Source organism: Lytechinus pictus, chromosome 13, assembly GCF_037042905.1.
Source record: "Lytechinus pictus isolate F3 Inbred chromosome 13, Lp3.0, whole genome shotgun sequence".
In the NCBI taxonomy this organism is placed as follows: domain Eukaryota; kingdom Metazoa; phylum Echinodermata; class Echinoidea; order Temnopleuroida; family Toxopneustidae; genus Lytechinus; species Lytechinus pictus.
In genome coordinates this window covers 26,761,490-26,823,551 of record NC_087257.1, presented here as the reverse complement: position 1 = coordinate 26,823,551, position 62,062 = coordinate 26,761,490, and the positions used below count along the sequence as shown (strand labels likewise).

Genomic DNA, 62,062 nt, shown 5'->3' with positions numbered 1-62,062 from the left:
ATAGGCCATGTACTTTATTATCAGGGATTTGTGGTTTTCTCCTAAGTACCCATTCCCCTGGGGCAGTAATCTAAATATAACCCAGGTAGTATATTGTTTTATGTCCTCATGAAAGAAAAATATAATTTGAAATAAAACTTTTGGGAAAAATGACATTTCAGCCATAATATGTATTGGAGTATATAGAAGAGTAGTCCTTGCCTTACATCACTATGACATCCCATATGCGGCCAATTTGAAGTCTCCATGGGTATAGTGATTACCAATATTTACAACTTTTAAAAATTCATAAGTTTCTTGTTGTTTGTCCAATATTGTCTGAAAACTTGTCTGATTTTTCTCTTTCTTATAAAAACAAGTTTTTATTTGGGTTGGATTCCCCTTTAACATGTCCTTGTTTGGGGTCAATATTTACAAAAATTTCAGCTCGCGCTTCGCGCTCGCATTGTTTGTTTAGCGAGACAGGTATGTATCATGATTACAAAAATTTACTTATAATGTCCTTTTTTGGTCTGCATATCAAAAATTTTCAGCTCGCGCTTCGCGCTCGCATTATTTGAGCAGTGACATACATATCCGTTTAATGGCACTGTCTTTAAAATGTCCCTATTAGGTCAGTATACCTGGCAACTGAGCGCGCTTCGCGCGCTCACTAAGTGACTCAAATATTTTGCTGGTGCCCCCCCCCCCCAATGCCGTGACTCACGGTACGCCACTGTTTCAGGTCATAACATACAATTCAAAATTTCGCTCGCGCTATTTTTTTTTCACATGGGGCTTAAAAGTCCAATGTTCAAGTCAATAGGCTTCTCGCGATTAAAATTTTCATTATTCGTTTTAGCGAGATACACATCCTGCATGCGTATTCACAATTTTCATAAATAAAAAAAAAATCAGCTCGCGCTACGCGCTCGCATCAATTGTTTAATTAGATAGCCATCCAGTTCATGATTAAAAAAGTGCTTTAAACGTCCAGTTATCATCTCAGGATATCAACAATTTTCAGCTCGCGCTTCGCGCTCGCATTATATATTTGATGAGATATTATTTTCATGACCCAATGCAAACAGCTGGTCGTCCCTTTTCAAGTCAGTGGGGTCTACATTGAAAAAAAATTAGCTCGCGCTTCTCGCTCGATTATGTGAAATCGGCAAAATAAAGCTTTGGGTTGACACCCCCCAAATGTCATTTTGCCTCCCCCTTAGGTTAAAAATCCTGGTGCCGCCATTGCCCCGGACCCGATCCGCATATGGCCCCCAGTAATTCTACAACCGAGAACAAAAACGAAAAGATAAAAGGAAAGGAAGGGAAAATGTAAGATATTATGTTATTACCTGAATACCATGTCAAAATCAATCTCAAAGTTAGATTCTCATAAAAAGGGGATTTTTTTCTCGCTCGCTCCACTCGCTCGGGACTTATATTAAGCAACCTTTTTGTCATGCGCGCCATGCTGTGCCCCCCTCTTTTTTGTACTTATCACGCATTGAGCTTCGCCCTATAATACTCGGGCACAATCATTAAAAATCCTGTTCATACCATATGACCGGGAAATTTTTGGCTCTTGCCCCCCCCCCCCCCCCCCCCCCCGCGGCCGCCGACTCCTGTTACGCCCCTTTTGATGGCTGGATGCAGGGGCGGATCCATGATTTTCCCAAGGGGGGGGGGCACATTTCCCCGATGAAAATTGAAGGCCATTTCGTCCGCGGAAAATTTGACAAGCAAAAAAAGGGGACCCGAGCCGGGTGTGCCCCCCCCCCCCGGATCCGCAAGTGGCTTGATGGATGAAGCGGTGTAGTAAAAAGTAAATGATAAATCAATAATTGAGCGATTTAATAAAAAGAAATCTTCAATCATTTCATTTATTTTTTAAGTGATCAAGATCAATTTAAAATTAAGCAATGAACAGGCCGAGATGAAAATTGGGTCTCTATAGCTTTAAAAAAAGTATCGGCATAAATCAAATGTATCAATGTGCACAAAATTGTTCTCATTTTTTTCAACTGCAGCCCTACTCTAAATCAGATCATCCCTCGTATTTCTGGTCGTATCGTTTTATAATTGACGTATATTTGGGAATTAGGAGTGCAGCCACTCCCCTTAAAATAAGAGAAAAAAAAATAAAAGTTGTATTCCATTCATAAAATCACGAGTTTACTTTTATTTCAATATCAAATTCGTTATAAAACTGTTTAAATTTTTTTTTGACTGAATTGACTTTAAATGTCACAATTCAAATGTTAATAACAAAATACAATTTAACGTTTCCCTCACTTCTGTCTCTTATTAAACTCAACTGTAAATTTTGTTATGCTCTCAAAATTCACCCCTTCGACATTGTTAAACTCACCATTGTAATTTATCTTGGTCTGACTAGTATGACTATTTGACCGAAATTTATGGGGACCAAAGTTTTAAAACAGAAAGACGACAGTCGATGAAGAAGGTATAAGAGAAAAGAAATGTGAACGAAATCGGATTTGTTTTATCTATGGAACAGTTTATCCATTTCCCCAATAGACATCACGTCTTTCAAAGTTTTACTCACTGAAGATGGACAATTTTGTTTTTGAAAACAAGGAAACCATGGAATAACAATCAAACAGATGCATGGAAAAGAGTCCTGCGAACTATATTCCAAACAAAATGAAATACCTTATTACTGTTTCGACTGTGACTGTATATATATATATATATATAGTTGGATATATAACAAATCAATAATTCTAACATTTTTATCTCCACCCTTGCCCCCATCCCATCTTTTTTTCCCTCGACCACTGCTTCACCAAACTTTAAAAATCATGTGGTGTCGCCACTGGGCAGACCCCCCCCCCTCGATCCCCATATACCATTGGATGTTTTTTTTTTCGACAAGCCCTGTTTTATCCGACAGTTCAGTTACCATTAGTTCTCAGTCAATCAAAATCAAGGAACATTGTCAGATCCGACAACTTCTCAGACAAAAAAAGATCCCCATACTGCAGGATGATTTCAAGACAAAAATCTTATGATTTACTTGCAGAATTCCTCTTCCAAAAAGCGGGACGGGCAATTGCCCCTTTAAGGCTTTAATTAAAGCATGATTTTGGTAAATCCCCCAAATCTAGCTATCAATATATCCCAGTTCTTTACTAGATTATATGAATGTGTACTATGCCATAAAACAATTATGGTGTGGACTGTGGAGGGTATGATATAAAAATGTGTTTTACATGCAGCCATAGCGATTTTACGTGCAAATGTGGGGCTACTATTGATCGCGGCCTTGCAGTTCCCGACCAAAATAGTGAGTGAGGGACATAATCGATTCTCTCAGTTGCATGTGACTAAATTGTGCATATATAACTATTTTGTGAAAAATAAGCGAAACGTACTTTAAAGCGTCATAACTTTCTTATTTTACAGGGGCCGCGGAAGCGCGGGGGGAGGGGGCTGGGCCTGGGGCTTCAGCCCCCCACTTTTTTCCCAAACCGTGTACAAAAACGTCAAAATGACCATATGATTGTGATTTTTTGCATGATCAGCCCCCCCCCCTTTGAAAACCATTCCGCGGCCCCTGTTTTACATCCAATTTTGATGAAATTTTCAGCATATATTCTTGACTGATTTTTCTCTATTGATTCAAATCAACATCTTTCTGAGGTGGACTTGACCTTTAAAGATTTGAGTTTCTCATTTTCATTTCAACATACTTTCAAGTACGTTGCATCATCAACTTAATTTCAAGGTGATTGCATCATCGGATATTTTTTAAATAAAAGCACATAAGAAGCTGCGCGGTCGAATAACGTTACTTTTGACCAAGAGAGGGCGTACTGTTTGTAAGCATGGCGGACACGGGGGAAAAATTGAGCAAGAAGTGAGTATTTCGTTTCTAACATTTTGGCCACTTAAGCTCTTTCAACTAAAGTTTTACATCAATACCTGTAGATTTTTTTAGGATTATGAGAAGGAGTGGTTTGTGTGTTTGTTTTGAATACACTGAAATAATTATTGCGGTTTGCGGACAAGGAATTGCTGGGCCGTCTGCAGTCGCCTTCTGTCCTCAATCTCGTGTTGTGTGTGATTCACGAGACCCTAATTGTTGTGATTTCCATGGGGGACACGTGGGCAAGCCAAGGCGCTCGTCGGCGCCAGTTTGCCTGGTCTGGCGGGTGAGCGAGGCGCGGCACAGATTACATTCTTACATACTGGATTACTGCACTGGCGCAGCTGCGGCCTGCGCTAGGCTAGGCCTATTCCTATACGGTGCTAGTACTATATTAGTAGTACAGTAGAGGCGCACGGCCAATATGGGATATGGCTGGGAGACAATCTGAATCTCCCACAGGCCACATTGGAGATTTGCTTTGCAAAACGAAGAACAAAAACAACTCCAACAAAAGCGTGATTTTTTCCACCCAAAATTTTGTCTGAGGTTTAACGTTACTCGTTAGAACTTTAAGAAGCCCATTTGTTTTGTGTGTGGATGACAACAATGAACAAAAATCATCAAAAACAAAAGTAGAACTAAAGGCTAAAGCAGGGGTAATTTTTCAATTTTCATGAGGAATCTGCCTATCAGTCACATTTTTATTTGCAGCAAATGTAAACAAAGGAAATTGGTCTCCCAAACTGGAGACTCTGAAAATGAAATTGGATGTACCCAAATTCTTTAGACTTTACAAAAGTCTCTGAGTCTGATATTGGAGATAATCTCTCTCATGGGAGACAGTCTCCCATACTGGCTGTGCGCCTCTACTGACAGCTGGCAGCTGTCTGTTTCGAGGAGTTTTTTAAATAAACAATTTTTTTTTTTTCTTGAAGATGTAGTACACAGAGTCACAGACGTAGCCTTGAGGACTCCGTGATCATATTTTTTTATGATTTTGATATTGTCATTTGATCACGAAGCCTTGAACCCCCTCCCATATACATATAACTAAGAGACGCATGTAAACAAAGATGGATTTCCTACAGAAATCCATCTTTGAGTTTGAAGATAGAAATCACGTAAATTTTTGTGATTTTACTAATCTATACACCTTCATACGCCTTATGCGTATGAAGGTTCCAAAAATGTGTTAATAAAAAGGTGAAAAATTAGAGGTTTCTTACCAGACCGATCTTGTGTAGATCCCTCAATCCTTTTGTACACAACGCAAATACAATAGGCTTGACCCTTGAACCACTTATGTATGACGTACCGTACCTTCGATTAACAGTGTTAGAAAATGCCATTTTTGAAGAACAATTTATAGATGAAAATTATTATTTAACAAATTATGAAATTTGAAACTTGATTAAAATTTTTTTTTTATAATCGCGTATCCCATGTGATTCCGATTAGCGATAAACCTATGCCATTGCATAATTTTTGTTAGTGGACTTGCAGTCGAAAAACCCCCTGTTATGGCCTTGGCTTTGAATTTCATAGCAAAACCCCCCGCCTTTTATAACTAACTAACTGCGCCACTATTATAATAATGAGAACTAAATCTATGTTTCGATAACCTCAGTTAAGTTAAAGATAATTTTGAAATTTTATAAAGAAAGAAATGATGAACAGGGACTTAATCTGGTTGCACTCCATATGTATGTCGTTCCCTGTTTTTTTCCATGCGTGTACTTTTATATATAAGGACAATTTTACCTCGCCATGGCACTTCCACAGGATGTTTACATTTATTTTTAGAGATTACTTGGTTTGGGTCAGCATTCAACAGGTTAGATCTATTTTACTGAATTTCCTAGATTTTGTATTCAAGTAAACAAAAACAATCTTCATTTTTGCGGCCTCCAGTTTATTACATGTTAAAGTGAAAAATCATTGTTTCCCCTGCTGATTATTTAGTGAAAAATAAGGGTAAGTTTACCAGCCCTGAGAGTCGTCACCTTGTTCACTGGGTCCATGTGTTAAAGAAAAATGAATCCTTTGAAACAAGATAGCCTGTGTTAAAACAGAAAAAAAAGATCACCAAAAGTTTGAGAAAAATTGAATAAATAATAAGTTATGAGCATTTGAAGTTTAGATTATTATCATAATGTAGATCCTCCTGTTGGCAATGCAACAAAGATGTGTGATGTCACTTGTGAACAACTTTCCCATTACTTTTCTATATATTTCACTTAAACTGCCTCTTTTATCACTATTAGTAGATCATGTATTCTTTCTATACGAGGGCATGTAGTATGGATTTTTAAAGGTCAAGTCCACCCCAGAAAATTGTTGTTTTGAATCGATAGAGAAAAATCAAACAAACATAACGCTGCAAATTTCATCGAAATCGGATGTAAAATAAGAAAGTTATGACATTTTCAAGTTTCACTTATTTTTCACAAAACAGTTTAATGCACAACTCAGCGATATGCAAATGAGAGTCGATGATGTCCATCACTCACTATTTCTTTTGTTTTTTATTGTTTGAATAATACAATATTTAAATTTTTACAGATTTGACAATAAGGACCAACTTAACCATAAACTGCTAAAATAATGGTAATTCCACATGTTCAGGGAGAAATAAAACTTTGTTTAACTTGACAAGGAGGAGAAAATTCGAATATTTCATATAATAAAATACAAAAGAAATAGTGAGTGGGTGACGTCATCAGTCTGCCAATTTGCATACCAACCAGGATGTGCATATAACTGTTTTGTGAAATTAAGCGAAACTTTAGAATATCATAACTTTCTTATTTTACATCCGATTTTGATGAAATTTTCAGTGTTTTGCTTGTTGGATTTTTCTCCTTTTTTTCAAATAATTTTTTTTTGGGGTGGACTTGTCCTTTAAAGAATACATTATGGATAAAGAGTTTGTATCACTATAAGAAAGAGCAAAAAAATGACATTTAAGGGGTATTTTATAGTCCCTCACAGGGAAAGTTGTTCACATGTGACATCACACATCTTTGTCGCATTGCCAATGGGAGGATCTCCATAGCATTAGTGATCGCAATATTCAAATGCTCATAAATTTCTCATTATTTGTCTGATTTTTCTCAAATTTTCTTTGATCTTATTCTTTGATTTTTCTCTTTCCACACAAGCCCACTTGTTCCAAAGGTTTCATTCCCCTTTAAGCAGGTTCAAGTACTATGTGTTACGCCCTTACTAATTCCTGTAGCCATATTTTGGTATTTAAAGTGAGACAATAATGGCACTACATTTCATTAATTAGAATTTAAATTTATATTTGAAGTTGAAATTCACAAGGTCTGAAATGCAAATTTTCAAATCCTTTGAATATGTATTTCATGGAAGGTGAGATATATTTCACATTCATAGCCAAGATCAGATTTACCAACACCCTAACACTCCCCAAATATATATGTTCATATATTCATTCCTAGATTTCTTTTTCTGACTCTCCTATCTTTGCTAAATCACTCAGATCATAATAACGCACACAGCCTGCTGATTTTGCCTGCCTTCTCTATCGCGGCAGTCCACCAGTCATTCCTAATGTTTCCAAGGGCCGTTCAGATTGGAAGGGTAGGGTGTAGGCTCTTAGGGGGATCCCACACAGTGCAACTCTTTCCTAAACCTATGAATGCAACCCTCACCAGGACTGTGTCATCACAAACTGATAATCCGAGGTGGGTGTCTGCATGTACCAAGCGGTGAATTATCCCCCCCCCCCAAAAAAAAAAAAAAAAATGGGGACGGACACCTAAATCTTATCTGTTTTCGTTATTTCTGTTCAGTAGTAGTACTAGTACTTAGTTCATTCAACAGAAAATGCATGATGGTTGCTTCATGTGGATATGTGATGTCTATGTAATTATTCAATTATTCAATATGCTATAGAAATGAATCCTAGTCTTGTTTATTTAATGCTGATAACATGGCCACAAGCACACTGCAACTAAACTCTGCATGCTAGCTGCGCAGTTTGGTTCCTTTTCATCAATGTATGAGTGTCTGTACCAGATTTTTTCTCATTCATTTTCCATTCATTGGTTGTATCTAAAAACTAGATGAATGTATTCTTCTATTTGTTGATCTTTCTTTCTTTCTTTAGTGAACTGAAGAGGAGGGAGAAAGCTGCCAAGAAGGCCAAGGAGAAGGAGGAGAAGGCACAGGCTCTAGTCGAGAAACAAGCCTCAGCAGGGCAAACATCTAAGAAGAAGGCTGAAGATGAAGAAACGCTTGATCCTAGAGTAAGTCCTGTTTAACTTGCTGAATAGACTACTTTATCATCCAGGTCTTGCCAAGGGCAAGGCCACTTTCCATAGGGTGCATTCCTGTATAACAGCATAAATTGTGTTATGAAGCTCTATCTTTCAGGAAGTAACAGTAAAGGTCCTTCCCCGTACGTAGACAATTACATCTGATTAATGCTTACACTTTGAAAACCCAAATGCACAGTAGCAAATGTCCAAAGTTCCAGCCAGAAAACTTGCTTTTGCTAACATTCTCCCCTTTCCATTTGTTTTCCACTTCTCTATTTAAGTTTCCTGTTTTCCATTTATTTCTCAGGAATACTTCAAGATCCGTTCCCAGGCAGTGGAAGCGCTGAAGGCTGCAGGAGATCACCCATATCCTCACAAGTATCATGTCTCTATCTCGCTCACCGAGTTCATCGAGAGGTTTGACTACCTCAAGTCGGAGGAGATTGCAGAAGAAGTTCTCACTCTATCGGGTCAGTTTTTGCCATTTTCCTTTTACATGAACCCTTGTATGACAAATTTTAGTGAGATTTTTTTTGTGTGGTAATGATCACAAACTTGAATTGAATCAAATAATATCATCATTATTTTCCTCTGAACATTCCGGATTGTCTGAGAATACTGCTTTTTACAACATGTAATAAAAACATGTATCGCACAATCACAGTTGGATCGTCTCTGTAAACTGCAACACAATGCTACCTCCTGTACACATCTTTTCCACAAGACATCAATTATATTTTTTAATTTTAGCACCTTAAAAAATCCACTAAAACACTGGTTATTCACACAAGCTTTCAAGTAAATGTAACCTTTCCCCTAATATGTCTCCATTTCCTCCTTTCTTTTCTATACTGCAGCATGAGCATCTTGGTATGATAGATACCGGCGCATCACACATGTCCATTTTGTTATTATTAATATTATTTCAGAATCATAGGCCCGTATTCTGATAGCAGTTTTAACTTTAACTCAGGTTTAAAGTTGTGGTTTAAGTATGGAAAGCCTAAAGTATCAAATTTTTTATTAAGTTATATCTTTCTTATGTTTACTGTGTTCTTTCCTGTTTCATCGATGGTGAAGACAAGAATCTTTTTATACTTCCTAGACAATTATGAATGATTTGTGAGCCAAATGAGCTGAAGTATGATATCTCTACTGTTAGTGATTTATGTAACAATTGGCTCTCCATACTTAAACCACAACTTTAAACCTGAGTTTAAGTTAAACCCGACTTCAGAATACGGGCCATTATGTTTATGATTGGTGACCATATTTTTGTCCCATGTTAATAGTATGTTTATGATTGTTTATTTTATTGTCACATGTTAAAAGTATGTTCATGATTTGACATTTAAAAAAATCCTATCTTAAGAGTCTGTTTCTGATTTGTGGCTTTATTTTTTACAGGACGTGTCCATGCTAAGAGGGCGTCTGGAGCTAAACTCATCTTTTATGACCTCAGAGGGGAAGGGGTCAAACTACAGGTCATGTCAAATGCAAGGTTTGTACCAAAACCATTCAAAAGTCAAGTTGATTTGAAATAAAGGGAAAAGTCAAAACAAGCATAATGCTAAAAATGCCACCAAAGTTTAAAAACAAGAAAGTTATGACATTTCAAAGTTTTCCTTGTTTTTATAAACAATTGTGCCACGTCCTAAGAACATCCTGGTCAGTATGCAAATAAAAGAGCCATTGAACTTTCTTATTTTAAATCTGATTTTGTTGAAATTGTCAGCTTTATGCTTGTTTGATTTTTCTCTTTAAATCCAAATCAACTTTTTGTTGGGGTGGTCTTCTGTACAGGGAGTTATTGCTGTAAAAAATGAGATCATTGAAATAATGTACATTTTAAATTGGCAGTTTGCAAGAACAGATTCGGGTGATGAAATGACCAAGATCCAGGGGTGGGGGCAAATTAGTATACTTCAGTCTTTCAAGGGTTAAATTGAACCATCCTTACATTCTGTCTAAGAGCTATCCCTCATGAATGGGTAATTGTGCTGGTAATCTTCCCCGTTGGATTAAGAACAGCACTGAGCATATTAATCCCATTTTTTCTTGGGGGAATAGTAAAAAATAGAGCTACAGCCAGATCAATTCAACCCATTTGGTTACTTTGCCGGTGTAGCTCGTGCGGGAAGTGCAAATTCACTTGTTATTATGTATGTACTTTCTATTTGACCCACAGGTATTTTGCTACGGAGGATGAATTTTTCAGATTAAATGAAAAGATCAGGAGAGGTGACATCATCGGTGTCAAAGGAAGACCAGGTAAATATCCTTCGGAGCTCTCTAACACAAGGCTTAGTAATTGATTGTAGAACATTTTTTTCTATGATTGGTTACATTGATCACAATGTACAATCAGTTATTAAAATCAGTCATATGATTAGTCACTGAACTTTGTGTTACAGGACCCAGTTATTTTTTTCTTGCATTCATGCCTCAAACCCAACTTACATACAGGGGTGTGAGACAGTGAGAGTTCAGAATTTTATCTGATTTCAGATTTTTTTTTTTTCAGCTTAATTTCAGCTTATTTTTGGCCTTCCTCTGTACAAAAAGTATGGGAGCTCTTTCTATTTCAGACTTTTTCAACACTCTTCAGCTTTTTTCAGATCTTTTTATTTGTGACCACTCACACCCCTGCTTACATATCACATATATTTTTTCTTTACTTACTATTTCTAAGTCTTGAGGTATTTATTGCAAATGTAGTATTGGTATGGTATTATCGTGTTACAAGGAGAGATGAAGAGAGCTTTGAGATGGGGTTGGTTCGATGAAATTTGATCTGGGCCCCGTCTTACAAAGAGTTGCGATTGTTTCAATCAATCGCAATTATGGACGGCTAGTAATGTCAACATCTATTATACATGTTTGTTCAAAATATTTTCTAACTATGATGTATAGTCATGCATTTATTGTTTTCTTGAAATTTCATTGTGCTTCTCTTTGTTTACAAAGGACATTGTTCAAATTTCCTGTAGAAAAAATTATGACACTGATGGATTTCCATACAGTTACGACTGATTGGATCAATCAAAACTCTTTGTAAGATGGGGACCTGACAATTGCTCCACTGTAAATGCCACACACTAATGATATAACCAATTTCAACCCTGGGTTTAACACTATACCCTAACATAAAACCCTATCGCAATCCTAACCTATGTCTTCAACAAAATAAAACTGGAGCAATAGTCCCCCTGAGCAAATGTTGTGTCACCATGGAGTTCTAGAAGGGGGTGACTAAACAACACATGGAAGATGCAAGTCGAGGAAGAGAGAAGCTTTTGTACTAACGGATGATGGAAATGTTTATTTTGTTTTATTTTTTTCAGGGAGGACAAAGAAAGGAGAATTGAGTATACTACCATCAGAGATCACTCTACTCTCACCATGCCTTCACATGCTTCCACATTTACATTATGGCCTCACGAATAAGGTGAGTGGACAACTACAATGGTAAACTTTGTATTCTTTGTGGAAAAAAAATTCCCTCAGATGTTATTACATGTTCAAATATGTTACAATAACTTACAAAAAATGAAATTGGGAAAGACATGATTATCTGTAATTTTCACCATATGTCAGTTTGATTTTAATGAATATTTGATTCATGTTTGAAGTTTATATATATCTTGAATTATCATCATCATTATTATCATTATTGTCATCACCATTATCATCATTGTCATTATCATCGTCATTATCATCGTCATTATCATTGTCATCATCATCATTATCATCATTGTCATCACCACCCCCATCATCATCATTAACATAATCATCATCACATCACTACCAACACAATCATCTTCGATATCACCATCACCCTCTTTGTCATCATTTTATGCAAATTGTTATCATGATTCATATAGTTAAATTTGCTTTGAAGTTTGTAAACATCAGTTTTTGTTATTGTTTTTATTTTGTCCACACTCTCTTTGAATGATATAGGAGACCCGCTTCAGGCAGAGGTATCTGGACCTGATCATGAACGACTATGTCAGGGATAAGTTTATAACCCGTTCAAAGATTGTTTCCTACATACGACGATTCTTCGATCAGCTTGGCTTCCTCGAGGTTAGTACTCATCACGTTATGATGTTGTGGAAAAGCTGCAAACCATTATCGCGAGTTAACAAGTTATTTAGGAAGAATATTCTAATAATATAAGTCACTGCAAAAGTAGCTCCTTTCGATGCCGTCAAATTTAAAACACGATGACATATAGTTGAAAGGTTAAGGACAAACATATTGTTATTCACTATAATGCATGTGAATTGTAGAAATATGAAGTGTGAATGAAAGAACTGTTTGACAGATCAGATTTGCAGGATATCAAGTATGAATAAAGAAGTGATAATCTGATAAGTTCTGGGGTATAAAGGTGAAATTCATTTTCAGTGGCATTAAAAAGCTGCGAGCAACCGAAGCAAATGAGCAAAAAATCTCTACCTTTTTCATACCAAAATCTTATTTTTTCCAGTCCTTTTTTTTCTTGTATTTGGGGGGGGGGGAAGTGGTGTGCATGCCCCCAACCTGTATGCCAGTGATCATATTTCATCCTGGTATAATTCTGTGTTTGCACAAATCTGTATTCTTCCTGAGTTGTGGAACGTATTATGTGTTTTTTTTTTTATGGGTGGAAACACCAATGATGAACATGATAGGTGGTGCTGGCAGTGTCCATACAAATATTTAAGATGTTTGAAATTAGTTTTAGAATATGTTAATTACAATGTTTGTTTTTTCTGATAGGTGGAAACACTAATGATGAACATGATAGCTGGTGCTGTTAGTGTTCAGACAAATATTTAAGATGTTTGATGTCAGTTGTAAAAATACATTGTTTGCATGTCCTTTTTCTGACAGGTGGAAACACCAATGATGAACATGATAGCTGGAGGAGCCACAGCTAAGCCATTTATCACCCATCATAATGACCTCAACATGGACCTTTTTATGAGGGTTGCGCCTGAACTCTACCTAAAGGTAAAATTCTAGATTATTTTTTCATTCTACACGTACATGTAGTTTACACAGAGGGAAGGAACGCCAGTGTTAAAGCTTAAGCCTATGCCACCAACGTTGGGTGATGAAGTTTTGAAGATGTGCTTTTAGGCGATCAGTCTGTATGTACGACCATACTTCTGTTTTCATCAAATCCGAGGAAAGACAAACTTCATTGTTTTATTAAATATGGAAAGATTTGATAAATAAATGCATCTATACTAAAGTTATAAATGATTAAATATCACGGTCATTAGTTTTCTTTTCTTTGGTGATATCAGAACTACATGTATATGTTAAAAAAATAAAGATTATGCCAATGCATGGGGGAGAGTAATTCCAGCCTGTGACAATATTATGTCAGCTGAATTTTACAGTGATAATATGTTTGATTAGATTTACCAAACAAAAGCTTGGATAATTTAGATATTTGATAAGGAATACAAGACAGGGCTTGTAGAAAGAGAGTCAATTGAATTTACAATAAGATCATTGCTAATCTGAATCATCTTTTACTTTATCTATGTAGATGCTTGTCGTTGGTGGTCTACAAAGGGTCTATGAGATTGGCAGGCAGTTCCGCAATGAGGGGATCGACCTTACTCATAATCCAGAATTCACAACGCTGGAATTCTACATGGCTTACGCAGACTACAATGATCTCATAGATATAGCAGAAAAACTTCTCTCAGGTATGAAGAAGAATGATATCAATTCAATACAGTCTAATACAATTATGTTCAATACAATTCAGTTTAGTTTAGTTATTAGATAAAAAGCCCTTATGGAACAGAGCGAAGACCAAGCTATTCAAACTGTACAAAATGTTAAGAATACATGGAGTAAAGGAGTACTTGCAACTTCAGAAAATAATCAAAGTAATAAAATCAAAAGGAGAAGATCCAAGAAGTTGATTTTTTATTCACATACCTTACCCTCTATACGTGGTTGTCAGATGGAGTTTTTTTCCAGGTTGTCTGTGCAAACATTTATTGCCATTCACCAGGGCATATACATGTATATTTCCTTACTGGGATAAAGAATATCATTGCTGGGCTGTTCAAAGTAAACCTTGTATATCAACATTTAAAACTCAGAGGGCAGTCCAGAAAAAAATTTGGAAATAAGACAATGTTGGTGACCACATATTGTCTGAAAACAGTCTAATTCCCCAGAAGTCTCTCGGCAAAAGAAGGTCGCTATTACGTTATAACGCTTTAAATCAAGCTTTTATGGCCTTACTCTATTTAAATTTCTCTATATTCTGTTTACTGCTCATTTCTAGGTATGGTCAAGTTTGTGACTGGGTCTACTAAGGTAACTTTCCATCCAGATGGCCCAGAGGGAGAGGCCCTAGAGATTGACTTCACCCCTCCCTTCAGGAGAATATCAATGATAGATGAGCTGGAGAAAGTACTGAAAGTGAAGTTCCCCCCTCTGGAAAACTTTGGCAGTGATGGTATGTAGACTTTCCTGGGGCCCATTTCATTAAGAGTTACTTTGTTGTTATGACGATAACCATGGTAACAGGGCATAGTAGCATATCACAATTAAGATTTCCATTTTAGCTAACATTCTGGCAAAGTTACCATAGTTGTGTGACTTTGATCATCAGTTATTGTTAGAAATATGGTTCATCCTGTATGATAATGATAACAAATAATGATAATTAAGTTGTATGATGCATAACTGCAAATTGCCTCTATGGGTTTGAGAGGAGGATAATCACATAGTCTGAAAAGAAAACCCTCGCACATAGATTTGGTCAACCTTTATTCTTCCAAGTTTGAAAATTTTATAGTAAATTATAAATTTCCCTTGGAGTTAACAAGTACTACACCAGTACCGCTTGTTTATGTTTTATTCTACAAACATTAAATACTGCATCACTGATATATATATATATTTTTGTTTACCCTTTGTACTGTAGAGACGAACAAGTTCCTAGATGATCTTTGTCGGAAGAATGAAGTTGACTGCACACCGCCCAGGACTACAGCAAGGTTACTGGATAAGGTGAGTTACTATCACATGCATTGATCCGGGCCCCCGTAACACAAAGATAATGATTAATTGCAGGGGCGGATCCAGGATTTTCCAAAGGGGGAGGGCACATTTTCCAGAGAAAAAATTTGACAACCAAAAAAAAAGGTCTTCACTTTCAAGAGGGGGGGGGGGGGCACACTTGTGCTTTAACAGCATTTTTACATTACAAATTTTTATTGTGCCTCTCAAAGGGGGGGGGGGGATTGGAACGGCTGTGCCCCTTCCCCCCTGGATCCGCCAGTGATTAATTGCTAATATGAAAGAACAATTCTGATCGGTTCCTAGTCAGTTTACCAAGCAAAATGCGCATGCAAAGATGATATTGACAAGCCATTTCATTTAGCGATTAATCGCTAACCTATGTGTTTCGGGGCCCAGTTCTAGTTTCAATTATTGATGATTCAAAGCCCTAAACAAATGTCCCAGAATATTGCAATAATTTTAGCATGGTCCCTATCCATTATAATGTGTTTTTTGTGCAAATTTTACAATTTTGATAATTTTCAAGTCCTTGTTGCACTGTTATAATTTACATTTATTTTTCTTGTGCACTACTGTACAGATACTGCTTTTTGGCTTGAATTTACATTGAATATATAATTATGATCATTTCCGTATGTCTTTAATGAGCTTAGGCGCATATCATTCAACTCCTGATGAAGATTTTTGATAGATTATATTATTATTGGCAATGACAACTTGTCTTTATTGGACGTGTAGTGGAGACCAGGGCCCCATCTTACAAAGAGTTACGATTGATCCAATCAATTCTATGGAAATCCATCAGTGTCATAATTCTACAAGAAATTTGCAAAATGTCCTTTGTAAACAAAGGCAAACACACCAAATTGTCAAGAAAACAATGAATTTATGTAATGTACATCATATCTAGAAAACATTTTGAACAAACATGCATCTTAACGCCACCGCACACCTTACGACCCGACTGGTCTGCAACTGAGTGAGGGGAGATGAATCGCAAGGTGGTCATAAGCCTCGACACCGCACACCTTGCGATCCGATCTGCGACTCACGCATGCGCTTTTTTCCTATTTGGCATAGCAACTGAGAAAGTGCGCTTACTAGTGCGTATGCGCGATGTTTATCATATACGCGTCTTGCAACTCTGCTGTCTGATTGGCTGGAAGCTGGATTGAGCTTGCGATCAAGTCATAAGGATTCGACATGTCAAATCCTTCCGATTATCCTTGCGACTTGTCTCTGACCGGTCTGCGACTCTCAAGCTGACAAGAGCTGTGACGTCACATCTCCCCTCACTCAGTCGCAAGCCAGTCGGGTCGTAAGGTGTGCGGTGGCCTTTAGATGTGGGCATTGCTGGCTTTCCATTGTTGAGATTGATCAGATCAATCGCAGCACCAGTCTGACACTGGTTGGTGTTGGCTTTCATGAAACTTCCCTGATAAAGTGTATCTTATATTATTGATTTGCTCGTTATTTGCAGCTTGTTGGAGAGTACATAGAAACCCAGTGTATCAGTCCAACATTCATCATGAACCATCCTGAAATCATGAGCCCTCTTTCCAAATGGTAAGTACGATTCCACAGAGATATTCGCTGCACTGGATCCCTATCAAGGATTAGAGAGCTTTTAAGATTTTGTCGCTCGCCTTTCATTGCATCCATGGATCAGCTCCCCAATACAATCTTCCTTTCATCAGTTATTTCATACCAACTAGGTCTCTATGCTTTTAAAGATAAATGCCAGTAGTGGTGACGATTTCAAAATGAGTTCATACAGAATCCAATGAAATGACCACAAAGTGTCTGTTTGTATAAATAAAAAACATGTGCCAAAGGATTCTGGAAGAAATTGTGTAATTGCTGAGAAATTACCAAATAAGCACAGGATTTGGGTCAAGCGACGGGCCGACATTCAAAGCAATAATAATACACTGTCCCACGTGCGCTTATCTGTGTTGGTGATCTTCAGTGTGAACATTTTTCAGCGTATATTTCAAGATTTCACAAAGTTCAGTTTATGTAACTGTACCAGGTCTAGATCCTCGATGATATAGCGACAATTAAGCCTGGTTTTACTGACTTTCTCGTGAAATCAGTGTTTACTGCAACTACTTTCATTTATCTTTAAACATCCCGTTCGCTTGATGTTCCAAAAGTTAAAAAAACTTTGGTGAAAAGATCCTTTGCTCATGCGTGCCCCATACTATGGAACAGACTTCCTGAAGACTCAACAGGGATCAAAAATTGTATCTCTGTTGAGTCTTTCAAAAGTGTTCTTAAAACCTTTCTTTTTGCTTCTTGATTTCTTATGCGCCTTGGGCATTCTACAGAGTGGATTTTGCGCTTTATAAGTCTCATGTATTGTTATTAATCATTAAATCCTGCTACTGTCTCCCCTCCCCCGAAAGGGAAGTGAATAAATAAATAGGACACCTTTGTATTTCAGAAAGGTGAAAAAAAAATTATCAGGAAAGAAAATTACTGATTTATTCAGGCCAAACATATAAGATATTATTGTATGAATTTCAATTTCATTGATTGAATTACCACAATAATTTAAATGAGAATAAGAAATCAGCGTAAGAATATCATATGGCTAGACATGTATAATAAACCTAGTAATTAGTGCTAAGTCAACCCAGTTATTTTGTCTGACCAGTGCCCACTCAATATGTTAAAAAATTACCATGTTTTACTTTTATTTTAAGTACTTTCCCTGAAAAGTATTTCTCACTTTGACTTTACAAATTTGGCTAAAACATCACTTTCTTTTTAAACCAGGCATCGATCAATTCCAGGACTCACAGAACGCTTTGAATTGTTTGTTGCTCGTAAAGAGATTGTCAATGCCTATACAGAGTTGAATGATCCCATGGTACAGAGAGAACGCTTTGCAACCCAAGCCAAGGTATGTTATATTCATTCTTCATTTAAATTAGTCAGATTCAATGGAAAATAAGGGGCAGAGTTAGCAAGAGGGAAAGTTTGCTGGATCCACATGAAGGTGTTTCAAAACGTTATTCATATCAACATACAATACGATGCATATGCTCTTACGGATTTATTCATCATATGATTCGGGTAGCAGTTCATATTGTTCAATGATCGCAAATAACATTGCGAATTATGTTATTTTAGCATAATGAAATAAAATTAAAGAATTTTGATTTGATGTAATTAAAGTGGATTGAATCGGATCATATTACATTGAATTCATTATTGTTTCTTTCCCTGTGTGATCACGATGATGAAGGTCATGAGGCCCATCTGATTGATGAAAATGCAATTATTGAATTAGATTAAAAATATGATTACGTATTGTTTTGTTGACCTTTAGGACCATGCCGCTGGAGATGATGAGGCTCAGCTGATTGATGAAAACTTCTGTACAGCTCTGGAATACGGCCTTCCTCCAACTGGTGGATTTGGTTTGGGCGTAGATCGTCTCGCCATGTTCCTTACAGATTCCAACAATATAAAGGTATGTAAATTAACGCATCTCTTGCATCTCAATTTTTCTGGCTAATGGAGCAGAAACACATTTTAGCCCCATAGTAACAATTAGACACTTGTGCTTCTCAGCTAATCAAAAATCGAGGAATGTTGTTGGATTATGCAACTTGTCACGCAACAAATATTGATGAAAAGCTGGAAGTAATTATGTAGACAATATATTTGTACTAAAGAAATGTTTATTTGTATATTTTAATTTCAGGAGATTCTGTTCTTCCCTGCAATGAAGCCAGAGGATGGCAAACCTGTAGATGGTCAACCTGAAGAGGGCGCTGCAGATGCTCCAAACAAGTCAAGTTAATGATTAGCAATCTAATATGGCATTGCAAAAAGCTTGCAATCAATTGCATGGAACATCAATGATAAGTCTTGCAATTGATTGCTGGGCCCTCTCTTACAATCGTAACTATGGAAATCCATAAGTGTCATAATTTTTCTACAGGAAATTTGCAAAATGTCCTTTGTAAACAAAGGAGAACACACCAAATTGTCAAGAAATCAATGAATTTATGGATATACATTCATATCCAGAAATTTTTTTGAGCAAACATGCATTTTATATTTTGACTTTGCTGGCTTTCCATAGTTGCGATTGATGGGATCAATCGCAACTCTCTGTAAGACGGGCCCCTGGTGTGCTTCTTGTAATAGAAAGTGATTATTAACTTTGCCACAATTACAATTGAACTGTGAACTGCAAGCTGCACTGGTATTTGCAATCAATTTGAATTGAATTAATTGCTACATCCCTTTGTCTTGACTTCTATACTTTACAATTCACTGTCCCTGTTTTCGCATTCATGTATCATGTTTTCAATATTTATGAATTGGTAATAGATGGAATTCACTTTCTTGTAGATAGAATAGGACCACTTTATATCTTGGTGATCTTCTTTTAATTTATGTTTATCCTGTAACCCCGGGGGGGGCACTCGACCAAAAAAGTGGTAGGGGTGTGCCGCGGGCGAGACAAAAAACGGGGGCCTTGGAGCGGGCGAATTGTAAAAAGGAGGGTCCTCGGAACGGGCTTCGGAACTACAAATGTTTGTGAAAACGGGGGTCCTTGGAACGGGTCGCCTGCGTGCGAGTGCGTATGCATCCCTATGGAACGTGCATGCAGCTAGCCCGGCGGCACGACTGACGGGCGCGCTAGCGCAGAGGCGATGGTCGGACAGCGAGCTGCGGCCGCTTTTCACCAAAATTGCGACCGGAACGGCGTACCGGAAAATATGCGAAGCCCTGGAGCGGATTTGTTTTCTTCTTTTTTCTCGAGAAGAAGAAAATGCTATGCTTTGGAGCGGCTTTCTTTGTTCTTTTTCTCAATAAGACAAAAATGCTATGCCTCGGAACGGAAATTTGAGTGTAAAAATGGGGGTCCCCTCCGCGGCACATACCCACTATGCATTATATACTGAGTGCCCCCCCCCCCCCCCCCCCCCCCCGGGCCTGTAACCTTTCCACCATCGGCTCAAGAACGTGAAAATATAAGTATTAGTTAATAATCACAATTAAGGCTGTGAGTAAAGAATATTAGGCAACTTTCAATTTTGCCTTTAAAATCATATCTTTATGATATGATTGAAATGCATACTTTCTTTTCACTTGCCAAGATTGTCAACATTGAAAGTCTTTAGCCCGTTGCAGAAAGAGATTCAATCAAAAGTCTTTAGCCTGTTGCAGAAAGAGATTTAGTCAAATGCAACTCTAAAAAATCACACACAACTTGGTCTTCATCCATTTAAATGCATGTATGAGGAACTGGTGCTTGATCTTTTTTTATTTGTGTTCAAACCTTTTTTGTGCAACAGGGCCCCAACCTGATGGAGCAATACCTTCATACTTGCTGTAATGTACTGGTTCAATAACATATATTTCATACATGCTAAATGTTCTGACAACCTGAGGGTTGGTAAGAAGCCAGCCTAATATAGCAGCAAGTACTTTATGCAAACTGTATTCTTGATACAGTTTGTGAGTAGTTCTGATGGTTGGATAATTCATCACAAGTCTAGAAAGGAAAAGTTCATATTCCGTCAACTATGTAAGCTTAGTAAAAACCTGTGTTATTGTATTTTTTTTTTGTCGCATGAAAAAAGGTTTAGGATTCGAAATCATTCCTTTGTTTAAAAGTACAAAGAGTGTTGCTTCTTTCAAACCGAAGTAGAAATATGTTCCCTTACAAAATATTTTGGGGCAAAGAAATTCGAAAATTCCCTTTGAAGGGCTCATTTTGGCTGATTTTCCTACTCTTCAATCATCCCTAAGTGGTATTCATAATAATGAGAAGCAGACATGCCTGCTGAAGCAGTGATCACACATTGCTGAATCAAATGGTGGCTGGGCTTTTCCAGAGACTGTTAACTCCATACTCTGATCCTAATCCTCTGAAATAAAGTTAGAAAACCTCTTCTTTTCACTAAAAGTGATCATGAGTTGATAGTGAAGTTTATTCTGTACTTCATAAGATTTGTGTGTGTGTGGATGGAAGATACCTCTTTTGTGGTAAATGCATTTAATGTTTAAAAAAAAAATCATGATGATAGTTAGAAAATGTGTTTGATACAATCATACATTTTCTTGGTTGAAATCTGATCAATTTTTACATATAAACAGAACATGCATTATTATTTTTGTTTTTGCCTTCATAAGGTCTTGAGATATTTTTGGCATATACCGGTAGGTACTATGTTCAGTATAGTCACACTATGATATAGGCTCTGTCCTTTTTTCTAATGTGCAAGAAAATATTTGTTCATGTTTTCTTATGTCAAATGCTTCTAAGTAGTAATTTCATTTATTAGTGATTAAATGTTTGTATTTCATTCTGTAGATCATATGATACAGATAAGTATGAAGTATATTTAGCTACTCAGACTTTTTTCAGTCTATAAATTCTCCAATCATAAAGATATTTAGTAAGTGTGTAAGCTGAATGGTCCTATCTGCTGTCCATGTAGGCATATGGGCTATTCCACGGTTACTCACGTTACATTTGGAGACACCTTGACTCATACTGGGAGCTGTAACTCCATTATTATTGATAGGAACTAAACATCTCTTTATCACAACATAGTACGCAGTCTGTCTATCTTTTGTATAAAAACAAAACTTGGGAAATTTCATTATGCTCCTGGCAAATCTTTGAAATGTGTCGGTTACTCATGTTACATGATTTGGACATGCATAAAATGAAAAGTGGACATAAGTGAAAAGTGTCCTCATGCAAGGCTTTTATGACAGTTGATTATATCCATTTCAAAGAAGTATATTAGGGAGACAAATTTGTATATAATTAAAAAAATAAAGAACACATGGTTTTTACAAGGGCTGCAGATAAAGTGGTTACTCACGTTACGGTTCAGATGGGCTATATGTACAAAGACACATTGAGCTCATGTCCACCAACCTATAGAATTGCCCATATGTGATATGAAAATGAATGCCTGACATTAGGCACTCCAAAAATAAAAATATGTTAGCAACGTGAAAGTCAGATCTGCCCCCCCCCCCCTTGAATGTTACATTTTCTTAGCAAGTTCCAGTCTGTTACATTATGCAATAGCAAACATTCCCATTGGACTCGATGCAAGTACTATCATGATTGTATTCAATGGGTTATAGTATGTTTGTATTCTGTTATTATCTTAATATCAGCATTATTTGTTTTATATTCCTAACAATGTTTATCCATCTGAACAAAATACACAGTCCAAACTGAAAGTGAACTCTAAGCAATCATTGTATGTGTGTATAAGATTTGATACACTATTTTTCAATATTATCCTTATATCTATTACTACTGGATTTGAATTATCCCTTTACACAGTATTACCATTTAAGTGTACTAGTCTTCGGATTAACAACTATTTGTTATCAAACATACATATATGCAGTGGGGCTTATAAAATTCCCGAGGAGTTATTAAAATAGCTTGTAGAATCTGATGTGATATTACTTTTAGTCAACACTTTATATATGAAGCAGTCCTGAAACGGTTGTTGACAATGAGTCTCCTCTTTGCAGATGGTAGTTGGAATAACTAGTATCTGACACTCCTGCATAGCAGTCTTCTTTATTCTATTGCCTTATTTTGTCTTTATTTTGTAGTGTCTTCTGGTAAAAGTTTAATTGATGCATTTGCTTTGATCCAAATTAGATTATAAATAGAAGTCTACCTTATTGTACTTCAAATAAATGTACAATTTTGGAATAACAAACGTGCTGTATTGTCTCTTTTTGTTTTTATTATCAGACAAAACTCATTTTAGTGAACTTTTGGCTATAGTGTATTTATGATAAAATTTCAGCTATGAAAATGTGTCAATTTTCATCACAGTTTGTTTGATTCTAGCTAGTGAAAGGCAAAACAAAACTAATATTCTTTGATTTTCCCCATCTGAAATTATAATGAAATTTAAATTAAAAATAAAAACAATCTGCCAGGGTCTGTAATACTTGGCCAAGATAGTATCCTGGGTTTGCTTTCACGTTTGAAAACATTTAGAGATCTCTCGTCTTATATCACCTACAAACATTTGAATCACTATTAGATGGGAACGAGGGTCAATTAGTCCTAATACCCCATAATGCAGGCAAAAGCAACTTTTTGGTGAGCACTCTTGCTTCAAATTCTCTGAAATTCTTTGAAATTCTAAAAAAAAAATGTTAGTGGAAAATCGGATGAGTTTCAAGGTTGAATGACTATTAAATTGACTTGCGTCAATAAACATTTTGCTTCTAAATCTGGGAATGAACAAAATATTGTATTTTGTAGAATGAAAAAGATATATTGAAGGTTTTTCTACCTAATACCATGGAGCTACTATCTGAATAATAAATCCATGATTATACTTATTATTTGGCCTATTAAAGCAGGAAATTGAAGGGTCCACAAAGGTTTACATAAGTTTTGAAATGATATGCAGGGCCATTCAAAAAAATCTAGAATTGATGCATTCAAATTAATTCAGATAGATGTATTGGACATGCCACAACTTTTCAATCTCCAGGTTTCCTAAGGCCTGGCTAAAAATACTTTATTTAAGTTTTAGTTCTTGTGTGACAGGGAGTCCGCTTGAAGGAATATTGGCCTTTGCTTTGACCCCCCCCCCCCCATTTTTTTTTAAATAGGCGCATTTTCCTCCTTTTGGTTTGATGATTCATTTCTCGTCCTTTCTAGGTGTAAAAGAGAAAGTGTACTTACAACTTGATCTATTAGACCCAATATTAGATTAACTTTATATAATGGCATAAATAGGGGCTAAATCAATACAGACCATTTAGTATATCATAGCCTTAATTTTTACCCCCCCCCCCATTCCATTTATATTAAATTCAGCCTGGGTTTGAATACATGTAATTCTCGATAAAACATAGTTATTAACAATTTAAGCTTAGGCCTATAATATAACCCTGTGGTTTCAGTCGTGCTATTCGATCATGGCACAGAACATCTTTTTCTGACAACAAGAAAAGTCAACCTAGAACGGAGGCAAGATGACATGGTACTATTTGTTTATGCATTTCCTTGGTTTAAGTAGGACAGAAATATATGAAGTTGAAAAGAAAGAAAGAAAAGAACATACATATATGCACCCCCCCCCCCCCCCCCTCCCTTCTTGCGGTCTCGGCCCATTTAGCGAACTTCGGCGGCGGCCGGAAGTGAGTTTGCGCGCGTAATTCATCCACATCGAATTGCGATTAACAAAAAGAAGCAAAACCGACCTTGGCTTACGTGAAGAAACAATTTTTCTTACCAAAATGGATGCTTTCAACCAACCTAAACCAAGAGTTAATGGATCCATGCTTCCAAGGCACCAAGGGAGCATCGTTTGTCTTCTGGGCCAATTGAAAAATGTAAGTTATGTCACTTGTTTTAACGTACTTTTGTAATGAACTTGTAGATATTACACAGAAATTAATGCTCGGGACTAAAGATTAACAATAACAGGGCCAGGGTGACCAGATTACACAAAATGAAATAGATAACGGGACAATCGACAAATTATGATGCACGAGCGGATTGAACGAGCCATGTCTTAATTAAACATTTATAACAACAAAGAAGGCTACACAATGTATACTAAAATTTATAAAGAAAAGGAAGGGAGGTAGGGTGAACAAATTGAAGGAGAAAGAGGAAAGGGATGAATTGAGAGGAAAACAATAAAAAATGGAGGGGAAGATAAAGGAAAAAAGTCAAAAAGAAAATTAAAATTAAAGAAGGATGAAAGAAAGAATAAAATAAAAGGGTTTCTGTCATTGAATCTTTGAAATAAATAGATAAAGGAAGAAAGGAAGGGAAGATGAATGAATGTGTTAAAGAAGAAATAAAGGAGAAAGGAAAAAAAGTAAGAAAAAAGGATGAAGAATTAATGAAAGAAAGATAAATGTTTCCTTCGTTCTTTAAAAGAAAGAAGAAAAACAGGAAGGGAAAGAAAGAATAAATTAAAGGAAAAGAATTAGAAAGAAATAAAGATGATGTAGAATGAAAGAAAGGATGAAAATGGAAGAAAGAATGAAGGGAGCAGAGAATTAAAAAAAAAAGAGAAAATGATGGAAGGAGAGAAAGAACAGGAAAGAAAGAAAGATGGAACAAAAAAGGGCAAGCAGGAAGGATAGAAGGATGAAGAAAGAAGGATAGGCAAGAAAGAAAAATGAAAGAAAGAGGAAAAAAGTTCAAACTTCAAGCAAACAAAAAAATCCAATCTATGATCTAACAAAAATCTTAATGATATTTTTTTTGGGGGGGTTGAATATATGTTAACAATTGTTAACAAACTAAAATGTTTTAGAAATGCAGGGCTCCACACTAACACTTTTTTTCTACTGGTCCAACCTATTCATGTCGGACCAGTAGATACCCAGTTTTTCCATTTTTTACTGGTCCGAACCTAAAATCTACTGGTCCCCAAAATAAAGAAAACATTAAAAAAAGGCGTGAATTTATTTTGCTGTCCTTTCTTGTTACCCCCCCCAAAAAAAAAAAATGAAGGAATGAAAGACAAAAAGAAAGCAAGACAAAAAGAAACAAAGGAAGAAATAATAAAAGAAAGGAAGGAAGAACAAATAAAAGGTAAAGAAAGGATAGATGTGAAGGAAGGAAAAAAGAAAGAAAGAAAGAAAGAACAAAAGAAAAAAAAGGAAAGAAAGAAAAAACAAAAGACAGAAAGTAATGAAAAAAGGAAAGAAGCAATAAAATAAGAAAGAAAGGGTATAAGGAAAGATGGAAAAAAGATAGAAAGAAAGAAAGAAAAGGGTAAAGAAAGGATAAATGTGGAGGAAGGAAAAAAAGAAAGAACTGAAGAAATAAAGGAATGAAGGAAAGAAATGAAGCAAGCAATATAGAAAGAAAGAACAAAAGACAGAAAGAAGGAAAGAAGCAATAAAAAAAGAAAGAAAGGGTAAAAGGAGAGATGGAAAGAAGGAAAAAAGAAAGAAAGTATTGAAAGAAGGAAGAAATAAAGAAAGGTAAAATGATAGATAGAAGGAAAAAAGAATGAAGGAAAGAAGGAAGGAAGCAAGCAAGCAATAGAAAAAAGAAAGAAAATGTAAAATAGATGAAAGTAAGAAAAAAAAGAAAGACCGAAAGACAAAGAAAGGAAGGAATGAGGGAATAAAAGAACGAAGGAAGAAAGGAAAGGAAGCAAGCAGTAAAAAAAAAAAAAAGGTAAAAGGATAGATGGAATGAAGGGAAAAAAGAAAGAACAGAAAGGAAGGAATGAATGAAAGAAAGAGAGAAAGGGCTGAAAGAAGGAAGAAATAAAAAACAAGAAATGGTAAAGAAAGGATGGATGGAATGAAGAAAGAAACAAAGAATGAAGGAAAGAAAGAATAAAAAGAAGGAAAGGAAGAAAGAAAGAAGAGATAAATATAGGATGGATGGACTCAAGAATTAAAGAAAGAAAGAAATCAAAAAAGAAAGAGAAAAAGAAATAGAGAAAAATGTTAAAAGGACAGAAAGAATGAAAGAACGAAAGACAAAGAATAATTAAAAAAGAAAGACAGTAACAAAAAAAATTAAAGAAGAGAGGGAAGAAACAAAGAAAGATTGAAAAGAAAGAAGGAAAGAAAGATAGAAAGAAAACAGAGGAAGAAAGCTAAAACTATCATAAATAAATTATCAGTTTCTTTTTGGCTCAATTAAGATATAGCTACGAAAGAAACCAAGTGTATCAACACACACAAATGCATATGTGGGGCTATCATGTATTCAGACGATATCACTCGAAACCCGATCTCTTTGAACTAAAACAGAAGTGAAAATTTCTCCTTTTACTGCTTACAAATGACAGTTACCCCAATTTTTAGGAAATATGGACATTATAAGAGCTTTTCATTAGTGTGAAATGTGAATTTTGACCGTTCTGTGAGAGATTTCTGCCAGAGGTTTGCCAAGCTTTGCCAAGCTTCGTTCGTGCAGCCAGTAGAAAATTCACCATGTGGGCTGTGTGGCTGGCTAGCCATATGTACACTGTATGTTACCCTAGTAAAAATTGCATGCGATTCATTCTGTGTGTATTCTGTGTGTGAATGACCAAATTTAACGGGAGGAAAATGGTTTGCAATTTGAGTCATGGAATATTTTTTATGTTCATGTTGGACGAGTGAATTTGACCATTTCTGGAAAAGTTACTGGCCCAACAATGGTTTTTATTACTGTTTATGTCGGACCCATAAATCTTGCTATTTTTGGAAAAATTACCGGCCCGACAATGATATTTTCTTACTGGTCTTGTCGGACCAGTAAATCTTGCTATTTCTGAAAATCTACCGGCCCGACAGTGATTTTTACCGGTCTGGGACCGTCGGACCGGCGCTAGTGTCAAGCCCTAAATGAATACAATTTCAAAGTGAAACATTGTCAAACTTAAAAATTAGGTGAAACATCGCAGCGTCACAAGTATCCCTGTTCCCATTACAGTTTGCATCGATCACAACAAGACTCAAAACGACAGCCGAAACAACTAGATCTAGTTATGAAAACTCAATAACTTGCTCCTCAGATTATATCACCAAAATCTAAAATGGCCACCAAAACCCCCTCAAAATCACATTTTTGGCAACAACTTCTTGAATTTTATTTGGTGGTCTTTTTCTCTGGTTCTGGTGTCTATTCATGTTTTGGGGGGCAGGCAATTAATTTTTCCTAAAATTAGTACTTTTAAACCATTATTTATAGAGTTATAAATAAGGTGATTTTACCTACATTTACCAATTTTTAGAACCCTTTTTCAGCCAAAAAGTAGGTTTCATCATCTTGTGGTTCTTGGATATTAGACAATGCGAGTTCAACAAACGCAAGCAATTTCATATAGCTATTGCTTTTATTCTTGTACTTTGGGCCTTACGGATATTTGCGAAATATATCTTAAGAAATGTCATTTATCCACAGGGGCTATATACAGTATACAATGTACTGTACATACTGCACTGCATACATGTATGTCCATGCATTGACCACCATGACAAGATCTGTAAATTCTGTATATAGTGTCATAGAAATGAGCTCTTACATGTAGGTTTAGAATTAGATGTCTAAGAATTTGAATATGTTTTGTCTCAGAAATTGAGGACATGTTTTGTCAAATATGCCAATTCAGGGGGCAGAGAGAGGTAAATATCATTAACAATGGATTATAGTCAATCCCACATTATGACATTTACACAGTACCTGTAGCTATTATGGCCCCATTGCATAAAAGTTACCATTATGGTAACTTTGCCATCCAATTGTAACTTGCATGGAATCCTTGATTCTGATCGGCTATTGATCAGCGTTACCATGGTGTTTACCTGACCCAATAAACATAGGTTTAGACACCACAACCAGTTTTAAAAAAAACCTCAAAATTAAGAAGATATGGCTTAAATGTGATATATGTATATATGATATGTGATGTTTATGTGCAATTGATGTTACATGGGGTTACATCATGTACATGTACATCAGCTGACAAGCGATCAAATTCACAATCTAATTCTAAACCTTAAAAGCTCATTTCTATGACACTAGATAAACATGCCTTGTTATATGTCATGGTGGTCAATGCATGGATATACACGCAGTGTAGTACATGTATATACAGTACATTGATTGTATACTGTATGGATAAATGACATTTTCTTTTATTTGATAAGATATATTTCGCAAATATCTGTAAAACCAAATTTATATGAATAAAAGCAGTATACCAGCTATACGAAGCTGCTTGCTACTGTTCAGCTGGTATTGTCTAATACAGTGGCAGACCGCGACCCGAAGGAGACAATGATTGGAGGGGCACTCTATTGTTAATGAACAATGCTGTGCCCCTCCAATGCTTTGTCTTCTCCAGGTCACGGTCTGCTACTGGTCTAATATCCAAGAACCACAAGACGATGAAACCTACTTTTTGGCTGAAAAGGGGTTCTAAGAATTGGTAAATTTAGGTAATATCACCTTTTAACTCTATAAATAATGGTTTAAAAGTACTAATTTTAGGAAAAGCAAATTGCCTGCCCCCCAAAACATATGAATAGACGCCAAACCAGAGAAAAAGACCACCAAATAAAGAAGTTGTTGCCAAATAATGTGATTTTGGGGGGTTTTGGCGGCCATTTTGGATTTGGCCCGGCACACCTTTATGTCTGACCTGAGACAAAAAATATTGTCATTGCATGTTGAGATAAGGTAAAAGGAACACAAACTGTTGCCACAGTAAAACCAAAAATCACCCATTTATAGCCCACTCCTATTTTTAGCTGCAGCATGTGTAATATTGTTTATTTGAAATAAACCCTGAAATTGATGAATTGAATTATCAGTGTCACAATATTTCATTATTATTGGCATACCTTTTTCAATCATCCAGGTGGACCCCAATGGAATGAGCCTAACCCTGACTCTAAGTGATGGAGTTGATGCTCAAGTCAATCTCCAAACACCGGTAAGTAAAAAAAAAACATACTAAGTTGTCTCAAAGCTATGTTCCTCAAATGGGAAGTTCACCCTGCTGATAAGTTGGTTTTAGTAAATAAAGCAGAAAAGGATACAGAAAAGTATTTTGTTTATTTTAACACAAAGTTTAATTAATGAGCATACAGCAGTGAAGATAGTCTACTCTTTACACATTGCCTATTGGAACCAGATGGTTCCTATACAAATCATAGGTAGGAATCTAATCTATTGGATAAGTGGAGGATTTTTGTTTGGATATTTCAAAAATTTTCAGCTTTATCAATTGTTTTGAATTACATTTTTGTATACATGCAGGATACGAATGGATCAAATTATAATCTACTCTGAAGTCTTGCATGTCCACGTGGATTTCAATGGAGAAAATATGATTGAACAATTTCATGTACATGTATGAAAAAGTATGAAAAAAATATCTGAAATATATTTTTGTGAATTTGATTTCAGCTTGATCGTCCTATTGAAGGTTTAGTAGAGGTCGTAGGTCAAGTTGGCGCTAATCCAAGACAAATCACAGGATTGAACCTCATCAGTCATGGACAGAAGGATTTTGGTGAGATATAATCAACAATTTTTTCATAGGAATAGTGAACCCCACCAGAAAATGCACTCCTTCATGCTGAGTGTTGAATGTAGACAGCAACACTACAATGTTTGGCGAGCCCAAAGAAACAAACCATATCGAATGTAATATTTTATCACTTTACTTCGCAATTAAATATCTCAAACATGTCAGAACTTGAACACTTAAAATATGTTCATTTTCTGGTGGGTTTAACTAACTTTTTAGCACCACTGTAGGTATATTCTAGTTAAAGCTTATCTTTAACACATTGGAGACTCAGCCTGCGTATATGCGGGCAGGAGTCTGTGGAAAACATGTGTTATAACGCAATCATTCAGTCTCCAAAGGGTTAATATTGGTAACCCCCCCCCCCCCCCATTCCAATTTATTACTAGATTATATTAATGTGTGTGTCCTAAAACAATTCAATTTGATTTTATTAGTCTATAATACATAGAAATATTTTCTCCACTGGCTTTTACATAACAAATTAATAGAAAAATTGCACACATGGAAATGGCTATACTTAAATGCACTCATAGACCTGACAAATAATGAAGTGTTAGCACAGAAGATGCCTACTGTGAAGGATATAAAAGTGTTTGATTGGATGAATTTACAGATTTTACATGAAACTTTGTCTGTCCTTTCTATTTTCCTCACAGATATGGAGCTGTACGATGAGGTTCTGAAGATCACTCATGAGCTTCCGCAGTATTACAGACTTGGTGGCCCTGAGAACTAATCAATGCCACAGAAAGAAATGAACTATACAAACTGGGTTTGCAAATGGTGTGATATTCCCCTATGTGAATGGGTTAATTGCCACTGCAAGCCAGGATCGATGTGCCCTCCTGTGACCCAGAGAGAATATATAGTCCTTCAACCAACTGATCTACATGTGCGCTACGGGAAGAAAACAGAATACAAACTGGGTCTACAAATGGAACGGTAGATCACATATTCCATGATGAGAATGGGTTCATTACTGCAGCAAACAAGGATCTATGTTTCTTCCTGTGACCCACTTGAGAATTCATAGTACATGTACTTCAAGTCTTCAACCAAGTAGTCTACGCCAGAGAAGAAAACAGAATACAAACTGGGCCTACTAGTGAAACAGTAGATCACACATTCCTTGAAGAGAATGGGTTCATTACTGCAGCAAACACGGATCTATGTTCCTTTCTGTAACACCATTGAGAATTTATAGTACTTCAACCAAGTAGTCTACGCCAGAGAAGAAAATAAAATACAAACCAAGTTTGCCAATGGTGCGCTAGATCACATATTCTACGATGTCAATAGCCCAGAGATGATTTGTAGTCTGTCAACCAGGTTCCAAAATGTGTGAGGTAATGACACCATCAGCATGGGTAAAGGAAATACATAGCGCCATCTAGCAACAACATTGGTTCAGGTGATATTTTATGATGGATTATGGGTAACAAAAAAAATGAAATTCTATACAGGGGGCTATTTTATCTACTTCTCATAGAGACTGCATTCCAAATTACCTTTTTATTGAACCCAATTGTAATTCATTTGGGCTATTTTACCACTTATTTGGGCTAATTTGCCAATTATATGGGTAATTGTTCACATTTTGGAGGCTAAATTTTACTTCATTCCAGACACCAGAGTACCAATGGGTAGAGGAGATGGTAGGAGACACGTTTGTGATACTTTAGATTTTTATTAAAAAATGTCTTTGTGGGGAACATTTTCAATGGATGAATTATTGATCCCTTTCACAATATTTACATGTAGGTAATCGCTGGAGGCATTTCATGTATATTTTTATTATTTGTATACATACTTGAATATTTGTCCATTCCGTGTTGTTCTTGCGATGACTTAAAGACATTTTGGCATATCGACTTCAAAATTGATCCATGACCTTCATCTTTGCAGTTAGGCACATGGGTGTTTGCAGAGTGGAATTCATGTACATGTAAGAGCCCTAAAAAGGTTTTTGTATGGATTTATTTTAATTTTTCTCCAAATTGCTATCTATGAATCTAGTGCTACTATAGTATGTTTTCTTTAAACAAATCTGGCATTAACCTTAGAAAACTTGTGACCAGGAAGAAAAATGGGGGCTGGGGGCAATTTTGCCCCTGAAATGCTAAAAAAGGGCCCTGAAAGTAAAAAAAAGGAGCCCTGGAAAATCCCCATTTATTGCAATGTTAAGTCTTATCCCATGTTGCACATTTAAACAGCAAGTTGGGAAAAGTAGCCCCTGAAAATACAAACAAAATTAATTGCTCGCGTGCTTGCGATTGTAACAGAAATTATTTCAGTGTTTTTGGAAATGAAAAATCTTGAGTTTTGAAAAGAATTTGAAAATAACACTACATGTATGTAACTGCCCCTTATCCCATATATGAAATTATTTATTCTGACCGAATTCAAAGTTTGCAAATTTGTATGCAAATTCCTTGGAGAAATGGCAATCCATTGCTATTAATCTAGTCTGAATTATAAGACCTGTTACATGTAATTAAACAAACCAGCATGAACACAAATAATCAAATTAGGGTCTTGTAATTTATAATGTAGAAAAGTGTGTAGTGTTTGTCAATTCTCTGTAAGTCTTAATGTCACCATCTGAAAAACGTAGCTCCAGGATTTGATGCCAGTTTACATTACATCCCTCATGTACAATATAGCTTGGACAACAGATGCAAGCAACAGCTCACTCGTGATAAATCAATGACTCAGAAACTAGATAAAACATCCTTATTAAATTGGTTTTAATTTCTCTTCAAAATGTACAGTAATCCTTAAAGGGGAATCCAACCCAAATAAAAACTTGTTTTTATAAGGAAAAGAAAAATCAGACAAGTTGATAGGTGAAAGTTTGAACAATTCTGGACAAACAACAAGAAAGTTATGAATTTTTAAAAGTTGTTAATATTGGTAATCACTATACCCATGGAGACTTCAAATTGGCCGCATATGGGTTTCATAGTGATGTAAGGCAAGGACTACCCTTCCATGTACTCCAATACATAAAATGGCTAAAATGTCATTTTCCCCAAAAGTTTTATTTCAAATTATATTTTTCTTTCATGAGGACATACAACAATATACTACCTGGGTTATATTTAGATTACTGCCCCAGGGGAATGGGTACCTAGGAGAAAACCACAAATCCCTGATAATAAAGTACATGGCCTATGGGAAAGTTGTCCTTGCCCCTTGTCATAATTTACTTACGCAGTTGCCAATTTGAAATCTACATAGTATTAGTGATCTCAATTTTAAAGCAGCTATAACTTTCTTATTGCTTGTCCGATTTCTTTCAAACTTTCACCATTCTGTTTAATTTATTTTTCTCCTTCCCAACACAACATTTTATGGCCAAGGCTGGATTCCCCTTTAAAGAAAATGTAAGAAATTACATCGAGATATGAACATTACTTTTAAGGTGATTCATTAGAGAAAATATTTAATAAATATTGATTCCTTTCGTATGAAAACTGAATACCATTTGTTGTTTCTTTTAAGTTTTTAAGTGCCCGCAGATTTGTTCTGAAGGGGAGACAGACCCTTACTGTATGTTCCATTAGTTTTGGTATTAAAAGCACAAATTTGAGAGAATTATTGAAGGTTTGGCAAGATTCAGCAAAGGATAATAGAATAATGAATCGTGAGTTTACATTTTGTGATGTTTATATTCCAGCTGCTCCTCCATTTTGTGTGAATCAGGAATGTCTACAAGTTCATGATAAATTTAATATATTTTTCTTTAAAAAATGCATGAAGAATGAATTTGACTTTACTGCTTTAGTGCACAAACAAATTTTTTTTATTCATCATTCTCTTTCATTCTATAAACAGGAGTATGAGTGATCACAAATAAAAAGAGCTATAGAAAAAATAAGCTGAACATATTTGAAAATAGGTGATATTGGAAGAGCTCCCATACTTCTTGTACACTGGACAGGTAAAATAAGCTGAAATTAAGCTTAAAGGTATTGTTTAACTTTGTGAGCAGCCGATTTAAACAATTCTCAAACCAAGATGAAACATGTGTACAAGTGCATGTATTAGAACTAATAAACCCTGAAAACAACCATTATTGAGAATGAAAAGCTAAAACTACAAGGCAAACCCCGATTTTGTAAATAGGCGTCTTATAGACGCCTAAATAGTACACATAAGTCTATGGGCTGAAATTAAGATGGTGTTTCCGGTCACTTTATATTTCAATTTTTGAAGCACTAAATAATTATTTTCGAACGCAATATTTTCTGGGCTTCATTTTTGTAACATATCACAGACACAGGTGACAAGTGTGACCTAGCTCAAATTTTTTAAAAGTCAAACCAATGTTAACCAATCACTTTAAAATCAAAACCAAAAAAGCTGAACTCTCACACCCCCAAAATGATTATGTTATCCATCTATATTTTCATCAAAATAGATGATATTTTTCTCTCATATTTCTGCTTTTATTAGAACCATCAGGTCGGAATTCCACATTAGAAAATATGAATCAAATAGAATGAGGCAATATAAGTCTTAAATCATGTGTCGCCTTAACAACAGGTTGCTTATTCACTTGTCAGCTTCTATAATTTACTATCATTTATTTGTTCATCCTATTTGATACATACACAATTACACATTGCAAAATTGACCTGATTTTCAACATGTAATTGTATTTTTAATCGGTAGACCTATTTATTTCCTCACTACATACATGTACATGTAATCTATTCAAGGATATTAAATCCCTGTAGATTAGAGTCATATAATACAGGCACATGGTTTTAATATAAATCACAGGAATATTTTTAATATCACACACCTCAATATGTTTTACACATGAATGAGGTCTCAGCAACAATGTCTGAAACTGTATCAAATTGCCCTCAAATGTGATTTGATGAATTGTTCTGTTGACAATTTTTGGACAATCCCTTCGGAATTGTTGAGTGATTTCCACTCTCTAAATACACTGTCTACCAGAACAAACAAATTCCATTGCCCTATCAGTGTATACCCTAGGCAGGTCTAGATCCAGCTGGATTTTACACAACAGTTTTAGGGGTGGACTATCAAGCACGAATGATACGGCTTGCAAAAATATACATGTATTGTATCCAACCCAGCTGGATCTAGCACTGATATGGGCCGTTAATTGTCAAACTGAAAAAGAATAACATTTTGAAGAAAAAAAGTTTTTTCAGATAAAAACTACAAAAGATAGCTTTCAAAGAGAAATGTTCACTGATAGAAGATTAATAGTATATACTTCAACCCTTATTGATCCATTATTTATTCTCTCTTTCCTTTTCTCTGTGCACTGTTGCAGTATGCACAAAAATGTGAATTAATCATGAAAACAGATAGCATAGATTTTATTTATTTAATTGTATATACACACATATTCACTCATTCATTCATATGCATTTATTTTGTTTATAGATGAAAAATTACATTTACAAACATGTTGATATAGAGATACACAAGAAATATAAACCATTTTTGAAACGAAGAGACAGCATAGAAGGCCTTATTGGTGCTGCCACCAAAAGAAAAAAATACAAATGTTACACAAAAAACTCTTACAATACACAACATCTAAAGACGTAAAAGTAAAGATAAAGCCTGTAAATATAGAAAAAAGAATTAAGTATTGTGGTTGTTAATTAAAAATTATTTTAATCGCCTTTTGAAGACGGAAAGGGAAGGGCTATCTTTTATATATAGGAAGGTTCCAAATAATGTGGACCTTTGAATACAATTTTTTTTTAGCTACGTTAGTTCTCTTCAATGGTAAGTGAAAATGAGAGGAACTGCAAGTATTATATGAATGAAAATCGTCATTAAAAGAAAATTTGTCAGAAAGGCCAACTGTACAGCAGAGCTAAAAAAGGGCCGATTTACAATCTAATTCCAAAGATCACCTTATATTAACCATTATTTATTTTCTCTCTTTCAGTCAGTGCACTGCTTCAGTGTACACAAAATGTTAATTAATCATGAAAGCTGATAGCACACATGCAGAGCAGCTTTGTAGAAAATAATTTCTTATATTCAACCTCTAGCTAGACAATAGTCATTATTTATTTTCTCTCTTTCAGTCAGTGCACGGTTTCAGTGTGCACAAAATGTAAATTAATCATGAAAGCTGAAAGCACAATGCAGAGCAGCTTTGGAGACAATAATTTGTTATATTCAACCTCTAGCTAGACAATAATTTGTTATATGTCTCTACGTCCTTTATTGAGGAGATGGCAATTAGATATTTGAAACATTATCACCTTTGTAATCAAAGGGCAAGGCCAAATTAAAGGATATGAGGTTTTTTTCATTTATTGACACATTGGAACACATTAACAAAGTACTCTGATAGTACATCAATATCACATTCTTAGTCATTCAATATGATAGATAATTGAAAATGCTGATTAAGAAATTGATTTTTGCCGGGCGTCACAATTCACAATGTTGTAGGAAGTATAGCCCAATCAATCAAGGCAATTACTACAGTAGATTTAGTAGCACATACAATTGGCCGATGCCTTACTTTATCAATGTGGAGAAGATGAATTTTAGAGGCAGTCAAAAATCATAGCCTCTGAAATAAGTTTACTTTTTTTTCTTTAAAGGAGAATGAAATCTTTGGAGCAAGATAACTTGTGTGAAAACAGAAAAATCAAAGAAACAGATCAACAAAAGTTTGAGAAAAATCGGACAAATAATGAGAAAGTTATGAGCATTTGAATATCGTGATCACTAATGCTATGGTGATCCTCTCATTGGCAATGCGACAAAGATGTGTGATGTCACTTATGAACAACTCTCCCCGTTGCTTTAGTACATATTTCACTTTAAACTGCCTCTTTTTTCACATCTATCAGTAGAGTATATATTCTTTCTATAGGAGGGCATGTAATACAGATTTTTAAAGAATACATCATGGATAAAGAGTTTGTATCACCATAAGAAAAAGCAAAAAGAGAAATTTTTGGGTTATTTTATAGTCCAGCAAAGGGAAAGTTGTTCACATGTGACATCACACATCCTTGTCGCATTGCCAATAGGAGGATCTCCAGAGAATTAGTGATTGCAATATTCAAAAACTCATAACTCTCTCATTATTTGTCTGATTTTCTCAAACTTTCTTTTTTTCTTCTTCTTTGATTTTTCTGTTTTGACACAAGCCTACTTGTTCCAAAGGTTTTATTCCCCTTTGAGCTTTTAAAACACTTGGTATTTGTAATTCTTTCAATCTGTCTCCGACCGCATTCACTCGCATCTATCATTGTGCACTATGACGTCTTAATTCTAATAATAATAATAACGATATATTTACCTGGGGTAGCCACTTCAGTTCCGAAAACTGTTCTCCCAGCGGGCCCTGCTATTATTATTACCCGGCTAAGCTAGGCTACCTATTCAGGTGCACATAGCTTTTTGAGGAATTACTTCCTGCCGGTACCCATTTACCTCACCTGGGTCGAGTGCAGCACACTGTGGATGAATTCCTTGCTGAAGGAAATTACGACATGCACATTTGTCGTTAAATTCTTGTAAAACATACTATGCATATTTACAACGTTTATCTCATCAACTCTGACCATGGCATTATCAACCAGGTGGACACATCGCTACTGTAATATCAGAATCAGAAGTTTTTCGGCGCATCTAACAACTTCGTTCTCAACGTCAGTGTACGGCGCTTTCTTGAGTCGCTGGCGACGTCTGCTCTGCGGGATGCACGCGGTTATTCCGTAACGATCCGGTTCCAACCGTACCGGTAACTGAAGCCAACAGGTCCACCTTCTTAGCGCGACAGAAAAGAAGTCGAATGAAATGCATGTAACCGCGGCGAAACTGTTGGTTAGTCGCTCCATAAATGACGCAGTTGAAGCTACTGTTGGTATGGGCGAGGGTGTATGAGAGAATATAAAGTTTGCGATCGTACACGACACGGTGGTCAATGAGCACGGTCAATGAGTACGGCGACCACATCAAAAGGTAGATGATGACGATGGCCAGTACTGAGCGAGCCAGGCGAAGATCAGCCGGTCGGGCGGCACGTCCGCCCTTGCCTTTGCCGTTCTTGTTCTGGACGCCATCCTTATTGCGGACGCGTTCGAGGGCGAGAGTGGCTTTTCGAGCGAAGCGGAATATGCCGATGTAGCTGAAGGTGATGATCATAAGAGGAACAGCGAAAGCCGTCATGGCGAAGTAAATGGCGTAGGAGTAGACAAAGGACATTCCTCCGGTGCAAGACATCACCTAGTATTAAAGAGAATGATGAGATTGATTCTTATACTTCTGTAACACAAGAGCCCTGTCTTACAAAGAGTTGCGATTGATCTGATCAACCTCAACTATGGAAAGCCAGCAACGCCCACATCTAAAATACATGTTTATTCCCCAAATAATAGTCAGTTCTGACAACTTGTCAGATGGAAAAACGTTGATCACATGCTCTCCTTTTTCTATATGACCACAGTTAAGAAAGAAAACCTCCATATACCTTCCAATCAAATGTATGTGTTCCCCAGCCCAAGATGTTCGGTAGATCGATGAGGAACCCAATGACCCACAGTCCAGCAATCATTATCGGCACGGTCCGGCGGTTGAAGATCTTCCTGTACCGCTGCCAGTGACAGATCCACACGTAACGGTTGAAGGCGATGGCAGCAATGCTCCACAGTGAACAGGAACACCTAATTTTATAAAGATAGGCAAAAGAAAATAGTGATAATGATTTTCCACTTCAGGTTCGGCATCACAACAAATATGGAGTGACCGCCCTTGTGATTTTTCAAATAATAAACTTTTTTCTATAGTGTAGTAGGTTTCACGGTACACCATGTATCTTTCTTGGGCAGATGTTGGTCCTGAAAAGGACCACCCAATCTCCACAGTGAAGAGATTGGGTGGTCCTTTTCAGGACCAACATCTGCCCAAGAAAGATACATGGTGTACCGTGAAACCTACTACACTATTCTTCTTCGCCATGGAAACCTACAGAAATTAAACTTTTTTCTTTAATAGAGTGGAGAATATCAAGGGAATGGTTTATGTCGTGGATATGCTGAAGTCATCTTCCCCCTTGCCATACCACACTACCCTTCCGCCGCCCTTGATGAGCTAAATATAGCTCTTCAAGACATCAGCGATGTATAGAAGCTCTGTGATGATATAAGGATACCAAGTTACATCGGGGAAATCGGTGATATCTAACATTTCAACGAAAATGTTTCGGATGAATATGAAATACTTTAGAATGATAATCAGACCTAGTGGTATTGGATGAAATAAAAACTTCATAAGGTTGTAGGATTTATTTTTCATTCGAATGAAATTTCGACAAGTTGAAAAAATAATAATAATGCTCAATTCTTGTATAGCGCATCACACATAACATAGCATGTCCCTATGCGCTCAATATTTCTGATGCTTGATGGTAATTTTCTCATGTTTACATTTCGGTTCGTTTGTCCTATTAAGATTGAATATTTCATAATGAACTAATCGGTTAAAAAGGGGAATCCAGCCTTGGCCATAAAATGTTGTGTTGGGAAGAAGAAAAAAAAATTAAACAGAATGGTGAAAGTTTGAAAGAAATTGGACAAGCAATAAGAAAGTTATAGCTGCTTTAAAATTGAGATCACTAATTCTATGTAGATTTCAAATTGGCAACTGGGTTAGTAAATTATGACAAGGGGCAAGGACAACTTTCCCATAGGCCATGTACTTTATTATCAGGGATTTGTGGTTTTCTCTTAAGTACCCATTCCCCTGGGGCAGTAATCTAAATATAACCGAGGTAGTATATTGTTGTATGTCCTCATGAAAGAAAAATATAATTTAAAATAAAACTGTGGGGGGAAATGACATTTTAGCCATAATATGTATTGGAGTACATGGAAGAGTAGTCCTTGCCTTACATCCCATATGCGGCCAATTTGAAGTATCCATGGGTATAGTGATTACCAATATTTACAACTTTTAAAAATTCATTACTTTCTTGTTGTTTGTCCAATATTGTTCAAACTTTCACCTATCAACTTGTCTGATTTTTCTTTTCCTTATAAAAACAAGTTTTTATTTGGGTTGGATTCCCCTTTAATCTAAAAATTAAGCCTTATAAAAACCACCTTGTTTTTTTTTTTTTTTTTTTATGTATCGGACATTTTCTTTTTGGAGAGCCATTTGGATTCCTTGGATTTATATTGGTATTCTTTTGAAAATATAAGGTAATTCCTTTTTTACATTGCTCTACTCTCTTGGTTTACACCTTGTATTCTATATTATTTGAATACTGCTGTATTTCATATAAAGATGATTCATATTCCAAGTTGAGGTATATAGTTTCAATCAATAGGCCTACATCTTCAGTTCAATTCAGTACCATTGAGACCCACTACCTAGATTATACTTCATAATATACAAGTGTACATCTAAGGGCCTTTTCACACGTGAATCTTGAATCATTGATTGTAATGATGATTGCAGGGGTTCGTGATTCTAATCATGTTCTAGTTTGGTTTCACACGTGCTAAAAATTCATCATTAGCCTTATTTTTCACTGGAATCATTTAAATTACATTATTTGTTTTACCTTGTGAAAGGGCGGTTAGTCATCTATCATGTTCGGCTTATTTGTTTTATTTTTCACCATGCATAACAAGAAATAAATTGACAGAATATAATGTTACATTGGTAATAATAATACACAGTAGGGAGTAAGCATAAACAAAAAAAAGTTTGAAGTGCAGCGTCCCTTAAATAACATCGTATGTTATTTGATTATTAAGTCCAATGACAATTCTCATTTTAGTAGCATCGGGGTTCGTGTTCAACAGGTACATTATGTCCATATTTAGATCTGGCGAGTTCGATTTCTAAAGACCAATTAATACATGATATGAATCGTAAGTATTGATCAAAATGAAAATAATTATAATAATGGGTAGATGGGGGGAAAGAATAAAAGAAAACTATTGATAGAAATTCATGATTACCACATGGACATATCCATGGAGGATTAGTCTATTGTTACTGAGGGTGCTGAGCATTGTCACAGCACCCCCAATAACAATAGATAATCCTCCGTGGCCAGGTCCATGGAATACCATAGATAGAAAAGAAGGGAAATACCTGTACGGTGCCACGCAATGTCATTATCAGATCAAATTGAGTTTTACCGTGTTCACACGCTGTACCGGCTCGCGGTGCAGACCCGCGACCCGGAGCAGCGTGTAAACACGGTAATTGAGGATTAAAGATATCTCCAAAGAATTTTATTGAGACTTAAAATGGCATAACCCTTGCTGATAATTATTTATAATCTAATTTCATAAATACGAGACTTTTCTTTCTCCTGATAAATTTGGGACGTAGGAATTAGGGATAAGCAGCTTAAATGCGACGTGTGCTTCTCGAGTTTTATGTTCTATGATGAAGATATATTGATTAAGGAAAAAAATGTGAATCTGTGAAGCGTTACGGCATATAAACGGAGGAAAGGTGAATTACGAAAATGAATACTAACTATCGTATCACATAGATAACTCTGCACTCTTTTTATGCATGCTACTACCCATCTATCCCGTTCTTCTTTCCGTTTTCTATACAGGAACACCAGGGACGGCGATATGGTATTTCTACACAGCAAAAACTGTGGTGTTAACCGGTGTACATATAGGACCACACCCGTTATTTTACTCCGGTGTTAAATTGATGGTGTTAGTTTAACATCTATAGGTGTTATTACAACACCTTTAGTTGTTACATTTACACTCTTTGATGTTATGTTCATCTAGGGTGTAATTTTAACACCTCGGGTGTGGTCCTCTATTAACACCAACTGGTGTCAGTTTTTACAGTGTATGGGGCGGGGGGTAAGAACAGTATGATTATTATTTTTCTTAAATAAAATCAAGGATATTGTCAAATGAAACGATGAAGCCATTTCCTTGTTAGTATGGTTATTATTTTAAAAAAAAATCAAGGGTATTGTCAAATGATACGGTGAAGCCATTTCCTTGTCATCCACTTCCCTTTCATTTTCCTCATCTTTTGTCTGTCCTTCTTCCTCTGTTACCCACTTTTCATCACTTAAAATCATAATGGGAATGTGGTTGCCCTTGCACCCCCCCCCCTTTAGCGTCCTTGCTGATCTCTTGTCTTAACAAACTTTTTTTGTTAATTCTATTCCCATCATTTCTCAAAAGTTGACCTATGTCCTTGAACTCTGAAGGAGAAACTCTTTTTTTTTCAATAATGACTACATATGAATTTCATATCTAACGTAGATATGAACTTTTCACCTCGCACTTATATATTACGCAAAAACTATCCGTCCGTGTTTGGCGATGAAGCACGGGTAAACAAGAAATAGAGAGAGTGGGGGGGGGGGGGGTCCTTGGTCTTGAACTCCCATGGGGTGGTCCCCAGGAACTATATTTTCAAAGGGGCCAGTGATTTTGTGGGGGGGGGGGCAAGATGACATGAAGGTCACTTCAGTTTTATTATTCAGTGAAAAGAATATAGGTCTTGACGACCCAGCTCATTCTTCGTTAAGTCGCATTAATTTTTCTTCCTTTCATTCCTTTTTCTTGCTGTTCTTCATATTCTTCTTCACTTCTTCTTTTTCTTTCCCTTTATCGTTTTCCTCTTCTTTTTATTTTTATTCACCTTCTCGTACTCCTCCATCTTCTTCTCCATCATCATCTTCTTCTTCTCCTTGTTCCCCTCTTATCTTTTCCGTCATTTTCTTTCCTTTACACTTTTGTATTTCTTTGTTTTGGTTTTCTTCTTCTCCTCCTCCTTCTTTTCTCCCCTTTTAGTCATGGTGTTCATCATTTTAAATTTACTCACACGAGCCCCTTCCCTTTACACTTTGATGTATCCTTATAACAAAATCAAACTCTGCTACTATACATGCTTTATGACTTTGGTCACTGCAGACAATTATCGCATATACAAACAAACGGGGACTTTGGTTGAGCCGAAACAACGTTATATAATTTTCACGCCCAATTTCTTAACTTCACTGAACCATATATACGGATTGGCTACGAACTGTCGAGCCCGATTTACTACGTGTGTGTGTGAGGGTGTTTATATTTTACTCTTTTCATTATTTTGTAATAACAAACTAACCAAGATACCCCCCCCCCCCATCATCCCGGACAATGGGGATGTCAAACAAGTGTGATGATGACGGAAGTGGCTACTTTAAAAGAAGGTCGTTTTGATATTTGCATTTTGTTCTCATACAGTTTTATAAGAACTGCGAATATAAATGAAATTGATATGCCAAATATAATGTAGCTTTCTTGTAGTCATAGTTCACAACCTAGGGTACCAAAGGTCATTTATTAGAGGTTGAGGGGACAATCGCTATACACAATGGCGTGCAGATAGGTGTTTTTGCTTTTCATTTTTTCATGATTTTCATTACATTTCGTTGAATATTTCTACAATTGACATCTCATTTTTATGACTTATTTGACTATTTTTTTTAAAAGATGTTCATGGTTATATCTCTTTCTTTTCTCTCACGCTCCTCTTCTTTTCCCCTCTATTTCTCTCGATGTCTGTATGAATCTCTCTCTTCTCCTTCTCCCTCTCTCTCCGACAACCTAGATGTTTTTCTGTTCATGTTGCTATCAGGCAACAGTGAAGAGCTTACTATACAGGAAGCCAGATTAAATAAACGGGTTTCACATTTCACAGCTCCTTTAATTCCAGTCAACAATGATGCAGTATATTGACTGTCACCTTTACTTCCATTTTAACACGTCTAAGTGCAAGTTTGAGGTTGATAAGCTTGGGTTCGACATTTTCATCTTTTCTTTTCTTCACGCCTTTCTCGACAGAGTCGGTCAAGCAAAAGATGACGGACGTGTCTTTTCACACTGAATTTGCTTCCCTGTTGTAATAAGGTGCGGGTTGTAGGGGCGGCATCACGGAGAGTGGGGCAGGGGGCCACCGCCCCTTCTGTGATTTTTAAGTATTATAATAAAAAGAGAGGATCAAAAAGAAAGGGGGTGAAATGGAAGAAAGAATGAAGAAGATTATAAAAAAGGATTGGATTGGGTCGTATAACTCTATAACATTCACAATAACTCGATTTAGAAATAATGACGTCACTTTTTGTCGTCCTGCTCCCCTCTCTAAACAAAATATCCTGGCGGCTGGCGCTGCACCTGATAGCCCAGATTGTGAAACTGTCGATAATTACATGATGTCTAATAGGTATAGACGGCAGCGCCACATGGGGGGGGGGGGCAACCGCAATCCTATTTTTTCACAAAGAGCAATGGAGAATAAGGGGGGGGGCAAGTGAGAGCGTTGGATTGCGTTACTCTAAAAAGCCTACTTCCTAATTAAATCATAATAAAAACATTAATGACGTCCCTAAGTGTCACCCTCTATAACAAAAAATGACTCGCAGTTGCCTCGTTATAAAGAGTCCGTGACTACAGTAGAGAGTTCCTGTTTTAATTGTTTCTCCATGCATGTTTCACTTGCTTTCATGTGTGTAATAGACCTGTTCAATAATGTAGCTCTTGCTTAACCTTTCCATGTTAGAGGCAAATTGATCGGTTTTTTTCTTCTTTTGGTACTCAACGTTTTACAGTCAAGACCCTCGCCTCTGTGATATTTAAATAAAAACGACAGTCCTTTATACGTTTCTTACAAAAAAAGTGTATATGTCAAGTTTCACTATTCAGGGTTAGTCAATCTCTTCTCATCTCATCTTACTATCGTGAATACATTTATTTAGAAATATTGATAAAAATGATAATTAATAAGGTATTCTATGATGAAATAATTGAGCTGAGCAGCAGGGCTAGACTTTTTTGTGGCACATAGCGAAATAGATGCAGACTTAAAAGGGATCTACCCCCATATTGAAAAAAAATGGCGCATTCATTTTTTTTTTTGGGGGGGGGTGTTCCTGCGGTCTGGCACGCCTTACGCCTTATACACAAAGTACGACACTTCCCATTAGATGAATCGAGTGTATATACTGGAATAAGAAGTAATAAAACCAACTACTCTGTAAAATTTATCCCATCTTGTGTTAGGGCCGATATGTCAATGCCCCTTTGAATAGCACAAACTCATGACCTAAATGCCCATAACATTCTCAGATTCTTATACCCATGATGCAACTTTTTCATAATTCTTCTTCTTTGGGGGGGGGGGGGCGGGACGGGGTATTCCTTACGTAACGATGCATACAACAGCGATGACTTCACATAACCACTCGTACTTGATAAAGATACCCTCTTCGCTGGTTATGCTCCCGGCAACGGAGGCGAGGTTGACCACGACGGATACACCCAGGTCAGCTACTGCGAGGTTGACAATGAACAGATTACCTATGGGATAAAAAGATGATTAAGTTTACATTGATTAAACAAACTTAACTTTGCCAAGAATGAATAGCCTACATTTTATGAATTATATGAATTCAATAAATTTGAATTATTGATGTTTAATGAGGAATCTTTTCACCCCAAAGCAAAATCTTGTACCCTCGCACTGGACAGGACTTATGTAATGCACCCGAGAAGAAGAAAAATGCATGATTAGTGAATTTCTGCCAATGAATTAATAGATCTGGCTTTATATGTCTCGTAAAGGCTATGAAGGCTACAAAAGATATTAAAATATATTATTATTCATATATAATTAAAATACAAAATAGTGAGTATGTGGCTATTTCATTTTCACAGTTGCTCATGGCATGCAGATAACTTTTTTTGTAAAGATAAGCTACAATTCAAGATATCATAACTTTCTCATTTTACATCCGACTTGAGAGAAGATTTTCAGCAATACGCTTATTAGATTTTTTTCTTTTCATTAAAACATCAATTTAAACTTGTAATTTGGGATGGACTTGCCCTTTAATTATAAAACTTCATAAAACTAATATCCTAACATAGTACAATCACATTCATGACACCCACGGCACGTTGCTCTTGTGGAAAACTTCAATATCGAGCAGTTTACATGACTAAACATTAATAAGTACATTTAATCAAGCGAATATTCATTGCTCAGGAGAACTTGGTAATATTACAGTCTTAGATATGAATTAAACTCTAGAAACCCATTTACGTTACGTGACTTCTACCAGGTATGTCAAGAAATACATGTGACGTAACATGGTTCAGAATAAGTATCGATTATTGGTTCGTTGAAACAAAGTTCATAAGTTCATATTTATTGTAGTCCAAGTTCATGGAATAGTATAGAGAGAGATGGGGCGGGATATACAGGGATCGTTGTGGGGGCTAAGCCGAATGTGGAGGCTGAGCATGAAAACACACACACCCCCAAAATGGCTTGTAGTTTTTAGTTTTTTTACATGGGGGCTGCAATCCTATACACAGTAAAAAAAAAAAAGCACGTTGTTTAAGCCTGTCACTCTAACAACAAGTTGTTTCAACTTTTTTTTGTAATTGTTTAGACTTTTTAAACAACTTGTTTAAAAAGTTTAAACAGTTGTTTGAAAAGTTTGATTAGTAGTTATTCGAGTGACGGTCTTACAGATCGTGCATAAACTTTTAAACAGCGTTTGTATAGTGTAGCCCACCTCTTGAACATAGAAATCGAGAGGGGAGATGATGTGACGTGAAAGAGAAAGGTGTTAACAAATTAAATGTCAAAATAAAACTAAAGAGGATGGAAAGAAGAGTGACAAAGAGAATGGAGAAAGGGGTGGAAAGAGAGAGAAAGGGAACAAAAACGACACAAAAAACATGCAGAAAGGGGTAGGATGGCCGAGGGAATAGTAGAGGCACGCAGAGAGAGCACGCTAGCATTTAATCACTATTGACTATCGTGCTTTATCAAATTTGTGCTGAAATCAAGGTGACTAAGATGTATTTTGTAAGAAAAGAAAGACCAAGTCATGAATTTTCCTCGGTAATTGGTGAAATGAAACACGAATGGTTTGGGAACGGTTCCTATACAAACAGACAGCGAGGGAAGAAAATGTCATAAGCCAAGCAGCTTTAAGATATTCCGTACTCGCCACAGTAACCTATTTTCAAAACATTTCAAGTATTCTCCAAAAATTGCCATGTATAACACAGAATTGACCGAACATTGACAGTATCTTCAGGTTTATAAGAATACTCCGAGTAGTTTATAAGTTCTTTTTCTTGGCCTCTACGCCCCGATTGTCAGTTAGCTAAACTCCAGAGAGTGCAAAATGCATGTGCCAGGTTAGTTTGCAGTTCTCCCGGGGCAATTCTCCTTGTTTCTCTCATTTTAGTCCATTATTGTTTGAGTTGCGCTGGTTTTCTGTGAAGCAGATAATCCATTACTGGTTGTGTACAATGCTCTTCACGGTAAGGCACCAGTCTACATTAAGGATCTATTTTTTGAAGTCATCACCTCATGCGTCTTACAGCCTCCGTAGTGCAAGAGATAATGCTCTTGACATATCCTTTTTGAAGATCAAAACCTAACCCTTGATGATAAAGCATTTGCATATATGCGGCTCCCAAATTATGGAATGTATACTCCCACACTCTATGAGGGAATCGCCCACAGTTAATGTGTTTAAAATGCATCTTAATGGCCCCACTGCACTTATGGATGCAGAGAGGATGTAAAACGGAAAATAATCTTGCCATCCGTTAGAAAGCGTTATGTATCGGTTGTGTAGTATTTGCATAAGACGTGTTTCATACGCTCTATATCCATCGAGCATCCGTCCACTGTGATATCATTGTTCGCCCATTTTGTCCATTGTCTGGAGCAGATGAAAACGGATGGAGCCATCCCGAAATTTTGCTTGTCCGCTGGAATACGTTTTGTGTCCGTCGGTCAGTGGGACCAGGCCTTTTCAGCAATAGTCTATAATTTGTATCATTCATTTTGTTATGCGCAGCAGAATATGTTATTGTAGTAGCTGCGCAATTAATGTTCTTTTATTATTATTATTAGAATTTCATTTAAACAACTTGATTGTGACAAACTAATTGTGTATTTGTCTTGAGGGTGTATAGAAGTCATGTACAAATGTGCAAAATTTCCAAGCGAGTTTATAGGATGAAAAATACCTGTTTATCGCGAATCCGTTCTCATTGTCATTTCAGATGTTAAAATCACAATAAGATACATAATCACTGCATACATATTTTTCACCCACAACATCTGAATTAAAGTATACATCAACGTACATGCAAGGACATACTGAATCTCAATATTTTTTATTGCCCTTCAATGCCAAAACTCAAGATTGAACATTTTTCAAAGAACATGCATGCGCAAACAATTAACAAGATTAATCTATATTAGACTAATACGCAACAGCACATGCACCCATTATAAGTAATCAATAATTGATTAAGGAGATGGCTTTAAGCAATAAGCCTGTTCACCAGTTCACGGTTGTAAACTGCGCACGAGCAGAAAAGGGTCATTTGAGATAAACCATGAAGGTGGCTTTCAAATTCACTGACATAGGCATTTGTGATTTGATGATTATTCATGTATCCCTTTCAAAATATTCATTTTATCACATCCAAGCTGAATAGTAATAAATAGAGCCTTCATAATCACTGGTATTTGACAGTAGCCTAAACAATAGTAAAATTTGCCAAAGGGCAAAGGCAGACAATAAAACAGATTTCCAAACTTTATCCCTGATGTACTATTCTAGTCACTGGTCTATACAATGCCTTTTGTTCTTAGAATTTGATTACTCTACCGGTAAAGCTTACGCAACATCTACATTTGAAAATGATAGTGCTTATCCTAATGAAAAATCACAAAAGTCATTTGAGAAAAGTTGATCATGAGCTAACCGTGAACTGGCTTATAATTGATTAAGGAGATGGCTTTAAGCAATTATGTTTATAATGGGAATAAGAGTTAATATTGTAATTAAGTTCGCATGCCCTTTCCTTGTGCATGTAGACCTATTGGAAGTCAGTCGCAGATTCAGGATTTTTTCAAGGGTTGAGATTCTTTTCCTCAAAACAATTTGCAAACACAAAAAGGGAGGGGGTCATCCATCGATAAAAATGTGGGGATTTGGTCTCCGGAAAGAGTGACAGGTAAAAACAAAAACAAAAAAATCATCAATTCAAAACACGAAGAAATAAAGGTATTTTTTTTAGAGATTGAAATTTTACGGAGTGCGCCCATTCCTTCTGCACCCCCCCCCCCCCCGATATGCGCCAAGACGGATACATAAAATTCAAGTTTGTAAGAGGTATATCAACAATAAGTGTATGCAAACCGAATAAGCCGGTTCGTAGTTCCACTCTGCGCATGATCAGAAGATTCTGCGCATGATCAGAAAAAGGGTCATTAGTACTATTCATGGTGGTTTAAAATTTAATGAGAAAAGCACCAACGTTGGTGTCTCATTTGCTTATTTATATATTCTTTTGAATTGTGATTTTCATTTACATCCACAAAAAACAACAATGCGTCCACGACTGGTATTTCACAGTTTGCCAAGTACATTGTACTAATAATATGCATTCAAAGTAGAAATGCAACAAAATACCTTCATAGAGTGTTGGTGTGTTATTTTGATAACCTGGTCTATTCAATTTCTTCACCCTGCTATATGTAAGGTATTCTTGCGTAATATCTTGCATTGAAATCTGCCTATCACAATGAAAGAAAGGAAAGGTCATTTGACCAAAATTGTCCATGAAGTAACTACGAAATAGTCTAATTCAGGTATCGTTCAGGTATCGTTGTTTATTACCAACCGGCATGGGTGACGATCGTGGGGGTAGGACCCCCCCCCCCCAGAATTGCTCATTTTTATACATCATCATAATGTGGAAGAGCGTCACCCCCCCCCCCCCCCCCCCCCGGCAGACCAAACGTCTGGTGAAATCGTTGCGTATATGCTAACAGGTGATATGAATACCTATACTATAGGTTCCCGGGAAGTTGAATATATAGTAATCCGGACTTTGAATCCAATGATGAAAAAACATACGCAGCATGCATTTGAATATAAGATGCATGAATACACATAATGAATGGTCTACCCGACATAGCTACGACCGTTGAATGAAAAAAGAACATGCCTGTTGTGTTGGCTGACGCGATTTAAATTGAGCTCAAAATATTCTGATCTATCTTATTGCTTGATCGCTTGATGTTAAATATTCTACAAAATGTATCATGATTGATATCAAATTGAACGGGATTCAGGCCTGTTTTGTACGGTGTGTCTTAGAACATTTCTTTGTTAGAAACGGCCAGGCACAGGCTTTCAAATCATGTCGAATGTGGATTTCAAATTACGGTGGATTTATTTATCATAAAGACTCTCGTTTGTCGCCAGGAACAATCGGTGAGATTACTTCTGAATATTCATGCACCATGCAGACATGTCATTGAGTTACCTGTGAACTGAACTGGCTTGTCGACACGCAGATCAACGCTGAATGTAAGTATCAATCATGTACGTCACTTTTAACTCACTTTAATTCTTTAAGAAATGATATCAAGATTAACAACTGGCAATAACTTCAAGAAATTGATGAGCTCAGTCTAGGTTTATTATTGAACATTTCACTAACTTAAGAAAATTCAATGTGTCTGATAAAAAAGAAAAAAATTATTATTTCGATTCCTTTCACATGAATTCAAAGCTAATTTAAATTAAAGTCCGAACCGGAAAAATTATATTTGGAACAATATGGACATGCACTGATATATATATATATATATATATATATATATATATATTATTTTCTATTTAAGATTGCAGTCGAAAAACTACAAATGATGTTATTCTCCAGAGTTAACCCCCATCCCTAAATAAATATTTCCAAATGGACATTATTTGCACAATATAGGCCTAAGTACCTCACAAAGACACATACCATGTGTTTTGTTACCTTTTTGTTACATCATTCGAATTAAAAGTCGGTAATAAAAGTACCTTACGTAGTGCTCTTTTTATTAGCAGTTTCATGGTAATTTATTGAATGTCGATATCGATAGCATAAATCCTGTATATAAATATGGTTTGGTCTTTTCTCTAGATTAATTCTCCTGGAAGAAAATCTTTTCCTTTGGGTTATACATCCAAAATATATATTTCTTGATTTTTTTTAACAAAAATATTTATCAATCTAATTTATATTAGTTTTCCTCTTCCTGACGATTTTAATATGAAAGATTCACAATGCATTTATGTAGACTTCGGTCTCCATGTCTATTGTATCCTCTCACGATATCTCAAATAATTTCTTTCGACCGACAAGACCGAAGAACTATTTTCGCAATATATAATTATTCCGCTGAAAGATCTTAATCTGGTTTTAAGGTGTACTCCTAAGATTAGAAATCGTTGTCTCTGGGATCTTCATTTGATAAAACCAAATTTGATTTATTATAAGCCGCAGCAGCATGTTCAATTACATTTCCTTCCACCCTTTTTATGTAATGAAAAACGTGTAATTTTCCCGAAATGTTCAACGTTCTTTTGTCCGTCACATTCTCATGTACATGTAATTTTCTTTATGACAGAACAACTCCCTAGCGAATGCAACAAGAGATTGCTTGAGAAATTAATATTGGTATATTACGACAGATTTTCAAGGCTGATATGCGGTGTTAACGGGAACGCCTCTACAGTGCGTATCATAAAAAGTTTACGCTTAAAAATAATCCTGTAATGTAAACTGAAGCTTTTCTCGCATTTAAACATGGTACATATATCCGCTTGAGTGAGCACCACTTACTTTTGAAAAGTTCGTAAAAATGATTTGCGCAGATCTTAGAAATAGTTATATGGATAAAAGTAGACTTTAATCATGAAGAACACATGGACTTTCGCTAGCCTTGAGGACTCCGTGATGATATTTTTTAGATATATTTACATAAATGCTTTTTCCATCACATGCGTATCATAAAAAGTGTGCACTTAGAAATAATCCTGTAAAATTATAGATTTGTAATATCCTGAAACTTTTTCCACATTTAAACACTGACATAGATCTCTTTAAAGAAGATGACGATATAACTGTCGAAATATATTTCCGCTTGAGTGAGTAACACTTACTATCGAAAAGTTCGTGAAAAATTATTTGCGCAGATCTTAGAAATAGTTATATAAATAAAAGAAGACGTTAATAATGAAGAACACATGGACTTAATCTAGCCTTGAGGACTCCGTGATGATATTTTTACTTATACTTTTACATCACGGATGTAAAAGTATGTGGAGAAATGTTTCAAAATATCGTCACAGAGTCCTCGAGGCTAGACTTTAGCTAGGAAGATTGATTTGAATCTAGATCTTGCACCTTTCTCACTTGTTTCCTTGCCCAGAACACGTCATAGGGCGCCGCTGCGCCCATCCCCTTCTCCTTAAAGGGGAATCCAACCTTTGCCATAAAATATTGTGTTGGGAAGGAGAAAAATAAATTAAACAGGATGGTGAAAATTTGAAAGAAATCGGACAAGCAATAAGAAAGTTATAGCTGCTTTAAAATTGAGATCACTAATAGTATGTAGATTTCAAATTGGCAACTGGGTAAGTAAATTATGACAAGGGGCAAGGACAACTTTTCCATAGGCCATGTACTTTATTATCAGGGATTTGTGGTTTTCTCCTAAGTACCCATTCCCCTGGGGCAGTAATCTAAATATAACCCAGGTAGTATTTTGTTTAATGTCCTCATGAAAGAAAAATATAATTTGAAATAAAACTTTTGGGAAAAATGACATTTTAGCCATAATATGTATTGGAGCACATGGAAGAGTAGTCATTGCCTTACATCACTATGACATCCCATATGCGGCCAATTTGAAGTTGCCATGAGTATAGTGATTACCAATATCTACAACTTTTAAAAATTCATAACTTTCTTGTTGTTTGTCCAATATTGTTCAAACTTTCACCTATCAACTTGTCTGATTTTTCTTTTTCTCATAAAAACAAGTTTTTATTTGGGTTGGATTCCCCTTTAAACCTAGGCCATCCTGATGATATCTGCTTTACGTGGAGCTGTGATTCACATGAAATGGCTTAGACTTGATTTTCGTTTTGTTAATCATTGGTAAGCTTGGGTAAAGTGTGGAGAAACGAGTATTAAATGAAATATGAAATGTAAACCCACTTTAAATGATAAAAACTTAGTGAAAAAATTCTGGAGATGTCTGAAATGAACTTCTGTTTACATTTAGTTATGTCCTCAGATCCAACTGTCACAAACAAGTTTTGCCTACCCATAAGGTTAATGGGGTGGCAAAGTTGTTACAAAATGTTTAAATGTATCTGTTTTATTTCAATTGGCTATAAATGCAATAGAAATGTATAAGAAATGTTCCGCACAGTCAGTTTGTTTTGCCTTTTTCCCATGACACAGCGTGAAAATGAGCATTTCTGCGCAAACAGATTTCTGCGAGCTTGACAAAAATTGACAGTGCTCATTCAAGTGTAACATTCTGTCAACATTTTTACTTTCATTTGATAGATGAGACCCAAACCCAAGAATGGATGTGAAATGAATATCTCCATGTTGTTTATTTTTCAATTCCCAGGACTTTTTTAAAGTATAAACTTTTTATTGATACGCACTGTACAATCTTTCTTCTTTTTCATCAGAAACATCATATTGCTTCGAGGTCGCTTCGAGAAGCCTTTGCTCAAATTAAAAAATCGTAAAAGCAATGTATACACATAATCAGCAAGATTTCATAACATGACACTAACACAAATTCAGAATCTCCAATAACGACACATATATAATAAAAACTCATGAAATATAAATCCTGTCACAAAATATAGGGCACATGTAAACCTATTCCAATATAGTTTTTTAGAAAGAGTGACTGCCAACATAATTTACCTACTGCGCATTAAGGAAAATGAATAAGATAAAAATATCTGGAGTGAGCATAATATTTGCAATTTCTCTTAGATTAACATTTTCCATTTTCCCCTTGAAATCAAAATGTTATCAAAATAATTTGGGTTTGATAAGTGACGCTTTGCGTGCCGTATATATTGATGAAAATTTTGTGTGTCAATGAATTCGGAAAACTTGCAATAAAACATTAGCAAATAGTACAACCTCGCAAACCTTGAGAACCTGGTTTAATTTTAGAAAATAATTTATCTGAAAATGATTTCTTGGCTGCAGGAGATTAATTCACATTCGTACCATGTGTAGGCCTATTTATTTTTTGTACACGTGAACCTTTATTTTCCCGCCATTCAGATTTTTAAAAAAGGATACTGAGCGAAGAAAATGTGTAAAACCACGTAACTGATCTATAAAACACGGGAGAATCATTGGTGTCACTTGTAGACCTGTATGGCAGAGGTGCATTACCACAGGAAGAGGAGACATGGGCGAACACAAGTTTTCAAGTGATACAAGAAATTAAATAGAAATAGGGAAAGAGAGAGAAATGGAAGAAAAAATGGACCGGGTCGTATAAATTTATTTTCTATTGAGAAAATGAGAAAAGTAAAAGGCGTCTCCTCATTTAGTATGTTTACCTTATCCCTCCCCCTTCCCACTTCCCCTTCATCAAAATACCTTGGCGTGCTCCGGAGTGAAGCAGAAATATCGTTAAAGATAGCTGTTATCTCTTCGTGTGTTTTTTGTGGGGACTGCAGGTATATAGCGGAACTCAATTTCCTCTCAGAAAAAGTCTGCTATTAAAGAAGTACTTGACATTTTGTGTGAATGGAAATGCGTGATATATTATGAGTCGTAGTGACAGTACTATGTAATATAATACCATTCATCTGAATGGCGAAATAAAAGATGGAAACGGTGATAACTTAGAAATTATGGTGTCATGCAGATAAACTCCTGACGTTCCAATCAAATTGATAAAAACACAAACTTTTTGCCTTTCAGATAAAGAATGGCGGGGAAACTGCATTAATTTCTCCGTTACTAAGTCTGCGATGGGATAAATTTAACTTAGCGCGCAATTTATATGACTTACATGTCGGAGGTGAATTTAGAAGCTTACAATAATGATATGGCGGATAATGGTATGGATACAGTCACACTGCATGGCGAAACCGACTCTTGATCGATAAAAGCTGTACCAAGAACAGACCATCGGTCAGTTTGGAGTCGGTTTCATTAGTGTGACTGTATATTATCATAGATGTCTTCTTTAACTTGTGATCTTCTCTTCTCCCCTCTCTCTGTTATTCTCACTCTCTCTCCCAATCTACGAACACTTTCATTTGAAACTTGTTGGTCATGTGGAGACGTAAAGATTGTTACCTTGCAAGATTTATTTGACTTTTAAAAAATAATAACTATCTTGCAATTTTTTTGAAACGCGGGAATACTTCATTCTGATAAGTATTACCCGCCACATTGTATACCCCAAGGTTGCTGGTTTGGACCTTCATTACTCAAAACATTAGGGCCTACGTTCCTTTTCTATCCTCTTTCCTTTGTATTCGTATTAGGTCACACTAAGTATCTTTGTGACAAAGGGTAGGCATGGCATCTAACATTAAACCCATTTAGATGTATTTAAATTATGTCTCCCTTCTTCAGGGGAGTTCTCTATTGTATACAATACATGATCAATTAATTGTATTTTTCATTTTGTTTCTCCCATTCCCACCCCATCTCATTAATATATATATATATATATATACATATATATATATATATATATATATATATATATATATATATAAACAAATGAAGACTTAATAGAAACGCCATGAGGAGACATAATCTTCCAAAAAGACCTTCTTCAGGGATGAATTTATTAAATCCAAAACAGGTTGCATCATTTGGTGATGATACCAACGCGCAATAAATACAATGCGCAACAACATAACGCGACAGGTGCATTGTTAGAAGATATTGTGACGTAATGAAAAAAGTCCAGGCAAATATATATACATGTATACATACCCACTCTAAAACACGAAGAGCTAATTTAGCTAATTTAGCTCTTAAAGAGCGTGCATAGTGACTGCACTTCGGAGTGCTGATTTTTCTCGTTCAAATTTGAACTAGGCAAATCAGCACTCTGAAGTGCAATCACTATATATACACGCTTTTTAAATTAGCTCTTCGTTGCTCATCGCTTTTAGAGTATATATATATATATATATATATATATATATATGTATGTATATATATATATATATATATATATATATATATATATTCTTTTTATGAATGGATTTTAAAATATCATGTTTTGGTTGATCAGTTCTACAATAATGGGTAACTATATAGGAAATTGTATTAGCTATAGCTTAATCTAATAGAGCTTAATTAATTTGAAACTTCGCAGATTTACCAGCTGTCAACTTCTCGATGTATGAGAGTCCAATAGGACAATGTATGCTGTATGCGTATCCATTTAATAGTAAACAATAATATTAATTGAAAGGATACCTTTTTGCGTTATACAGCTTGTTTCTTCATCGAGGCAAGTAAACCGATTAAATAGTTGTTTCAATACGTTACAGTATAAGTCTTTTTAATGATCAAAACAATGAGATGAAATTATCTGAACAGTCTATAACTATACTTTTAATCAAGGTACTGTTAGATAATTCGTTTTTTCTGATTTCGAAACGGAAAAAGCAAAACCAAAATATTGAGTAAAAATTTATTCTATTTTCTGATTTCGAAACGGAAAGAGCAAAAACAAAATATTAAGTGAAAATTTATTCTATTTTCGAGAATTTAAACAGAAAAACGGTAATTTTTGCGTTTGAATTAAAAAATTTTAACAAATTTTTTCGTTTTTCCTTAAAAAAAACAAAAAATTGAATTGAAATTTTCGTTTCCTTTTTTCTGTTTTGCGTTCACGAAACAGAAAATTGAATCGAAACTCTCGTTTCCTTTTTCTGTTTTGCGTTTACGAAACAGAAAATTGAATCGAAACTCTCGTTTCCTTTTTCTGTTTTGCGTTCACGAAACAGAATTGAAATCTCTTTCCTTTTTCTGTTTCGCCTTCACGAAACAGAAAAGTGAGCGCGTCTTCTCGTTTCCTTTTTCCGTTTCGAAATCACAAACACGAATTTTGGCATGGTACCAGTTTCTAATACCTCGGTCACATTTGCTCTACCGCGGCCGTGCGGCGAGTCGAAAACAGCCGTTTTAACTTTTTTTGTACCAGTGACATATATGTGGTTTGAATTAAAATGAATAAAACGGATGTTTTCGACTCGCCGTACAGCCGCCGTAGAGCAAATGTGACCGAGGTATTAGCGATTAAATGTGTCCTTTCATGGGAAACTAGAACAAGGCTTTATGTTGTTGGAATATATACCTGTTGCTATGATTAAGCACGGGCATCATGACCTGAAATCAATCTTTGTTCAAAAGTATGTATTAGAAGTGATGGTTTTTAACCTACATTCTTAGTCCTAGCATCAATAAACCCTTGCAATATCACAATGTATAACAGTGGTGCATTAGGATACAAAATCTATGTCATGTATGCAATAAATGTTATTACAAACATGACGATGTTATTTTGCCATATTTTTTACCACCCAACTTTTAAATAATGTTAGGCCATCAAGATTTAAAAAATGACAAAGAATGAAAGAGAGAGAAATATTCCATCCAAACCGAAAGGCTTATTCTGATGGATGGTTCTGTAATCTATTTGAGAATAAAACCTTAGTAAGCTAATCATCTTTCAACTGATTGAGCAAAACAGAAAGACAAAGCAAAGCTTATCGGTAATATTTTTCCATGACATTTGAAATTGTATTGTGTCCATTATTCTAATGTGAGCAAAATTGAACACAAAACAAATCAACTTTTCTAATAGTGAAAATTAGAACAAGTTTTCTGCTTTGTTGGAATATATTTATGGTTCATATTTTTTCTAAAAGATTGTCTATCTATTATTCATTAATGCATTGTTTTTGCAATTTATCTATCATTAGTCTAGTGGACTCTCCTACACGTACAGAGTGGAGTTACACTTTTGGTTGTTTATTTAAAAAAATGAATTGTATTTGCTTTAATCAATAATCATACAGTCACTAACCTGTTTAACAGAGACTATCACCATAATAATAGGAAATTACCCTTTTAAAGATTTATTCTAGCTAATCCTTGATGCGATACGAGAAAGGGGTTCTCTATATAAAGACTATTAAATCTGTATCAACCGAAATCAACGTTTATTTTATACCAATATGTTCGACACATTAATGGTGAAGCTGTAGATGCGTATGTTTGAATACTCTAAGCATAAAGAGAGTGAAAATGTGATATCTATATAGGCTTTTACATAAAATTTGGATGGTTCTACTGCCCTTTCATGATTTTTTTTTATTTCAAGCTTCCCAGTGATTTTTATGCTAAAACAATCGAGAAAAATTGTAAAGGTAGATACGTTTTTGTAAATATCTGCATATGTAAAGTCAAATCCTTGATTCCTATACTACTACACTGTACTTTTGGTAGTACTATTTTCCTAACATATCAATAGCGAAGTTAATCTTCTCTTTCCTTTCCTCACTTGAGTGAGTCTTTTAGGTCAACTTCTGTTCTCTACTTTAAACATGCTAACGCTCTAAAGCCTTGTATGAGATCCTATGTCATATAATTCCTAAATTATGCAAATGAAATGAAGTATAATTACAATTCGATTAATGATAGCGAAATACAAGTCGAAGAGGGTCCCACCCTCAGGATTTATTTTACTCACCCATTCCAGGTCTGTTTTGACAGAAGTTGACAGATTTTTTGTATTTTTGATCATGATTGCCTGAGCAATGCTCTGAAGGTCGTATGCTTTTGTTTTTGGAACCATTTCGTGATGTATATCAAAGCACCAGTGGATTGCATTATATTGTTAGACCTAATCTTTTATTCTTTGAAAAAAAAGAAAAAAAAAGAATACTTATTCAGATTCCTGCCCTTTTATAGCAGTGTAGGGACCTATAGCTCATTTGAATTTTAAATTATTTTGAAGTTCTTTTGTGTCAAGCACAGACTGCCTTAGCACCTGGAATATGCTTACCCTCTTCCACTACCTCGTTATCATTAATCGAATTCTAATTATACTTCATTTCATTTGCATAATTTAGGATTTATCCATGGTCTTGATTTTTTCATTGTCACATGTCATTCTGATTAAAAAAAATCTTATGTGCTTACAATTTCCGTTGAATCAAATTGATTTTAAGGTCTTCTTTTTTAAGTCAGAGTAATTTAAACACATACATTGGGTATATTACATCGGTCAAAAGATTCCTACATCGTGAACAAATCAATTAAATGCATGTAGCATTCAATTTAGGAAATTTCTCTCTTCCTTTTCTTCTCGTATAAGAAACCAATAAAAGACTGATTCTATCTGTTTCAAGATCTCTAGATCTATAAAAATTACTGTACATGTTATTCTCTTTTCTTATTATTCTTTCTTATAGGAAAATTAAACAGATTAAAATCAAGAATAAATGCACGTTCTAAACAATGTAATATTACAAAAAAAAACTTGAACAAGTTTCCTTTATCGTGCTTGAGATAATGCGGTGTACCCTTTGACTCTTTGATATTCTCGTAGAATGTTATCAGTGGTAACTTATTTCGCATTATTTATATTCTTCACTAAACCTCCCAGCTTTCCCCTCCCCTACTCTCCCTCTAGCCCTCTCACTACAGTCAACATGGACAATAGCTGTCACCTGTGTCTGGCCCCCCCTCACCCTCCCCTCTCAACAAGGTTAATAACTGTCATCTGTGTCCAGGGGCGGAAATCTCTCCCAAAAGGTAGGGGGGACACAGGGGCGGATCCAGCCTTCGCCAATAGGGGGGGGGGGGCGGAAATTTGTTTCAGCCATATTTTCCCCGATCGGCAGCTCGAAGATGATTTGTGTTTGTTTCTTTGAAGGGGTATTCCTCATTAGTCAAATTAGGAAAATTTCGAGATTTACTGAGTCCTATAATATTTACTGAACGAGACACTCTATTCATGTTTTGTCAATCATGAAAAGGATGAGTATTAATCATGCGAGCGCATAGCGCGAGCAGAAATTTTCTATATACGTACCTGTTGAAAAGGTACCTGTTAAGGACTGCTTGCACTTAGCCATGAAGGCGTTACATATTTCAAAAATAAAAAAATGCGAGCGCGAAGCGCGAGCTGAAAAATGTTGAAAATTTCTAAAGAAAGAATGGAAAATTTTAATCAATTTTTGTAATCGTGAACAGGATAGATATATAATTCAAAAATTGATGCAAGCGCGAAGCGCGAGCAGAAAAAAAATCGAGATTTAGACCTAAAAATGGGCCACTCTGTTCATGTTTTGTAAACAGCCATAGGCTGATCGAGGGCTTTTTACCGTGTTTAAATAAAATAAATCAATTAAAATTAATGTTTTGTAAACCATGAAAAGGATGAGTAATAGGGGGTCTTCCAACATTAATAATGCGAGCCCAAAGCGCGAGCAGAAAAATTTTGATATTGTGATCTGAAACTGGATAATGATTTAAATAGAGAACAAGTTGAGTATTTGAATAAACATGCGCTCGCGTGTTTCATATTTAGACCTAGAATCTAGGCAATCTAAATACATCTTTAATCATGAAAATCATGAAACTCTGATATTCCGATCTGAAAAAAAGAGTCAATTACCGCTTTATATTTCAAGCACTTTGTAGGAAAATTGTAAGGTGGATATGGATTGCACTTAAAAAAAGAGCTAAAATTGTCATTATTATTACATTGAGTTTTGACATAGGACCGGGACATCCTTACGACATGTCATGAAAATGATGACTATCTTCCTATTCCTCTTGCTAAGCGCGAGATGAAACAAAAGGGACAATTTAATTATTAAATTAATATCATATTTATTAATGCCTAATGAGGGCGCGAAATCTGATGATATTATGGCATAAAAACTGGAAATTTCACTTTTGTAATTATGAATAGGATGCATCAGTTAATATAATTTATTTTTAACCATTAATGCGAGCGCAAATCGCGAGCTAAAATTTTTGATAAACCGTCATGAAAAGAGGATTTTAATTAGTTTGTTGTATAATCAATATTGAAACATACATAACTCGCCAATTAAAATGCCAGCGTGCAGCGCTAGCTGAAACGTCTTGACAATCAGACCTGAAAAGGGATATTTTGAAAACTTTATGAAATACACGAAAATAATAGGTACCTGATAAATCACAATTTGCGAGCGCGCAGCAAATGTTGATAAAACTATTCAGACCATAAAACTGACATTTTTACAGAGCACTTTTTAAAAATCAATTTGTAAATCACACAAAATAATGAAAGTTCGATCTCCGAGGTGAAATATGTTTTGTATATTGACTTCTAAACTTGATATTTGAGCTCCATATTGAACAAGATATGTAAATCACCTAACAGGCAATGCGAGCGCGAAGCGCGAGCGAAAATTTTATATAGTGGCACGAAAGATTCTTTTTATTTTCCAAGTCTTCCCTTCATCTTATTTTATGCACTCGTCGCCTTCTCTTCTTTTCTCCTCTCTTTTCCCTCCTTTTTTCCTTTTTCCTTCTTTCTTTCCCTTTTTTCTCTTTTTGCTCCGCCAATAGGGGGGGGGGGGGCCCTCGGCCTCCTGGATCCGCCTATGGGGACAAGGGGCGGGAAAATTTGACAAGCAAAAAAAAAAGGTTATCATCCCAAAAGTACGGTCATCTCGTCCCAAAATACATGTTTTATTTCGATTAAGAATGATGTATTTCTTACCATCATAAAAGACAAAAAATAGTAGGGGGACATTTGATATTGTGTCCCCCCTACTATTTTGAGTTGGGGGGACACGTCCCCCCTGTCCCCCCTGGGATTTCCGCCCATGT

At 35.8% G+C, this 62,062-nt stretch overlaps 3 protein-coding genes across 4 annotated transcripts; 2 read left to right on the top strand and 1 right to left on the bottom strand.

Annotated features, from left to right (window-relative positions):
- Positions 1 to 3,785: 3,785 nt before the first annotated feature.
- Positions 3,786 to 22,937, top strand: LOC129275216 (lysine--tRNA ligase-like). 2 transcript variants are annotated; one of them, XM_064108419.1, is made up of 16 exons: positions 3,786 to 3,862; positions 7,380 to 7,584; positions 8,010 to 8,148; positions 8,468 to 8,630; positions 9,568 to 9,661; positions 10,349 to 10,431; positions 11,505 to 11,608; positions 12,124 to 12,249; positions 13,042 to 13,161; positions 13,709 to 13,871; positions 14,465 to 14,638; positions 15,110 to 15,195; positions 16,688 to 16,773; positions 17,989 to 18,115; positions 18,545 to 18,688; positions 18,923 to 22,937. In XM_064108419.1, the coding sequence occupies exons 2-16, from the start codon at positions 7,451 to 7,453 to the stop codon at positions 19,019 to 19,021; spliced, it is 1,842 nt and encodes a 613-aa protein (XP_063964489.1). In that variant the 5' UTR covers positions 3,786 to 3,862; positions 7,380 to 7,450; the 3' UTR covers positions 19,022 to 22,937. The 2 variants fall into 2 exon arrangements, with proteins under 2 accessions (XP_063964489.1, XP_063964490.1); XM_064108420.1 differs by lacking the exon at positions 7,380 to 7,584.
- A 1,439-nt stretch (positions 22,938 to 24,376) lies between these two features.
- On the top strand, positions 24,377 to 33,727 carry LOC135156340 (replication protein A 14 kDa subunit-like). Its single transcript, XM_064108469.1, has 4 exons — positions 24,377 to 24,576; positions 29,574 to 29,648; positions 30,125 to 30,230; positions 30,908 to 33,727. The coding sequence occupies exons 1-4, from the start codon at positions 24,481 to 24,483 to the stop codon at positions 30,985 to 30,987; spliced, it is 357 nt and encodes a 118-aa protein (XP_063964539.1). The 5' UTR covers positions 24,377 to 24,480; the 3' UTR covers positions 30,988 to 33,727.
- LOC129274692 (melatonin receptor type 1A-like) lies at positions 30,907 to 60,312 on the bottom strand. The gene is made up of 4 exons (XM_064108291.1): positions 60,270 to 60,312; positions 45,466 to 45,619; positions 38,749 to 38,941; positions 30,907 to 38,504 (listed from the first exon to the last, which is right to left on the bottom strand). The coding sequence occupies exons 1-4, from the start codon at positions 60,310 to 60,312 to the stop codon at positions 37,929 to 37,931; spliced, it is 966 nt and encodes a 321-aa protein (XP_063964361.1). The 3' UTR covers positions 30,907 to 37,928.
- Between the last annotated feature and the right edge of the window lie 1,750 nt (positions 60,313 to 62,062).

Coding starts and splice junctions, on each gene's coding strand:
- LOC129275216 (XM_064108419.1), top strand. CDS start 7,451: ATGTTTCCAAGGGCCGTTCAGATTGGAAGGGTAGGGTGTAGGCTCTTA. Junction 7,585..8,009: donor TCACAAACTGATAATCCGAG/GTGGGTGTCTGC, acceptor TTCTTTCTTTAG/TGAACTGAAGAGGAGGGAGA. Junction 9,662..10,348: donor CAGGTCATGTCAAATGCAAG/GTTTGTACCAAA, acceptor TTTGACCCACAG/GTATTTTGCTACGGAGGATG.
- LOC135156340 (XM_064108469.1), top strand. CDS start 24,481: ATGGATGCTTTCAACCAACCTAAACCAAGAGTTAATGGATCCATGCTT. Junction 24,577..29,573: donor TTCTGGGCCAATTGAAAAAT/GTAAGTTATGTC, acceptor TCAATCATCCAG/GTGGACCCCAATGGAATGAG. Junction 29,649..30,124: donor AAGTCAATCTCCAAACACCG/GTAAGTAAAAAA, acceptor ATTTGATTTCAG/CTTGATCGTCCTATTGAAGG.
- LOC129274692 (XM_064108291.1), bottom strand. CDS start 60,312: ATGGCTAAGTGCAAGCAGTCCTTAACAGGTACCTTTTCAACAG. Junction 45,620..60,269: donor AACAGGTACCTTTTCAACAG/GTACGTATATAG, acceptor TTTATCCCATAG/GTAATCTGTTCATTGTCAAC. Junction 38,505..38,748: donor CACATACATTTGATTGGAAG/GTATATGGAGGT, acceptor CTTTAATACTAG/GTGATGTCTTGCACCGGAGG.